This window comes from Parasteatoda tepidariorum, chromosome 1, assembly GCF_982258835.1.
Source record: "Parasteatoda tepidariorum strain Cologne lab strain chromosome 1, Ptep-v5.0, whole genome shotgun sequence".
In the NCBI taxonomy this organism is placed as follows: domain Eukaryota; kingdom Metazoa; phylum Arthropoda; class Arachnida; order Araneae; family Theridiidae; genus Parasteatoda; species Parasteatoda tepidariorum.
This window is the reverse complement of record NC_141755.1, coordinates 11412022-11474662: the sequence shown is the minus strand read 5'-3', so window position 1 is coordinate 11474662 and position 62641 is coordinate 11412022. Positions and strand designations below refer to the sequence as shown.

The 62641-nt window shown below is 30.4% G+C and overlaps 3 protein-coding genes across 7 annotated transcripts; 2 read left to right on the top strand and 1 right to left on the bottom strand.

Moving 5' to 3' along the window:
- Positions 1–11005: 11005 nt before the first annotated feature.
- Positions 11006–21443, top strand: LOC110282024 (uncharacterized). Its single transcript, XM_043056114.3, has 3 exons — positions 11006–11362; positions 13415–13526; positions 21224–21443. Exons 1-3 carry the CDS (start codon positions 11313–11315, stop codon positions 21392–21394), a joined length of 333 nt encoding a protein of 110 aa, XP_042912048.1. The 5' UTR covers positions 11006–11312; the 3' UTR covers positions 21395–21443.
- Positions 21444–34874: 13431 nt separating this feature from the next.
- LOC107441149 (ribonuclease H2 subunit C) lies at positions 34875–43321 on the top strand. Of its 2 annotated transcripts, XR_015432519.1 has the most exons (3): positions 34875–35114; positions 38076–42965; positions 43004–43321. XR_015432519.1 is itself a non-coding variant. In XM_071180197.2 (2 exons), the coding sequence occupies exons 1-2, from the start codon at positions 34951–34953 to the stop codon at positions 38371–38373; spliced, it is 462 nt and encodes a 153-aa protein (XP_071036298.2). In that variant the 5' UTR covers positions 34875–34950; the 3' UTR covers positions 38374–43321. The 2 variants fall into 2 exon arrangements, 1 of the variants encoding a protein (XP_071036298.2); XM_071180197.2 differs by having other exon boundaries at positions 38076–43321.
- Positions 43309–60981, bottom strand: LOC107441148 (lipopolysaccharide-induced tumor necrosis factor-alpha factor homolog). Of its 4 annotated transcripts, none has more exons than XM_071180198.2 (5): positions 60579–60981; positions 51420–51453; positions 48473–48635; positions 46758–46867; positions 43309–43831 (listed from the first exon to the last, which is right to left on the bottom strand). In XM_071180198.2, exons 2-4 carry the CDS (start codon positions 51427–51429, stop codon positions 46765–46767), a joined length of 276 nt encoding a protein of 91 aa, XP_071036299.2. In that variant the 5' UTR covers positions 51430–51453; positions 60579–60981; the 3' UTR covers positions 43309–43831; positions 46758–46764. The 4 variants fall into 4 exon arrangements, with proteins under 4 accessions (XP_071036299.2, XP_015909786.3, XP_087015373.1 ...); XM_016054300.5 differs by lacking the exon at positions 60579–60981 and adding an exon at positions 52662–52869; XM_087159236.1 differs by lacking the exons at positions 43309–43831; positions 60579–60981 and adding an exon at positions 52662–52810 and having other exon boundaries at positions 46754–46867.
- Positions 60982–62641: the final 1660 nt, after the last annotated feature.

The window sequence follows — 62641 nt, the reverse complement described above, 5'->3', positions numbered from 1 at the left end:
GTCGAACTTATCTTTACAAAGAGAAAAATGCAAAGTCATCATATCTTTGCTCGCGATCTCCAAGATCTGTGGACACAGTGACGTCATGAGGAGGGAAATCGTAGCTTCAGCTCTAAGAGCGGAGTGAACTAGCCCTTCTATTCTCTTTAGCCCTGTTTGTTTTGTACAACTTGATGAAAATCTGACAGTAATATTTAATGTTCCTTCAAACATTAAAGAGTCCTATATAAAATTTTGATAAAGTTGCGGCCCGCCATTTGACTGGTGCTTTTAACTACGACCCCCGGCCTCATGTAAGTTGGAAACCCCTGATCTAAAGGCTATTCTAGAAAACGGAAACTTTGTTCCGGAGATTACGCCGTTCTTAAAAAGCTTGGCCTCGTTCTCGAAGACTGTTATGGAATGTGTAGAAATAAAACAAAGTCAAAGAAAAGCTTATGATGACAGCAAGCCCAAGTCATGCCTATCAGCAAGTTCATAAAGAGAAAACACCGCAATTTTTGCCAAATAGAGGATAGGCCCTATGTAATGGGCTTTATGTGATATTTTATTGACGAGTCATATGTGATCGTAACATAAAACCTACAGGTTATCGATTAGGTAATTCAGACGCGTCAATTGGAAGTCTGAATCACGCTTCTGAATTAAAACCATTCATAGAATTATATAGCCTCTATAATCTTTTCTTTAAAGAAGAGAGATAGACCTGAAAAAGATTAAGCAGTTTTACAATACTTTTATTTTGTATAGTGAAAAACGTTTTATGTTCCTTGGTTTATTAAAAGTATATTCTAAGCATTGTCATGGGGTCACTTGTTTCGCAGGTGTCAGGTATTCCTTCTTTTATTATGCCTCTAGTGATAAGTCACTAAGATATGCTTTTCATAAGCCCTTCAGGATCCTTTTGCCTATTAGACATGACTGGCCTAAATCTCCTCGATGGCTTAAAGGCAACTGTCTGGTATAGTACACCGATGGATCAAGGCTTGGTCTTAAATCAGGGGTAGGAATCTATTGCTCTAATGATGGTACCCAACTCCACTTTCCTCTAGGTAGTTATGCCACTGTTTTTCAGGCTGATGTCTATGCTATCATCTTGTGGTGGAGGATATGCTTAAACAGAGGTTATCTAAATATTCCTATCCACATCTGTTCTGACAGCCAGGCTGCTCTTCTATCGCTATCAAGGTGTAAATTCACATCTTCATTAGTGTGGGAGTGCTTTTTCAGTCCTCTGAAACCTTTCTACTCTTAACAAGGTATAACTTCATTGGATGCCTGAACATATGGGTATTCTTGGAAATGAGTTGGCTGACGAAGCGGCACAGGCTGGCTCCAGAGCGATTTTCTGGGGCCCTGCTCCAGCTTTGGGAATATGTATCACATCAGTCAGGGAATCTATATTCAAGCTCTATGACAAAATTGCAAATGAGCCTCTTTGAATAATGAAAGTGTTTGACCCTGGCCTGGAGTATGGCTTCACTTTTCAGGCTTTATGTCTACTCTCTGCACTTACTGGACTCTCCATATTCCAATAACAAATCATACCTCTGGGGGGTACTGATCCAGGAGTTCCCTTGTCTTCTGGATTGGTTCAAAATTACAAGGCTACGGAGTTGAACATTAGTAGTCGTAAACACAAAATTGGGTCGGCTGTTCAATAACGGATATAAAATAAAATAAAAAATGAGCAATGATGCAACTCGGCTGGTTAGAGACAAGCTAAAGAGTTAAATCGTGACTGTCCTAGTGTGCGTCAGAAAGAGCTTCTTAAGCTAAACAGGAACAGTTTGAGGATGATCCTTGGACTGCACCCTCAAGAGACACCTATACATAATGAATAGTGAATTTGATTATCTTTGTAGAGGTTGTCACCTTGAGGAGGAGATTTTGACTTATACTTAGTGATTGTGATGTCTATTCTGCTCAATGATATGATTTGAGCATTTAGTATACAAGGGCTTGAGAATTACAAGATATTCCTGTCAAGTGTTTGCTAAACTTTGTTTCTGCTTTAAAGCTTTTTTTGTTCATCATGATTTAAGGTTTGGGTGCAATAGACCTCTGGTCGATGTGCCCTGCTCTTTAGAGCTGCCCAACTTCTTAGCCTAAGCCAACTAAGTCTAAGTCACAGCCAACATTGCACTATCCTCATCATTGCACTCCTATATATATATATATATATATATATATATATATATATATATATATATATATATATATATATATATATATATATATATATATATATATATATATATATATATATATATATATATATATATATATATATATATATATATATATATATATATATATATATATATGTGTGTGTGTATATAGCGAGTTTAAGTTTAATCGATAGTTCCATTTTATTTTTATTAGTCCTGCTTGTTAAAACTGCAGCCTCTTTGTGAATTGAAGCTCCTTTTTTTCTTCTTAGGTTTCAAAACCATATAAATTGATTCAGTTGAAACCTTCAGTGCAGATGAAGGCATTGAAGCAGCTTTATAGAAAAAAATCCTCAGCAGGCGTATAATTTCTTAGACTTAGATTTTTATTCCGCATAATATTTAAATTATGAAAAAATTGTTTGAATCATTGAATAGCAACTTGGAAAAAATTATAAAGTAGATAATAATTACGTCACTGTCAGGTACAAAACACGTAAGAAAGTGGTTTTCTCTTATAAAAGAAGCAAATCCGTGTTGTATAAAGGCAGATTGTTGTAGTTTGCAGGCGCAATACAATGGCAAAAGAAGCTCACTTAACGGAAGGGGAAGGATTTAGAATTTTAGCTTTTAAAAAAATGGGCTTGAGTGGCTCTCAAATTGCAAGAGTAGCAGGAAGGTCCAATACTGCAGTGAATAATTACCTCAGGAATCCTGAAAAAAAAATCATCAAGGTAAGAAAGGTTAATTTGGAAGCTTGTTTGCTACGGTAAGATGCCATCTGCATAATTTAAAAATGAATATAAATATCGTGCAGCAGCCGCATGGTTAGAAATTATTTAAGTAATAGTTCAAGCATTCAATTTAAAAATATTAAAGGTAAACTTCCTCTTACACTAAGATGCTTGTTTAGCATTTGCGTTTAGCATTCGCAAGGAACCAATTGGAGTTGTTGTTGTTGTCTTGTCCAGTAGTGTAAGGAAAATTAAATTTGTCCTAAAGTATTTATAACAGCTCTGGCCACAGCAGGGCTGTAGAAGGTTTAAATTTATTTTTACCTTAGGTGAGGGACACGAATTGGAGTAATGTAGTCTTATCTGATGAAAAGTTTTAATTTGGATGGACCAGATGGCTGTCGATATTTTTGGTACTACTTACGAACTGAACCACACTTTCTTTCCAAAGAATAATTTAGTTGTGGGCCGTTACGGTTTTGCTACGCTTGGTAGGTCGTAGCGGAGTCGATGATCAAACCCCTGTCTATCCAGATCAGAGTTCGATTCTCTAACCACTAAACTGCCACGTTTCCCAGGTTTTTGCTTCGTCAAGTAACTTTTCTGCAGTTTTTTTTCTTTTAAAAACTGTTTTGTTGTTAGGAATTTTCGAAAACAGAGTGTTTAATTTAAAACTACTTGTATTTACAAAAATACATATTTTCCACCAGAATTTAAAAGAAAATTATTTTTCTTTAGTAAGTAATGAGAGTTAAAGATCCCTTGAAAAGAATGCTAAGAGGATCATTTTATAAATACAGAACTGTTTAGGATATGCTATTTCTCATACTTTATCAATGAAGTTTAAAGCTTTTAAAGGTTTGAGCAACCGACAATAAATTACAAATGGAAAATAGTGTTTTGAACACCCTATGCGACAAAAAAGGCTTCTAGAACAATTGATACAAGTTTTAACTTGTATCAATTGTTTTAGTTATTGCATGTAATATTTGTACAAAATTTCGCAAATCTAGCTTAAATATTTACGGAGGTATGAAAATTTTTATAGAAAAACTAATGTTCTTGTTTAACGTTTTTTTTCTTTCTATAATTGTAAAAATATTCAATAAAATTAAAAAAAATTAGAGCCATTTAAAATTAACTACAAAATTTTTGCTTTAAAATTTGAAAAAGCATCGTCGAAAACTGTGCAATACGTAAGTAGTTCAAGAAGTTCTTTTCATTGCGCATGCGCAAGAAAAATTCACATATTTCTTTTCCTAATTTTGTAGTAAATCGTATTTGGCAAATAAAAAAAAATAAAGCCTGATTTGAATACCTTAAAAATTTAAAATGTTTCAATTTTACGGAATATTTTTAAAGTTATAGCAAAAAAACGTTAAGACAAAGAAAATTAGTTTTTTTATAAAAATGTTCATAACTTCATAAATATTTAAGCAAGGCTTACGAAATTTGTGAAATGTTTGCATTTAATAACAAAAATAATTCTTCAAGTTACGAATTTATTGCTACATTTTTCGGCAGAGGGTATTCAAAAATTCTACTTTCCGTTTGTAATTTATTGTCATTCCCTAAAACCTCTAAAGGCTTTGAACTTCATTGATAAGTATTGGAAATTGTATAACCTAAACATTCTAAATTTATAAAATGATTCTCTAAATATTTTTCCAGAAATGTCAAAAAATGTGTTAGTATTGAAGTGTTTCCATTATTTTGTAAATCTCCTGTATAAATATATGTATATATCTATATTGGGTCCTGGTCACCTGGTTAATTATCCCCCTACCTTTTTACTGACTTACCGCTCTATGATAACAAATCAAAGGGGTTGGTGAGCGTAGCAAGCAGGGGTAGCACCCTCCGGGCAATGTCATAAAATATTTTCACAACTACCTATAATATGAAACAGAAATATGTTCTGAAGGTTTATATTTAATCGCACAAAAGGAAATAATATGCAATTTTAGAAGCAATTTGTAAAAGATAATATTATTGTTGATTTAAAAGGAAATTACATAGCTTTCCCCGAGATCAATAAACGCATATCCAGGTGCTTAAATGAAGCTTTTGAGAGAAGGATATTGACCTTTCTGCAAAACAAGCGGAACTCAATATATATTCATAAGAATCTTTTAAACAATATTTTTAGATGAAAGTAGATAAAAGAAATATCACGATCAGATTATAGACTCTTACGTCATACATATTTAAGTAAAGTATCAATAAAAGAGTATAATGACTTTTCAAAAAAGAAAAAACTTAGTATATTTTCAGTTTTCGAAAGCACTATGAATAATATGCAATGCAGGATTAATTGAAAGTTATTTTATTTTGTACAATGCACAGAAGAAAAAAAAATGGACGACCTTGAATAACTTTTGAGCTTTAACATGCTAGGACTCAATCTTGATAGTTCAAGAGGGGGACAAAGAATTATGGTAATTAATTAGTGCAGACGATATTTTAATCTACGAAATAAGACCAGAAACGTACTTTCTCTGAATAAACATGCACTTTTTCGAAAGATTCTATAAAAAATTTGAGCGAAATCGGCCGAACAGTTCCTGAGAAATCAAATTTTAAAAAAGCAGTACAGTTGAAATGCGATTTCTCAGGAGCTATTCGACCAATTTTGCTCAAATGTTGCATTTTGCCATGTAAAATTATATTATTTAAAATTTTATAAAGATGCCTTACAACTGAATTTTTTTTTGATTATTATTAAATAAAATAATAAAAAAAATATCTACAGAAAGTTATTTTTTGAATGGAATTATCGTTAGATAAATAAATTTTATAATTGAGCACAGAATTCTCTTTGTTATTCGTTTATAAAGCTCTTCTGATCTAGCGAAATATGCAGAAAGTAACGGAGTTCAAACTTAGAACCGGTCTCCTAACCAAACTATGGATGGTGTTTTCAATAGAAATGTGAACAATAACAATCTCGAGCTCGGGACCTACTCTAGTTCCGGTTAAAAAGTTTGCAGCTGCTTACTACATGTTATTCTGATAGGCGATGTTTTCAAACGGATAATTTTGTTTTCAATAAAAGAAATAAACTAGATAATTTCTGAGCTCAAATCTGCCGTGTTTCATAAGATATTAATGTTATTATGTAATTCTGGGGAGTTTGGAGTGAAAATTTGTTTTATTTATTTTGTTATTTATTATTAAAAAAAGGTGACATGGTTGCTAGATTTTGAATAACTCGCTTTTTCGGCAGTCTTGATTTGGCCTCTTTCGATTTGTTTATTACTGTTTGTTCGTGTTGCAAGCTGTGCACCATCTTACGTTAGTGTTAACACTTTTAGTATTGTAAACAGTATTGTTAGCATTGTAAACATAAGTAATAAGTAATCAAATGCATTGTTTGTAAGAATCTCAAAACACAATGATGCCAAATGGCCTTAAAATACAACTGAAACAGTAACCCGGAAATTTAGGCAGTCCCGAGCTTGCAGCGCTCCCAAGTGTAGAAAACACCATCCATTGGAACCACATTTCCCAGATCGCGGCTGTCCCCTACATTTTTTGAGTCAGAAATCGGAATCCGTCGAAAAAAGTATTTATTCAAGGAAAGTACGTGTTTGTGTCTGATTTCGTAACTTAAAATATCGTATGCACTAAATAATTAGCATATTTGAGGTCGTCCCTCGGACCATTAAGATTGAATCCAAGAACGTGAGGATCCGATAATTATATCAAAAGTTATTCAGGGTGGTTCATTTACTTTTTTCCACACTGTGCAAACTAAATAACATTTTAATACGTTTTTATCAACTCGCCCTCGCGGTTCGCTTATTTACTAACTTCGATTGCATGCGTGGATCTTACAATCGAAATTAGACTAGCTAGAGCACTACTGCAGTTCCCAGCTTGATGACGACAAATCCTGCCCGCTTGAAGCAGAAGTAACTGTTAATCAAAAGGTTGACCTCTTCCCTACTAGTTAAAGAGCTTAAATTTCCAACTGAGCTTTGACACTGATTATAATGAAAATTTCCATCATTATTCTTAACTCTACCAATAGAATTTAGCTAGCTTTAAGCTAGTCTTCCTATTAGCTAGTCAAGTTTTAACACGAGCTTTGTGTTGGATAATTAAGTACAGATCTGTGTTGGATGAATTTTCAACCTTTTCAATACCAATGTTCCACTTTGGTTATATGTCCCTTTTACAAGATGTTAAAGACTGGTAACTCAAATATTTTATTCTTAGCTCTTGTAATAGGAAAAACTGTATGTTCTCATCAATCAAAATCTATTAATTTTATATCTTGTCATGAATAACTTGTCTGAAATCAAACATTTGATGCATTTTATAACAAAATTAGTAGCTAGCTGAAGAAAATTTCAATTTAATTTATATGCAAAGCTGCTACCACGTTTTTCATAAAGACACTTTTTTCCATTAGAACAAAATCAGTCTCCAGCAGGTAAACAGTTAATCAAACATTTTGGAGGAAATCTTTTTCCATGGAATTTTGTCCACAAAAAGTAGTTTTTTTTTTCTTATTAGTTTTAAAAGGGTTTAGTTAGCTTAGTTTTTTTCACATATTGACAGCTCACTAAGAAGAAAGAAGACATGCGCGGCATTAGTAAATTAAAATAATTAGAATATTTAAAGGTGTTTTTGATAATTTTTTATTTAAATGTGACTCATTTTAATAAGAAAAATAGAATTAAACAAAAACGCGCCAGGAATGTCCTTGATTTATTGATTTACTTATTTATATATATATTTTATTTTGGAAAGATCTCACGAAAATTATGCGCGCAACTATCTTTACACACGCAATCATATGATTAGATTAGAAATTTATGCCTGCAAGAGTAACATAAATAAGGTAGATTTTTTTTTAAGAGGGAGAAAGAAAAAAAAAGTACTGGTATCCAAGAAATAAAAAGAAAATCACTAAGCCTTTTGGCGAGTGACATTAAAACACACTGATCCAGAAAAAATTCCTTTATGGAAGTTTTTAATGAACACATTTATTTACCTTTAATCAGAGTATTGAAATGATAGCTGCATTTTTCGGGACCGGCGAGTAAAGTATCTGCACTCTGTACGAATGCATGTACGATACCCTATCCCAATGTTATCACCCGTCCTGAAAAGGTTAATATATGGAATCGATCATATTAGAGCCGCGGTAGCTCAGAAGATATTTTATATCCGTCGTTGAACAGACGACCCAATTTTGGGTTTACGACTACTAATGTTCAACTCCGTAGCCTTGTAATTTTGAACCAATCTAGAAGACACAGAAACTCCTGGATCAGTACCCCCAGAGGTTTTGATTTGTAATGGGAACATGGAGGACTGTGCGACTCGCCAGATTTAATGCGCATCAATCACCATTTACTACACGGGGAGTCTTTGGCCGAGGTGGATTGAACCCACGAACTCTTGGACATGGGCCCAGCGCCCAACTGACCGGGCTATCCCGGCCTTGGCTCAGAGGATAGAGCATTCGCCTTTAAATGAATGGACTCAGATACGAATTACAGCTACGGCTGGTTGATACGAATTTTCTCACAGTTCGCAACGCCCACAGTGCTGACATGAAATATCCTCAGTGGTAGACAGATCATGGGCTAAAATTCCCTTGCCGTCGGGCTAATAATGGGAAATTTTTGTGGTTTTTTACTCCATCTGACATTAAAACAATGTTGATTTGGCACTTAATGTTATCGATATAAAAACAATAGGATAGTTCTTTTCAATAATCAGTCTATTTACTCTGAAATGACCACACACTGTCATTAAATAATGACATCAAGAATGTCATTAAGAATGACCATCATTCAGCTGGAATTGGGGGCGGGTTTATTTGTTCGTGCCTCGTTAGGATTTTTTGAATATAGACCAAATATTTATTTACTTCAAGAAAGAAAAAAAAATACGGTTATTTCGACGCATAAACGAGCAATTTTAACACTACAAAGATAAGCAATGAACTGGTACTGCAATGAAACTACACGGAGCTGTGATGGTTCAGGGGATGAGCATTCGCCTTTCAACGAGGTGAACCGGGTTCGAAACCCAACGATGTCTGGTTGATACGATATTTCTCATTTGGCTTGCACCGACCAGGGATCTTGTCCTCTCCTACAAATGCAAACTTCACATTGTGGTTTTATTGTGAAAATAAAGCAATTTAAGTGTTCGTATGGCTGTTAGTTCCACTAATACAGCGACGCTGTTTTCAATCCTTGAATGATTGTCGAACAAGAATTTCGAGTGGGTAAACTCTCTTCACAAATTTACCAAAGAATTTTCCTTACAATCCAGATCGTGCTCGCAAGCGTGAGTCGCAGTAATTCAGGGGATAGAATACTCGCCTCTCAATGTATCGACCCAGGCTAGAATCCCAGTGGTGGCTGGTCGATACGAAAAATATCCTCAGTTGTAGACGGATCATGGGTTTGAATCTCTTTGCCATCGAGATAATTGTGTGATCTTTTCCTTTCCGTATCACGAAAGGGCAAGTTAAGTTACATTGAATATCAAAATTACAAGACTACGGATTTTAACATTGATGTAGTCATGAACCCAAATGGCTCTTCAATGCAGTTTATAAAATGCAGTAAAATGTTCAGACCTGGAGATCAGACAGTGAGGAATTCACTTTCTTGAAAATCTTCGACCAAATTATCCTTTTAGTGAACGCGAGTTTTTATATATTTAAATGGAATCATGACTATATGAAATAGTGTGTGGCTACATAATGCTCATCCATACCCTCAAACCTCAGTTGCCATAATAGTCGATTTCTAGAGCATTGCAAGACAGGAAGTGGCTTTCTGGTTCATACTAACTGGTTCATATGATAAGAAGGGGTTACCAGCTCTCCACTATCTAAAAAAATGACTATTATGACAGCGGAGTTTTGTTATTTTGAGTAGGCATCATGTTGTTTGTCCACAAACTCTTTCATATTTTTTAAAGATATGCTATGATTGGTGAGAAGTATAGGGTTCATAATTTCACTTCTACGATTCTATTTAAATAGAAGACATAATGTGGTTTCTTAGACATCATCTGGTCGATTATTTTCTGGTGTAAAGTTATGGTACTCGGTGAAAGTGAAGGTAATTAACGAGTCACATCACCAGATCTGAACTTTAATGAACATTCTTCGGAGAATCTAGTTAGGATGACTGTGACTTGCAATCACCCTTTAACAGCGACCCAAAACTTATAAGCAGCTTTGCTGAACGAGGCCACAAAAAATCTTAAACTGCCTTATTTCCAACATGAAACTCTGTTTTATACTTTATTTTCTTTTTGATCGCTAAAATAATTCAAGAGAACAAAAAACCAAGTAAATAAATAAATGAAGAGCAAGTGAAGTTAAATAAAAAAAAAAACGAAGTATTTTCTGTCGGTAGGTGATAGCTCGTAGTTGAATGAATGATTATTCATTTTCAGAAAAAAATTGTTGAGCCTATAATAGGCAGAGCTTCTGAAAACGTAATAAAAGATTATTTTTAAAAAAAAAAAGGGGGGGGGGTTGAAATCTTAAAAGCTATGTAACAGACTTAAACAATTGTTTGTTTGCCGGCAAATTAAAACTTCGGTATTCAATCTTAATCTGTTTTTATTTTTGTAAATCTTATTTCAATTATTAGGTCCAGATTTTTTTCGTGTCTTTACATACATATTGCTCCAATTCTTACCTTACAATGTATTGCGAAGCAATTTTTTCTATATAATATGTTGCATAAAACCTAATATTTTGTATAAACCAAATTATTTCTAATTTTTTTTTCATACAGCTTGTTAATAATTATTCCCAATCTTTTAGAGTGGGAATAATTTAAATTATTCATTCCCAATCAGTTAAAAATGTTTATACCTATGCACCATGAATCATTTTCAAGTACTCAAACGAAAAACTTAATCTAAAATGTGGAACAAAAAAAAACAGGAATAAAAACATGGCAAAAATCGCATCGTTTAACACTGAAGATTTATGACTTTCAGAACTATCCAAACATCAGCAGTTAATACATAAAAATAAAGTCAAACATAATAAAAAAAAGAGAACATAAGGAAGCAAATGATTCCATGCTGACTAATAGCATCATTTCATTCTTCGTAAAGGAACATCAGGAAGATCGTGCAAGGCCATTATCTGTGGACACTATCTTCAAACACGCACCTAGTCAGGTGATCGACCGCCATCGATCAACGCTACCCGTTTCCAGGAATAATTTACGGGAGAAAAATATCTTTTTTTTTTTCCGTATTTATTCTGAAGTTTCGGTTACAACGCCCATTCCCCAACTGATAATGCATTCAGCGTGAGTTTGCTTTCGGGAAGTGGACGTCATTGTCCTCAGCAGTTGCTGTCCATTGCGGACGGGATGTTGAAGATCGGAAAGATCAAAGAGGATCCATGGGGAATGAACCAATTCATGGTAACACGGTCAGCGTGCCCATCGCCTGGTAAAGTTAAATGAATATTAATAAATTTTAACCTATCTCAACATATTATTTTTTATTTAAAAAAAATTTACATTGTTTTCAATATTGTTTACTATCGATATTTTTGGTCAAATCGTTCCATTACTTTTTAAGCTCTTAAGAATTATTTCAGTTTTATATTGTTATCTCATTAAGTGATGTTACTGAAATTTTCACAGTTGACACGGTGTTTTTTTACTTAAAGAATTTAAATAAGATTATGCTCGAAAACTGAAGAAAATTGGTATCAATGTAATTTTAGATTTCGTTCAAATTTGAAAACATTTTTCTGAAGTTTAACTTATAAAAAACCAATTGTTTTGAATTTTGGAGACAAAAGTTATTATGAAAATTTGGAAACATTTTTCTAAATTAGTAAGTTGACTTATAAAAATATAATTATTTTGAATTTTGGGAACAATAGTTATTAAGAAAATTTGGGAACATTTTAATGAATTAGTAAGATAACTAATAAAAAAATACATTTATTTTGAAAGTTATTGAATTCATACATTTACATTTAATTTCTTTTTAATCCTATGTGAATTAAGAACCGTATAATAGTGTTACTTCATTAACTGACGATATTGACTTTGCTGTTCATCAAGTTCACACAAACATTTAACATAGGAATTGTAATTAATTGAAAAACTGAAGAAAACAGGAATAAAATTATACTTATCTTTCTTTAAAAAAATAAAGTACAACTTTTCAAGTAATTTAGCTGAGAGAAATTCTTTTATTTTGAAATTTTTATTTATATGCATCCGCATTTTATTTCTTTTAACCTTGGATGACTTCACCCTTTGAAACAGATAGGACACCTGTGTCCCTTTTATGTACATATACGTACATATAGGTAAAAAAAAAAATTTATCCTTTTTTCCCCCCAGTTGTTTGTTATTTTTTTATTATTATTTTTCTTTCCCCCCCCCCCCTTTTTTTTCATATGTCTGTAATTTTCCTTTGTTTTATCTTCATTTTGAACTTTATATATATACATATACTATATATATTTTTATAATTATTTTATTTCATTTGAGTTTTTGTACTATGAGAGTGCACGAAACGGTACGAAGATAATTATCTTTTTATATTATATACGGGGCTTTTAATTACATTAAACGTGAGTTCAGAGTTATGCACTATGCATGCATTTTATCTATAAATACATGAAAAATAAACTCTATATTGGCAGTTCTTAAATGGAGGGAGCTTTAGGCAGATCTGACAATTAAGTTCAAACTTAATTCACAGTAATAATTTTAGAATAAAATTATATTTCTGTCCAGTCTGTCTAGCGATTTGACATTTTTTTTTCCCGAAAGTTCTCCATAAATACCTTAAATAGGTATTTTATTTAATCTCAAAAGGTCAATTCTAGACATTCGTGTTAACTGGGCCAATGTAACATGAAAGAGAAAAATAATAGTTTAGTAGTGCTTAGATGTTAACAAATGAAAATGAGAGTCTAAATTTTAAATAGGAGGATTACTTGATAATTCTTGACAAATGGCAGCTATAAATATAACAGTGTAAGAGATATGTTGTTTTCTTTTCCTTAAAAAAAAGCAATTTTGTATTTTTACGCATGTCCCAAAAAAGACTATGTACTAAATCGTGTTATTATTTACACAGATAATAGATTAAAGATTAGTAATTTGAACGTGTTTATCCATCCTTAAAATAACAATTATTTTAAAGTATTTTCCTATGTTTTTGCGTCATATTTCTCCATTTTTTACGCGTGAAATATAGGATGATCGGATTCATGTAAAATGAGTAAAAACGTTAGTTTTTACCTTAAATTTATTGTTCAAAGTAATAGGATGAATTCTAATTCGATGTAAAGAATAATATGTTATAAATTTATTTCAATGTAAAAATGTATTGCATAATTAATGAATATTTAATACATATAAAATAAATATCAATAGAATTCAAAATTAGCCTTCAGTTTCCAACTTTTGAGAAGTGCCCATATAGAATAAGGCATTCGCAAAAATGGCTTAACAGTCGAATATGCTTTTATAGGGCAACATTTGGAGGAAGCACGTGCTTATTGTTCTTATTGTGTTACATCTGTCAAAAGAAACTTCAAGACAAAGAAGCTCAGCCAAATACTAGTCATACTTCATCACAACAGGTATTTAATCCTTCTATCAAGTTCACTTCATATGAAAGGTTTGTGGCAATATATTGGTAAGCTGCACTTAAAATGTGATATTTCCGCTTTATAATACTCCTTAGTATTATTTATATGTAGGCAATTTACACATATCTAGGATTTCCAACAAATATCAGCACAAAATACAAAATATTCTTTACAACCTATATGTGAATTTAATTATAACTTCTACAAAAATGCTTGAAAATATAACTTATCATTATATTGTTCACGGCCCTTCTAACAGTTATTTCCCATTCTTCTTAATCTGTTGTTAGAGATCACAGAGATCAAAAATGCACCACGCAAGGATCTTTTTTACCTACGAGCGTATCAAGTGTTTTATTGTTAGTATGAAACGTATCAAATGTCTTTATTCCTTGAATTCGAGCGTATTACAAAAGTAGTTTTTTCTATCTGTTGAAACGAACTTGTTGTAAATTTGTTTCATAATATATGAATTTAGTAAATATTCTAGTAGTTATAGGTAAGGTAGAATTATTTGTTACTGAATTTTGTCTTGCGGTACAAAATAGAATTTGCGAAAAATCGTTTTGAGCTTTATTTTGAAAAGTACAAAAACTACTTAGAAAATTGCTTGAAACTTTTTAAATTTTTAAGATATTTAAACCAAATTTTCTTTGTATTAGTTGCCAAAATCCAGTTTCTAACGAATTTTTTAAAAATTTTAAATCGACAATTTTTGTTATTAATCTTAAAATGCTCCAAAAATAGTGCGTAATTCCATTGAATATATATTAAGTTACAATGAAAAAACGCAACGTGAAAAAATTATTTTTTATGAAAATGTCTAGACTTACGAAACTTTACGCAGTTATTAAAAATAACAACTAAAGTGATCGATACAACTTACAAGCTCATTGCTCGATTTTCTGGCATAGGGTGTTCAAAAATAATTGTTTTCTTTAGTAATTTATTGTAGGTCTCTCCAACCTAATGTATGTGCGTATGTATGCATGTATTATTGCCTTATGCATGGTTTGGATAATATAATGGAAACACTTCTATGCTGCCATATTTTTTAATCTTTCTCAAAAAATACTGGGGAAAGAAAATAGTGTTTTTTGAACACCTTATGGCGAAAAATGTAGCAATAAATTTGTAACTTGTAGCAATTATTTTAGTTATTACATGCAATAATTGCACAAAATTTCGTAAACCTTGCTTAAATATTTATTGAAATCTGGACATTTTCACAGAAAAACAAATAATTTTTTTTGCTATAACTTTAAAAATATTAAATTAAAAAAAAAATGGAGCAATTTAAAATTAATTACAAAATTATTGTTTTAAAATTTTAGAAAAATATGTGTAAAACTACATAAGATATGAGTAATTAAAGTAGTTCTGAGCGAGAAAAATTTAAAAAACGAATTCCAAATTTTGTATTTTTTTTTCTTTTTCTAAATATCGTATTTTAAATATCTTTAAAATTTAAAAAGGATCAGCCAATTTAATAAGTAGATTTCGTACTTTTTAACGCAAAGCTCGAATTGATAAGGGGCTTCCACAAATTTCCTGTTGTACTTTACTATTAAATGAGATATCTCAAAAATGACACCGGCATTGTTGGGGATCAAACCCATAAAAATATCTTTCTTGCATGTTTTCTCTTCTTATACAATCACATTTTGGTTTATCAACGTTTATTGTAGTTGAATAGTTTTATTTCGTAGCCAGCGTTGAACAACCAGCCCATTTGCGGCTATCAATATTCAACTTTGTATCCTTGTAGTTTCAAACCCAACTCTTAAGACAAAAGAACCCCTGGATTAAGCACTGAAACAAACTAACCTTTTTGGAGGACTTTTTTATGCAACTAATCGACATTTACGTTTCAAGGTGAGGGAAACCACTGAAACCTCTCACGATTAGCACAGCTGCAACGGGATTCTTACCCGTGATCCGTGTACCACTGGGGATATTTTACATTAGAACTATGATCTTAGCGAGCCAAATCAACCAGCCATCGAATTCAAATCAACCAACTATCGCTGGGATTCAGACCTCTGTCGCCTAATTGGGAGGCGAGCCCTTCATTCGCTCTTGAGCTATTTCGGCTTTGTGGAATCATTTGAACTTTTTCACTCGGGAATAATTAAACATTCATACAAAATGTATTATTGAGAGTACAAGAGTAACGGTGACTCAGGAGATAAGGCATTCACCTCTCAATGAGGTAACCACGTTCAAATCCCAGGTGTGGCTGGTTTATACAAATTCTGCCTTCAGCTCGCACCGACTACAAACAATGCTGGCTTAAAATACCCTCAATGGTAGACGGAACATGGGTTAGAATTCCTTTGACACCGGTTCCCGGTTTTACCTCTTTTTGCAACACGCATGCGAGTTAGTTCCATCAAAAAAATCTCCACGAAGCCCAGTTTATCCCAATGCTTGATCCAGGAGTTCTCTAGTCTTCTTGGTTGAGTTCAAAATTAAAAGGCTGCGGAGTTGAACATTCATAGTAGTAAACTCATAATTCTGTCTGATGTTCAACGCCGGTTGTGAGTTATAGTGAGTACAAAAATTATAACGTGCTGAAAACAAATCCGAGTTCCTCAATCATTGGTAAAGTTAGCTATTCAAATGATTAGAAAATAGATCGAAAATAATTTGATCAAGTTGTTATAATGAAAGTTGTTATGTGCATCAAAACACCATTTTTCTAAACCCAAAAATAAAGTTCGGGAATTTTTTTTAAACAAATCTGGTCGAATTTTACCTTCACATTACACTATAGTTTAAATAATAAGAGAAAAAAAAAATTAGTACAGCTCTTAAACAAAATCTAGTTACAATTGCTTCTTTGCGTGTCTTTTCAAGTTGCTTTAACATGCAATTCTTCTTAATATGTAAGTTTTTCTTTTGATATATGGATCTCTTTTAATTATTTACTATATTGTTCTTTTACTGTATATATATATATATATATATATATATATATATGTATATATATATATTTTTTTTAAAATTGTATTATTTCTTTAAGTTTGTTTTTAAGCTAGGTCCACGAAAAATATAGATTGTGCTCACAAAGGCTTAATTTATTAATCTGGTAAACAAAACTTTTTCTAGGAAAAAAATATATTCTTGCTGGTTTTAACTACAACAGTGCTTTTTTACGTAAAGTTTGAAACAATAGTTTATTAGTAAGCAACTATGAAAACAATATAGACAATATCCAAAAATGTAAAATGCACATTTTACCACAGCATTAGATCTTTTTACCAATATACAAGCATAAAATTATTAAAATAATGTTGTCCTATATTCTATTAAAACAAACTAACCTAAAGAAATTAAACTTGAAAACCTTTTTGTTCAGGATTTCCAAAAGCTTATTTAGCTTATTATAAAAGCTTTGCGAGTAATATAAACTTTATTAGATTAAGCTTAGACTACCCAATAAGCTTTTTACATGGGTAGTCAAAAACACATATGTTTCAAAGTTTCTGTCCCTTCCATATGACATAAGTTTTTCAGAATTAATTTTTTTTATTTCTGTAACTGATTGAGTTAAAATTTTTTTTTTTTTTTCGTTTCATTACAAGATTTTCTTGCGCTTGACCTTGACAAATGTCAATTGGTATGAGACAAAATGTCACATTTTCGCACGTAGTTGTTTTATTTCCTAATACACGCAAAGTAATAGCTTATAAAAGCAAAATTTTGTCTATGTTTAATTTCACTAATGAATATTAAATCGCTCTACTCTCAATTACTTGAAAGGAAAGGCGGTTTTAAGGTGACTTCCATAATTGAAGAATGGAAAACAGTTCCAGCACGAAATGGTTTCAAAATATTAGTTCACTATTTTGATTCATATTACTCGAGTAAGGCGATAAAATATTAGTAATCTGTCTATGTCTGGAAGCAAATTATAACTACAAAATTATATATTTTTGAACAATCATGTAATGAAGTCATGTAATGTTTTTAAACAATATTAACAGCGAAATTACTGTAACGAGAAAGTATATATCTTGTGGAACTATTGTCCATTTTTCATTAAAAATTATATATTTTTTACCTCTTGGAGTTATCTTATTAAGAAGTGTGAAACATCATACAGTTCATAAAGGAATGTGTCACAAACGCAGTCATTGTCAACCAGTGTTGAAGAAAGACGAAGTTCTGACCCTAAGTAGAAAATAAAGTTTAGGGGCAGTCTTTTTCTCTTCTCATTTTTTTAATCAAATTCATGAGTCGATTTTCTAGCATTTTATTTTATTTGTTTCTTTCGCTACGGTACTTATTTTAAATTCCAATCTTTGATATTTTAAAGCTCATCTTAGCTTGAATTTTCAAGAAAAGAAAAAAACTTTTTTTTTTTTTTTTAAACTTTTATTTAAAAAGTTAAATAAGAAAGAAAAGGTTCAAAAAATAAAGTCAGGTTATACGATATCCTAAGATACAAAATCAGACACAAAACGTGCTTTATCTGATGAAAAATCATACCTTTTTATTTCAAGGGTATTTTGACTCTTGACCCTCAAAATATGAAGGATAGCCGTAATTTGGAAAATATGGTCCCAATTATCTGGACTGGAAAGAGATCGGAAGATTGGACAACTTAACAATTAAACAGTTTTAAATGAAAAAAATATATAAAATTTAAGCAAAATCAGCCAAAAAGTTTTTTAATTATTAAATTTCGGAAGAAAAAAAAGTTATTCGCAATTTAAATTTTTTTTTATTTCTAAAAAACTATTTATTCAATTCCTATAGAGTTACGCAGTTCAAAGTTAAATATTAATTTGTATTCCGTGAAGCAAAAGTTTACAATGTCTTTCGCCTTTATGCCTTACAATGTAAAAGTTTTTCAACTATTATTAAATTGAAAATTAAAGAATAATTAACACTAAAAACTATTTAACATTGAAAAATCTTGTTTCAAGCGAGTTTTAGCACTTTAACATAAATATTTTAACTTAGACATTTCATTTTTAAACATTTAAGTATCTAACATAAGTTATTCAAGCGATTTGGCACCTAAGGCATCCAACCTTCTTCTTGTCCTCCGATATTGGTATCTGACTACCGCTTCTAATTCTTTTAATTTTGTCCTCTTGAAATCCCTTTTAATTTGTCTTTGCCAAATCCTTCTAAATCTTTTTCGTCTGCAATCATGAGTCCAAGAAATAGAAAGTTTTTCAACCATTTGAAATCAATTAATTAAGGAATAATCAATACTAAAAAATTGTTTTACATTGAAATATTTTGTAATAAGCGAGTTTCAACTGTTTGACTTAAACATTTAACATGGGTTATTCTTGCCATTTGGCGCAGAAGGCCTCCAGCCTACTTCTCCTTGCTCCCCTATCTTAGTATCCGACTTCTTCTAATTCACTAAATTTTGTCCTTTTGAAATCTGCTTGTATTTGTCTTTGCCAAATCATCAGCGCTTATTACATAACAAGGCCTGAAAGGCCCAGATCTAGGGCCCTCACATTTCTGGAACCCCCTTAAATGCTACAAATATATTTTTGTGTGTGTCTGTTTTTCCTTAAGAATTGTCGATTAGAGTTATAAGCTAACAAAAATTGAGATAAATATAATCTCAAATTTATTAATATATCGTAAATTACTTGTGTTATAAATAATTTAAAAACACTCATAATTAAACAACAAGTAAATTTAGTTTAAAGTAACGACCTGGTGGCCCCGGGAAGTTCTGTGTCTAGGGTCACTGCATTTCTAGATCAATTCCACGAAATCATTCCAAATCTTCCTCTTTTTCTTCTGCAATCAGGGGTTCAAGAGAGAAACGTGTGTCACTTTCATGATATTCTTACTACACGTCCCTCCATTTTCATTTTCTCTTGATGCTTACGACTATTGTACTGAGGTTTGCTCTCTTCAATTCATTTCATTCGTTTCATTTTTTATTTTAAGATTTCAGAAGATATTGAAGATTTTTCTGGGACAGTTATTTCGAAAAAACTTTCCGAGTTTCATAAAGGGTTGTCTAACTTTGTAAGACACCATCTTTCTGAAAGTTGTGTAATAAAATTAATCTGACAGTTGTGTTATTGATATGTATTTTTTGTGTTGCATATTTCTGGATTCCTAGAATTTTGTGGCTTTTAAAAGATGCTCTTGGGTGGATGACTCTGTTCATAATATTTGTCTCCACTCCTTCAATGTTGACAAACATTTTAAAATTCATTTCAATTGTTTCAAAGGTATGAGAAAATAAGCACCAATTGTAAAATCAATATTAAGGTGCCAGTTTGTGCGTTTGATTTCGTAACTAAAAATACTGATGGCTAAAATTAATAAGCACGTGTAAGGTTGAAGCACCTACGTATTCAATAATTCGATCAAGAGCGCATTTTACCCTTCGAAATATACATGTGATGCTTTATATAATGAAAATCCGTGGTGTACAGTTTTAGATCCATTATGTAAAAATTAAGTTAAAACCTGTTCTCTAGCAGGTGTTTCAAAATAAGTGAGAAGTGCCAAAAAGCTGTCAAATAACTTATTAAAATAACTGAAGATAATAAAAATGAATAAGGGATTACAATAATCTAAATCTGGCCGGGATAGCATGGATGGTAGAAAGTAGGACATGTATTCGTGAGAACGAGAGTTTGAATCCAGCCTACCGAAGAATCCCCATGTATCAAATGATGACTGGTGCACGTTATATTTGTCGGGGTTACAAAGTTCTCCAAATCCCTATAACAAATCAATATCTCTGGGGGTACTGATCCAGGAGTTTCCTTATCTTTTGGCTAGGGTTCAAAATTACAAGGCTACGGAGTTGAACGTGGGTAGTCAGAAACACAAATTTGGGCCGTTTGTTCAACGACGGTTATAAAATAAAATAAAATAATTTAATTAATAAAATAAAATAAAATAAACACAGGAACAAGTTTGAACAAGGAAATAACAAGGGAGATATAAGAAACAGGTGTGAGGGTTTGAATTATGTTTCTTATCTCTCCCTTGTTGTTTCCTTGTTCAAACTTGTTCCTCTGTCCCCATTGGTTAAGCCAATTTTAAACGTGTCGGTCTCCTTACTTCGCTATAACCTTCATTTGGTGTTTAAATATTGAGGAAAATATATGTTTTTAGAACAGAAACTATAGAATGCTGGTTTATGAACTTGTACTTATTCAGGTGTTTTTTTCTTCTTTTTTGCTTTAGTTTACGTAGCACAAAACATACACTATCCGTCGCTGGAAGCTTAAAGCTGATGGTTTGTAGCGTAACACGAATGTATTACAACTCCAGTGGGTGCACAAATAAGCAAAGTGACAAATAATTATTTTAATTTTTCTTTGATCTTGATGGCCTAAATAATGCTTAGTCAGAGTTTAAAAATTTTTTTGTTCTTCCACAATTAATTTTCAATTCCTATTCTGCATATTTTTTACAAGGCTTCTAAAAATATACATCAAAAGCAATCATTATTAACCAATTTTTATTAAAAAAATATTGCATAACTCGTGAATGACGAATCGCTATAAGATTCGTTTAATTTAATTGGGAAATCGATACACAAATAAGCTTAAAATACAATACAAAACATATACATAATCTCTAAATTTGGTCATAAAATCAAAAAGTTATAATTGCTGAATCGGTTCATGTACTATTGAAATATTCTAAATAGTATTTTTGTTTCCTCTCCTTCAAACCAGGTCTACTTTATCTCATCACTGCCAAGATGTTCGGAACCAGAACCTATCAGACAACCTCCTCCAGATTATGAAAGTTCGGTGTATCATAAACAAATTCAAATTGATGAACCACCTTCCTATGAGACTGTGATCGCCATAAAAAACAATCAAACCCATTCACTAACATTGTAAATAACTTTTTTTAATGGATTAGTAAAAAAATAAAAGATTTTTTATTGTATTTATCTATTTTTTTAAGAAAACATTTTGAAACACGACAAAAGAAAAAAAATACATCGTTCGTACCATTTTTAACATGCATGATCTCGCCATGTTCACATAACATTTTGTTGTGATACAAAAGTCACATATGTTAAAAATAACATATGACATACATGTACATTAAAAATAAGAACAAAGAGTTCTAGTAATCTCGCGTATACTCAGTAGAAAACCGAGATTGTTCTATCGTAAGTGTGCTGCGCAGAACCTGTAAATACGGGATGCTACATAGGATGACCAGACGTCCCCGATTTCCGGGGATTGTCCCCGGCGAGGACCTCGTGTCCCCGGTCGGTTTGCGTCCCCGGTTTTGTCCCCGGTTATAAAATTGAAAAATTTTGTGTAAAATATTTGATAAAAATATGTTATATGTAATTTTTATTTTCTCAAAAATTTTCATACAAATTAATGTAAGCATTGAAAATTAAATGTAAACTAGTTTTTAAGAATACACTATAACTTATACTACAGAAATTTTGGAACACATAACTTTAATATCTAGTTATGTTTACATTTTTACTAGGCTGTACGCCAGACATGTTTATATAAGAAAAGAAGTTTAAAACAAGACGTAACATGAATATTAGTTGCTGCTTTTAAAACAATTAATATCTTGGGTTACATAAACTGCCAATATTAGCTAATTTCCACTAAAAACAACAATTACTACATTTCCGCTTTATTTTACAAAAATAACTAAAACATTTTATAATCAGGTAAACATTTTATAAATATCTAACCAATAAAGTATAAAACCATTTTTATGAAATTGTTATTATTATCACTTACGACTAAATAATTTTTATAAATTCTAATTATTCTACATTTTGTTGTTGTTGTTGTTCATTTACGTCACACTACCCTACAAAAAATGATCAATAGAAATCAATAAAAACATTTATTGATATCAATAGAATTCTATTGGTCTGTACTTGTTTCTATTGATATTTCAACTGATATCAGTAGTGTATTGGCATCAATAGATGTTGAACAATAGGGTATTCTATTGGTCTGTACTTGTTCCTATTGACATTTCAACTGATATCAGTAGTGTACTGGTATCAATAGATATTGATCAATAGAATTCTATTGGTCTGTACTTGTTCCCATTGACATTTCAACTGATATCAGCAGTGTATTGGTATCAATGGAGAGCTGCACAATGGGCTATTGGCGACGGTCTGGGAAACATCCCTGAGGATGATCCGAAGATATGCCATCACAATTTTGATCCTCTGCAGAGGGGATGGCACCCCTCGCTTCGGTAGCCCGACGACCTGCACGCGAAGTCGAATCTACATTTTGAAAACCTCATAATTTGTTATCGTAATAGATATTTAGAAATAAAAAAAAGAAAATGCCATTATTTGGATGATTGGAAAAACGAGTTTCCATTTATTGAACCGAATCCTGATAATTCTTCCAAAGTAAAATGTACAATGTGTGGAGCAACGTTTTCAGTTGGAAGTGGAGGACGAACAGCTATAGCAGATCACATTCTTACAATTAAACACAAAGAAGCTTTGGCAGCAAAAACAAAAACGAAATCCGTCAAACAGTTATTTCGTAAGCTGGAACCATCCAAAGAAGAGTTTGACTTAGCAACATATGAAGGAACGCTTGCATTTCACACCATTCGTCACAACCAATCGTTTCGCAGCATGGACTGTACTTCAAATTTACAGAAGAAATTTGCAGACAAGAAATTTTCTTGTGCCCGAACAAAATGCGAAGCTATCGCTGTCAATGTTTTTTCTCCTTGGGCATTTCTTGAATTGAGGAAGGATTTACAGTCTGTTCAATTTGTAACAATATCTTACGATACTTCCAAATTCCAATCACAATCATGTAAAATTACTTCCTATTTTAGTGCGGTATTTTCAGTGGGACTGTGCTAAACATCCAATTAATAATAAACGTGTATCACTAAACGAAATTAAAGAAGAAACTGCAAAGATTTTATCTTCAGAATTATTAAGCGCACTATTCGAGTTCCAATTGAAGGATAAAATGGCTGGTTTGTCTGCGGATAATACTAACACTAATTTTGGAGGATTGTTAAGAAGAGGAACAGAAAATGTTCATACTAAACTTCAAACTGAGTTAAGGTCTGGTTTCTTAGGACAAGCGCCTTATCTGGGCGTCAGCGGGACGTCAACGTCCCGTTGACGCCAACAAAATGCTGGTTTGTTAGCTCAAGGCCTGGTTTCTTAGAACTAGCGCCTTATCTGGGCGTCAGCGGAAAGTTGACGTAGAGCTGACGACATAAAAATACTTTTTTGTTAGCTCAGCGTGAGCAGTCGGTCCTACGCAGACATTATCTCTCATTGCGCATGCGTTAATATACGTAAACAAATATTTATTTTGAATTTGTATTGATTTTGTTATTGTCGACCAGTGCTTTAGAGAACAAATAATGACTTTGTTCAAGAAAAAACACATTATAGCTGAGCTAAATGAAGAGTGCTATATTTAATGAAGAAGCTATGTTTAATGTCAAAATCAAAATCTTGGCTGATTTCAATGTGCTGTTGGATGCCGCCATTGCTTCTGTGGTTAACGTCACGTTGTAATCCAACTGCAGTTGAGTTGGACGGCAATTGTAGTTCAAGATGAGCGTTCGATGACGTATACTATCAAACTCACAAATGGACCAATCAGAGGTTAGCGCTGATTTCCAGCTGACGGCGTCCTGTCCTAAGAAACCAGGCCTTGGAAGAGATATTTTTGGTTTTGGGTGTAATGCGCATATTATACATAATGGCGCTAAAACTGTTTTTGATTGTTTGCCTGTAGATATTGAAGTTATGGTATCTAAACTTTTTAGTTATTTCAAAATTTACACAGTCCGAATTGAAAAACTGAAAGAATTTTGTGAGTATGTTGACCAAGAATATCATCAAATTTTAGGACACATTCATGTTAGGTGGTTGACATTGCTTCCTGCTGTAGAAAGAATTCTTAAAATTTATTCATCTCTTAAAGAATTTATGTTGTCTGAAAAAAAGTGCCCAAAAATCTTGAAGAATTATTTTGAGAGTGAAACAACCGAGTTATGGTTGTTTTTTGCGCATTCGCATGCAGCAATTTTTAATCAAAGCATCTTGAAAATTGAAAGCTATGACAAATGTGTTATTGAATCTGGAGCGGTTGTCAAGGATTTGATATTTGAATTGAAAGCACGAAAGAATGCCAAATTTGTTCCACTTGTTGTAAAACCTGAATTGACTAAATTGATTGCTGAGAATATCATTACTGAAGATTCTTATTTAGAAGCTGCGAAAGAATTCTATGAAGCTGCGATTTCATATTTAGAAGCTTGGAACGATAACAACGATGATATGTCTGATTTGAAGTGCCTTCTTTTAGATTGTAAGCCTTCACGGTCTGAATTCGACGAGGCAGTTCTGTCTCTCTCTTCAAAATGTGCAATTTTGAATGTTAATTCCGACGATTTATTTGACGAGTTTACTTATCCTAAAGGTTATTTGGATTCAAAAGACGATAAATGGTACCAATCTGTACACATAACAGACAAATGGCGCGAAATAAACAATTATTTTCAAAAAAAAACAATATACCATTTACAAATATCAGAAGAATTGTTGAGCTTGCAATGTGCTGGCCAAGCAGCAATGCGCCTGTAGAACGGGTATTTTCGCGCATAAATAAGTATTGGACTAAAAAAAAATCTCGAATGGATGTGAATACAGTGAAAGCGGTTATATCTGTACTGATTAATTTTGATTTTTCATGGGACATATTTTCTCAATTACTCAAAAAAAATCCTGAAATTTTAAAGAAGATTCATTTTTCAAAAAAATACGGTGTTTAGAAATAGTATAATTTTGAAAGCAATACAATTGTTTTGTTAACAGATTTTAAAATTGTGTAAAAATGTTATGATCACGATTTTAACGATATAATTTATATACTAAATTATAAAAAAATGTAAACGAAAAAAAAAAATATTTTTTAAGATAAATGATCAAATTTTTTTTCAAATTTTTTCTGTCGATAAAAGGGGGGGGGGTAGAGATGAGTGTCCCCGGAATTGACAGAAAAAATCTGGTCACCCTTATGCTACATGAAAGTACTAAAAGAACATTGTAACTGCCTATGATCGTACATGATTGCTATTCGATCTTACATGACGGCGAATCATGAATGCGATCGCATTTACAGTTATTAAACATCTTTTAGGAGCTGTTAGTTAAATCAGATGCAGTGAAAATAATTTTCTAATAATCTATGAAACTTTCCGTGGTTTTTAAATCAATTTTAACAAAAAATCCAGTGTTAAATATTTTTAAAAAACTCTTAATTAAGTCAATTATTAATTAAGTCTCATTAATTAAGTCATTAAGTCAATTAACAAGATTCTTTGATTTTTACTGTTGGTAGCTAAGCATAAGGTTGTCTGAAGAAGAACTTCCATTTAATACTTCAAAGTAAATATATAGGTGTTATGTATGGAAAAGTAAATAAAGCATTTTATACCAATAGATGGCGGGCGGTTATGTTTAATCAAGATTTGATATGATCAATCGACTAATCGATAGCTCTTATCATTTGTATTATGCTTTTATTTCTAGTAAAATTGTGCCATTTGAAAAGATAATTAATGGCATGCATACAACAGTAAGATAAGGATAATAATTTAAATCCATAAAGTCCATAAATTTAGGATTATGCCAGCTCCAGCAAAAAAAGTTCAGAAAAAGAACAAGCGATATTTAATTGTAAAGTCCAATTATTAAATATAAGAAAGATAAGAAACAAAAAAGATGGTGTATGTATGACTCCATTCATAAAAGTTATGATTTTTGCTCCCTGTAAAAATTATAAAAAATGTTTCCTTTGTAAAAACTTGATATTACATGGTTGGTATGATGGTTAATCCCTCCCATTGTATCCCTCTCATGCAATGAAATACAGTCCATATAACGCCTATACATGCTGAGTATCAAATTATTGAGCTGATTTTGGGGAAGATTATTCCACTCAGCAAGCAATGCTCTCGATGTTCTGGTACACATGTATACAGAGGGTGGTTGACTGACTGCAACTCTTCAGACAAGCGCCCACACATGCTCTATTGTATTCAACTCAGGCGAGAAGTATAACTATTCCGTACATGCCATATCCCCAGATTGAAGACATTAGTTTACAGTGTTTATTCGGTCAGGACTCGCATTATCGTCCATGAACACAAATTCTGAGCCCATGGCACCCCTAAAAAACGTGCATGTTGCTTCAAAATGATGTCCTGATAAATTTAGTCTGTTATGGTTCCAATTTGAAAGTGTAGATGTGTTCTGGAGCCAAGTATATTCTACCCCTTATTCTTCCAATTCTACCCCAAGCGAGCAATCCTGCATCACCGTAGCCCAACACGAATCAGACTGCCAGTTAAACCTGGACTCGTTGAAAAACATGACACAAACACACTGTGACGATCTCCCCACTGCGTATTCTCTACTCCAGACTAATCACGGGCTGCGATCGAAGCACATTTGACAGGCTTTTGAGTAATAGACCCAACATTTCCCAAGGGTCTGTAAACGGTTTGCCTTTAAACTGTGGTACCCATAACTGCAATTAGCTAACGAGACAGGTCGGATGCTGCTCTGCGTCGGTTTCTTTTGGGCAGTTAGTGACAAATACCTATTTCGTTCGGGGTTGCAACTCGATGGTGGGCGACCTATACTGTAACATCTACATACATTTTTATAATCTTGGAATCGTTGTCTTGACACTTTAGGCAACATCATTTCTACAGTAGCTAAGCATTTCAGTGTAAGCGCCACAAAAACTACATATCGATTCCGGTATATTTATTTATTTTATTCTATCCGTATTTTGAAGTCTTTTAGCTCACAACGGGATCATTGTGTTTCGAGACTCTATTGAGTAGGAAATCTTGTGTACGTGTATATGTTATCTGATTTATTATTTGTTTCTAAAAAAAGAATTGTTACACGAATCTTCATTGGAAGACCTATCATTTCAAATCTTAAGGAACGCCATTTGAAAAAAGAATCGCTATAAAACACTTCTTACCTTGTCAAGAAAATACCAACTTCGACATTTAAACCTAAATGATAATTTGTAAAATAAACTTTATCTCGCTGCTCGAACTACATGCTAACACTAACGTATGATGGTGCACGGCTTGCAACAAGAACAAACAGTAATAAACAAGTATAAAGAGGCCGAATCAGGACAGCCAAAAAAGCGTGTTTTTTCGCAATTTAGCAACCATGTCACCTTTTTTAATAATACAACTATAAATAACTAAAACAAATTTTCACTTTAAATCAGAGTTGGACAAAAATGTAATCGATTAAATTTTTTGATTACAGTAATCAATTACTTGTAATCATGATTACAAGATAACTTAATTTTGACTACAACTGTAATCGCGATTACAACAAAAAATTACAGTAATCAATTACTTGTAATGGTGATTACAATTTTTGAAAATTTTGATTACAGCTGTAATCCTGATTACAATAGTGATTACAGTAATCAATTACTTGTAATCTTGATTACAGCTGTAATAAAAATTTTGATTACAGCTGTAATCATGATTCCAAGTAATTGAGATTACAAGTAATCACAACAAAAACGATTACAGGTAATCATGATTACAAATAATCAAAATAGATGATTACATGTAATCTTGATTACAAGTAATTGTGATTACTTGTAATCATATATGGCAGTACTTTTACTTTCGTTACTTGTTCCGCCGGTACAAGTAAAAAGTACGTACTTTTACTTATACTTCGTTACTTTTTAAATTTAGTACTTTTATTTGTACTTTCGCTACTTTTTTAGGGAAAAAGTACAAGTATTTGTAACGGAAATGTCGAATGAAATCGTTACCTTTTTCTAAAACTCGGTAAGCTTTCAAAAAAAAAAAAAAAAAAATGCATATTTTGCAAAATGAATAAAACTATTAATTAGGAAGTTATTTTCATTCATTTTCGAGTTTTATGCATTTATTTTATCCTTTTTAAATAAAAAAATGTTGGATTTTGTTATTGCGTTTCTCAATTCACTTTTTGAACTCACTAATAATACATTTTTGTCTTAATACATTTTTTACTAAATGCATTTTCACCTAGTACATTTTTTACTAAAATTATGTTTATGCCCGACCTTGTCAAACAACGCCCAGTCAAATCTCTAAAAACTTCAGAACTATTTGTGCTATTGAAAACTATTATAATTACTATTTTAACTCTTGAAAACTCGAAGGTATTAATTTAGCCGCTGATACTAAAATTCGTTTACAAATTTTAATTATTCCGTTAGGCAGAAATGTTCGGAAAAATGATTTTCTCGCATGACTTCAGCATTAGCCATTTTTACAAATAATGACTTCAATACATGACTTCAGCATTAGCCATTTTTACAAATAAAACTGTGGACAGTTCTGTTTCAACTTATACTGCACATTCAATTATTTTTTACTAGCTTAAAGATCACAAAGCTATCTGAAATCCCGTGTTTATGTTTGTGCTTCTAAAACGCGTTTCTAAAGAGTAAAACAATTTTAAATCAATGGTAATTTAAATAAATAAAAATAATAAACTAAAAATTAAAATCAATAGATAAAATTTCTTTTTCGTGCAAATCCATTAAAAGTTTGATGTTAAAATTATAATTGATTTTAAAATTATATTTGATTTTAAAATTATATTTGATTTTAAAATTATATTATGAGATTATATTATAAAATTATACAATAATATTCTTCCGAATTTAAAAATAAATTAATGTCCATAACTTTCAAAATTAAAAATAATTAAATAAATAACAACAATTTTGCAAACACATTAAAAAACATAAGAATATTATTCAATAAAATTTTAGGTTACTTTGATTTTTCGATTTTCTGGAAATGTATTTTTAAATCGTTACTTTTTTTGTTTAGTACTTGTACTTTTACTTGTACTTTTTACTCGTTGCTTTTTAAAATAAGAACTTTTTACTCGTTACTTTTTTTAAAAATACTTGTAATTTTACTCGTTACTTTTTAAAAGTAACGTTGCCATATACGCTTGTAATTAGGACTGGGCTATAAATCGATATATCGCGACATATCGATTTAACGCCTATATCGGCAAACCGATACAGCAACTTTCATTCCAAGCGATGCATCTGAAATCTGATTTAAGCCGTCGAGTGAAGAAGACGATATAACGATATAGCGATACACGCAAGGACTTTCTCTTACGTTCCGATGCCAACTCGCGCTGTGGAAGACGATATTGTTTCGTTATGTTGAGACGGCCTTGACTGATGAGCGGTAGAATCAGAATCACTTTTGAGACTTTATATCGTTATATCACATGTTCGTTTCTGCACCTTCGCGATTTGAAATCGTTTCTTGTAGATTATTTTCAATGGGATTAACTTCGTGATCGCCGTCGTAACCTTGTTCTGAACGCAATCTATTATTGAAAAGAATTTATAAAGAAAAGTTTCTTCATTAATTAGATAAGTTTTTTATTTATTTTCTGACAAAACTTTTTTTATATTTTTAAATGTGAAAATTATCGGAAATCTAATTTAAGGCACCCATAAGGAATTAAATTACAAAGTAAATAAATTTGTTAGGTTATTTTTTTACTTTCTTTTAATTTATTAAAAACCTTTCGGATAAAACTTCTAATAATTTAATGGGCTTCTATTACTGATTTTAAATTTATAAATCTTGAGTTGTTTTTATTTTTAGAAATAAAGTTAAAACAAAACTTATTTTTGGACATAAGTCAATAAACTTTATTTGTTCAAAAGAATTTGAAAAGTTTGCGAATTTTATTCATTTCTTTTTTTTTTATCAATTACTACTTCGTTTTATTAGAGAGTAAAATCATTATTTTTTTTTAATTTTCGTTTTATATTATTAGTTAATTAGCTAAATATATTACCGAATATCACAATTCTTTTGTTTCTATTTTTAAGAATTTAATTAAGAAACTTTGCCTTACTTTGTTTTTCGTTCGTTCATTATTTAATTTAATTTAATTATTTATATGAAATAATAATAAAAATAGTGTTTAAGAAGCATTTTTTTTCTAAAATTTATTTAGCTCTTTGTTTTAAGCATACAAATAATTTTTTAACGAACTTATTTTTTAAATTTTGTTCCTATGCTGTTAGGTAAATATACTGATAAATTTCACTTTTATTTATTTTTTTATTTTTAAACTAAGAAATCTTTTGTTATTTGCGTGATCATTTTTAGAAAATATAACAAAACTTGTGTTTACTTCTTTATTAAGAATTTGAACATTACGATCGAACTTAATAATTCTGTAATTATTTAAGCATAATAGTACAAGCAAATATTGATTTGTTAAAAAAAGTTTCTTTTTTTTTTAAAAAAAAATAAATATTTTTAACACTTTGTTTTAAGTGTATAATGAATTTCTTAACAAACTTTTTTTTTAATTTTTTAAATTTTCTTTCAATAATTTCAGCTAGATATCTTTATAAAATTCCCTTTTTATTTTTAAACTGAGAAATCTTTCAGAGAACCAAAATTTTAAGAAATTATTACAATTCTTATGTTTACTTTTTAGTTTAAAATTCGAACATTTTTAATTTTAAACTTCGGCTTTTAGTCAATCTAACTTTTATTTTAATTAAAATATATTTTGAAATTTTAAAATCAGCTTTTGTTTAATAACAATATTTTTTTTCATTAAGGGTGTTTTAAGGGTTAACTTAAATTAAGACTGCTTATACCTTATAAACGATAAAGAAGTGCAAATATTTCATTCTGTATCTACACACATTTTTTCAATAAATATTTTAAGTAAGATTTGTACATCTTAGTCAATTTATTTAATATCTTTCTTTAGCAAAACATATATATTTTCAAATTTATAAATTGATTTAAATCAATATGCGTATGAAGTCTTGATAGAAATCTGACTTTCTGTGCCTTAAAGTAAATGAAATTCAAAAATACTATATCGCGATACATCGCTATATCGCGATGCAAAACTGACGATATATCACGATATATAATTTCTAATATCGCCCAGTCCTACTTGTAATCATATAACAAGATTACAAGTCATTTCAATTGCACACTGTAGGCAAATACATTATGTAAGTATGTATGGGGATACATATTTTCATGTACATAGAATGCACGCACGCATGCACGTACAATTTTTGATTCGTATACATAAATATACAATGAATGCGCAAGCGTTGTTTGTAAATGCAATATACATAATTATATTGAAATATACATAATACAATACCTATATGCTTAGTACACATAATTATGCATTTATGATACATGTACGCATGTATGTTTGCTTGTATGCGAATGCAATGTTTTGTATGTTTGTATACATAGACAACATATGTATGAACGTAAGTAAAAAAATTTCCATACGTATGCATGCTTTTATGTACGTAAGTATATACATAGTATAAATTTGCGATAATAGCACGTATATGTACACGCAACGTCAGTACTTATTTACTTGTTTAACTACATACTTTGTTAATGCTTATGCGCATGTAGTGCATGGATGTACAAAAAATAGTTATATGCACAATGTACGCATTTGCATACAACGTATACATGTACTTAATTACAAGTAATATATAAATACATGCGTACATTTAAACATATGTAATTATAATATATACATACATTGTGCATACATTAAAAATTTTATATAAGTAAAGTTAAAGTTTGTTTTAAAATTTATTCTAAGACATATAAAACTCCACCTCATACTTTTTAGAAAGCAAACGATAATCTTATTTTAAATTTCTAAATAATATTTCCATACATAAAATTTGCCGTTTTTTTGCCATTTTAAAAATTTCTATGAATCATGCATTATGTTATAAAAAAAAAAAATCTGTATTGTTTATTGTTGTATTGTATTGTTAAAATTGTATTGTATATTATTTCATGAAAATACCTGAAAATAATTTTTTATTCAAAGAATTTTAAAATGACATAGAACAATTAAAGCTGAAAACTAAACTTAAATATAGTTTGATTTTGTCATTTAACTTGCTTGAGTCATTATAAGTTAACTTACATGCATTTTATTTATTTCATTGTACACATATTTAGACATAAATGTAATATACATATGTATGCGTGTAATGTATGTAAGTATGAACAATGTTCCTACATTCTTGCATAGAACATGCATATATAGTACATATGTATATGCATACAAGGAACATATCTGCATTGTACATGTGTGGACATAGTCATTGGACATATATACATTGCACATACGCGTAGATTGGGATAGCATGTATGTACACATGTAAAATTTTTACGAAAGAATTATGTCCAATATATTTATGCACATATGTGCACGCATATGTACATTATATGAACATTATATACTCCTTACATCATACGTACATTATATGATTGTACATCAGTACAATATGTGCATCTCAAATGTGTGTATGTACATACGTTATGCATGTCGAATGTATGTATGAATATATGTCAAATATAAGTACGCCCAAAGTACGTACACAAATGTATTATGCATATTTGGATACAAACATTGAACATGAACATATTGTGTATATGCACTACATCCATACATTGGATATGCATATCATGTACATGTATACATACATATATCGTACATACTACGTATATACCTATATTGTACATACTACATATATACCTATATTGTACATGCATCCATATATTATACTGTTCATAAATTAATTGTACACATGCATGGGACATACATTGTACAGACAATGCATGTATGTTTGTACAAACAATAAGTACTTGTATATACACGCTTACATGAACATGGATATGCATTTTACATACACAAATATTTGCATAAAATGCACATATTCATCGTGTATGAATGTACATGTCTACATTGTTTGCGCATACATACGTAATTATTAGCTGTATACATAAGTACATATATTTTATACTTATAAGTGTATGTACATGTGCGTGTAACTAAAATGTCTTTAGATAAAATCATGTATACGTACATTTTAGTTACATTCATTTGCACGCATACAATTATGTACAAAATGTAATAGGTGCAAAATGTATCATTATACAATACATTATACAATCTACTGTAAAATATAATCATTTATAAGAATACAATAGTCTTGTAATCGTGTATTTAAATTACATGTAATCAGAATTACATGTAATCAAATTACATGTAATTATGATTGCATGTAATCATATATTATGATTACTTGTAATCACGATTACAAGTAATTGATTATAGTAATTGGTTATGTAATCACGATTACAGTTGCACTCAAAATTATTAACGTTTGTAATCATAATTACAAGTAATTGATAACTCTAACTGAGTATTGTAATCATGATTACAGTTGTAATCAAAATTTGTAATCATGATTTTAAGTATTTGATTATGCCCTGCAGTGGACTAATCGATAAGACACGGTTCCCAGCAGATCACCGAAGTCAAGCATCACTGGCTACGGTCAGTGTGCGGGCAGACTGTCCACTTGGATCAGTCTGCGTAGGGACCGAGGGTGTGCGGTATTGGTCCTCGTTAAACTGTGCTACCGTAAAGTGCTCGACTTCGCGCGCAGCTCGTCGGGCTACTGAAGCGGGGGTGCCATCCCCTCCGCAGAAGATCAAAATTGTGATGGCATGTCTTCGGATCATCCTCCGGGATGTTTCCCAGACCGTCGCCAATAGCCCATTGTGCAGCTCTAGTGCGACGTAAATTAACAACAACAACAACAAGTAATTGATTATTGTAATTGGTAAATGTAATTGATTACATTCTTGCTCTACTCAGACATAATCAAAAATTTTGATTACTTGTAATCGTGATTACAAGTAATTATCTGTAATCAATTACAGTTGTAATCGATTACTGTAATCGACGGCCAACTATGCTTCAGACTCACCAGAATTTCTTAATATCATTAATATCTTGTGAGATACCATAGAGTTGAGTAAAGTAATTATTTAATTTATTTCCTTTATTAAAAACAAACTTATTTGTTTGAAAATATCCCCCTGCAGAATAAGCTGTAGAAAGCAGCTGTATATTTTTTAACAGGAAGAGAGTAGGGCTAGAGCTCGAGATTGTTGTTGTTGTTTACGCGCACCATCCATCAGGGAGACCCTACCGCAATGTCCATTCTCACTGCATGCAATTCACGCTCCTCCGATCATTGTCGACAAAGAATGAGAACCCGATTGGAAGAAAACTGACCAATCAAACTGTCCTTTCTTCTCGATGTTGATTGGCTGCGTGTAAATTCCTTTTAGTGTGAACTGTCCCTTGAATTTGAAAAATTTATGAAAAAAAGTGAATTGAGTTTTACAGAAATAGGTAGATGCAATTGCTCTAATCCTTATCAAAACAAAACTTTTCGCGGTAAAAATAAGAAGTAGTATTTTAATTTGATTTGAATTAAAAATGTCTTTGACTATTTCCTTAGATTCTGGTGCAGTACAATCTCCAGAAAATTTAACATGTCATTTGATGCCTTGTAAAATCAACCATAATGGAAAATGTAATGTTGCGAATTACTTTACTCCGTACATTCGTGTCAAAGATGAGGTACTCAGTTGCTCCATGAGGTAGTTCTTTTTATTTTAAATAAGTTTTTATTTAGTCGAGTTCTACATATTTTTTATATCCAGCCAAGATGCCTGCAGTATAATAAAGTGAAAAATTGTATGCAATCTCATAACAGTAATGTAAGCTTTGTTGCCTCTATGAGAATTCATATAGTGTCACATATAATGGTTAACCTGCCAGATAACTATCACTGAAACAAAACACCTATTTACAATTAGTGTAAAAAAGGAGAAGAATTTTGGTGTTAATCAACCAATGTTAATCAACCAATACATTTTAATGTATATATTTTTCAGGTGTATTAAAATACATGAAAAAGATCCAAGATTGTCAGAAAATCCTAAAAAAATGTTGCAAGCTTTGTGAAAGTTTATGATAATATTTTATAAAATTGTTTTTGTTTCAAATACTACATTTGATGTGTTCATTTCACAATATTTAAAAACTTTGCAAATTGCAGGATAACCATTAAGTAATTTTTTAAACCATTTTCTACCTACTTAGACCATTTTATATCATTTATGATCATATGCTGGGAACTGATTTGTATATCCTGAAACTTTAACGTTAAAAAATTGTAATCAAGATAAGTTTTGAAAAGTAATGTAAATTTTATTAATTGTTAATATATATGTGTATAAATTGTAAAAGTATGTGTCATGTTAAAAAAATAATCGTCATAAAAAATTTTAAACAACTATCTTAATACTTTTTTATTATGAAGGAAAATAGTTCCTTCACATTAAATATTTTCTTTCTTTTCTTTTCTTCCCTCTTTCAGCCACTGCCTCTTATAATTAATTTAAAATAAATGTTACAAAATTAAAGTATCTTCCCTACTATATGCTAAATCTTAGTTCCGGCTAAAGGGGGTTTGATTTTAATTTTAATCATTTTTAACCCTATAAACTTTCTTTAAATCAAAGTAATTATTTTAATAACTAAAATATTTTTTAAAAATTTATTTCTATGAAAAAATTTTTTAATGTTAAAATTTTTCTTTATATGGACTTTTGTATTACGTAATATGATTAAAAAAAAACATACATTTTCCCATAATTTTTAATTATTTCAAGTATATAAATTTTTTTTTCCTGATAAATTGATTCTGATTTTCTAAGTCTATTTTTTTTTTCCTTAAGTAATCAGTTTTGCAGTTTCTAATTTTGAACATTTAAAATTGCTAATTTTATGCAAAGATATTACAAGGTTAACTGACAAAAAGAATTTAGTACCTAGAACAATAATGTTTGCAAGAAACTTAGAAGAAATTTGGGTCCGTTAACGGACCCTTCACAAAATATCTTTTCATAAAAACGGACCCTTCACAAAATATTTTAACTAAAAACGGACCCTTTACAAAAAGATTTTTTTTTTTAATCGGACCCTTCACAAATTTGTTTATTTTCATTATATTTTTGTTAATCGAATAAACCCTTTCCAGGGCAGAAAACAAGAAAGATGGATGGAAACGAATTAAGTTTTGTCTTCGACAGACGCTTCTTCCATTATTCGTCTGAAATGAATATTCAGCAGTATAGGCTAAATACCAAATATTTGTATGTTGCATCGCTAATTTAGAAGCACCAATTGCTGTTTATTTATGAAATATAAATTTTTTTTTATTATAATTTTACAGCACTGAACATAACCTTGTATCTATTTACTATTTAAAAACTCATTGAAAAAGTTTTTTGCAATAACCAGACCCTATTTGCACAAATTCATAAAAGCAGGACCCTGTTTGAAAGAATGTGAGAAATTTTTTTGCAATTTTGCAGAAACAGGACCCTTCACAAAATATCTGGACAGACTCCTGGTTTATATAACAATTACTATCTACAATTGCTGCCAATATGTCTGTCTATATACTTTGGCATCAGTCAATCTATCCCCCTTCATCGGTCAATCTGCCGCGTATATGGCCCTTCACTCAAAAAGGTTGTGCACCCTTACTCTACCATATCTTATATCTTGTGAGTAATTGTATTATTTGACAATAGTACTTTAAAAAACACCATGAAGATGAAATTTGCATTTTTCCGGCTAGATTTTAAAATAAATCAACAATGATGTGAATTATCATAAAATAGTGTAAAAATGAATAAAGATTGTTGGTGAACTTTTAATTCTGATCATAACTCAAAATGCATGTTTAGGAAAATGGGCATAGCATTTTGTACAATTTTTCAAACTTCTCTGAAAGTTTTCCTTTTTTTAAAGGATAAACTTATGGATTCAATTAGATTCATAATGTGCTGTACGTCCATTTGCCTAAAGCTCTTCGAAAATATTTTAAAAATAAGTATCTGCTCAAAAGATTTAAAAGTCATCAGTTCTTTTTACACAGCTATCACAGATCCTGTAAATTTATAATAGTGGTATTAAATTGACATTGTACGAATTAAAATTTTTGAAACCTTTTTAAAGTTTATTTAGTGTATGCAAAATGATATCTGAAAAGTTACATCTGTATTGTTCCGAGCACCCTGATCCTGAAGTCTGAGACTTTGCACCAAAATGATTATGCTTAGTTTTTAAAAAGTAAGTTTGTTAAAATTGATTTAAAAAGTGGACGGAAGCATTATCCACTGCCTCCATTTTCTTAAGCATTTCAATTTTCTTAACTCTTATTTCAAGTTATGTCTATTTCCTTATACACACATTTTGAGCTTTGTCCAGAATCAAATGCTCGCTGATGAAATAATAACTCAAATGTCATCCTATTTTTTCACTATTTGTTTCATCTAAGTGATGGTCTTCTGGTCCAAGATCATCAAGATTTTCAATTTAATATTTTGGTTGGTTTATTTTACAAGGTAAAATATTTCATCAAATTTGTGACATTGCACATTCTCTATATTGTAATTTTTCATTTAAGTTTGTTAATGGATCATTTTTCATTTATTAATTATTATAAGTAATTTTTTGTGAATCTAACAGCGATATGTTTTTTTAAGAGGCCATTCTTTATTAGGACAAAATATAGAAGTCCCTGTTGGCTATAAAGGTGTTGTCGTGAGTGAGAATAAAAAAACTGCCATGTCCGAGGAAGAGCGAGATTTTAAGCTTGTGGGATCCTTTAAAGAGTTTACTTTTTGGAACTGGGATAAATGTCCATCAGATGAGGATAAAATTGTAAAAGCCTTACAATGGATGGATGTTGCTTCTGCAATTCATAAGCCAGTCAGCGAGTATGAGGACTTAGAAAAAGAAAGTTTCAAGACAGGCGTTAAGAGAAAACAGAGTGATTCTTAGTAAAAGTGTGATGTATTAATATTTTCTTAAAAAGTACTACAATTCTCAATTTTTTTATTGATTTCTTTATTTAAGTATGTATGTTTTACATTTTGTATGGTAAAAGAATCAGGCAGTGAAATTTGTCAAAATGTTAATTAGGTTTATGTTAAGCAAGATTTTCTTTCACAGTGGGAAAAACTTTATAAATATTAAAATAGTTTATAATTACAATTGAGTTTAAATAATAGCATTTATTTTTAAGCTTTTTATGTATAATTATAAAATAAGCAAAAACTGAAAAGCCACAGTTGTAATACAAATAAATCAATACATTTCTAAAAGAATTTTAATAACTTTGATTTTACAATATTTTATGCAAATGAATTTTATAATTATATAAAAAATTGTTAAAATAATTTAATCAAATTTTATTAATACCCCTTAATTAATAGATCAGATAAACATGCTGATACACTACTAAAAATGACATATTGAATAAGTTTTTAATCAAATACTGTTAAGTATGAATACCTAAATCGACTCTTAAACATAAATTTTTGAAATTCTGTTTATAAATAGTTTTATTTATTTTTTGTAGTAGAAGTTATTAACTTTTTAACTTCGTTGCACTATATTAAATTTAAGCTATTCTTATGGTATTTCTAAACATTTGTATTATTCTTTTTTTTTTTTTCCATTTCATGCAGTTTTTTCCAGTTTTTGCCAGTGTTTTGATGAATTGCCTTCCGGATGAATTGCCAACTTTGATGTAAAGCTTGGTATTTTTTAGTATTTGCTACATATACGTAGGTGATAATAGATAATAATGAATATTTTTATTAATGTTTAGGATTAAGAACAATATAATTTATATGTAATTTAAGGATTACCTACTACAATGGGAAATATTTACGTGTTCCCTATTTAATTTAAATTAATATTTATTTCGAAAGATAACTGTGGATGATTAACCATATAAAGCTAAATGGGGGTGTGGTCATGGCAAAAAATAAATAAAATAAAGAGGTTTTAGAGTTATTTTCTGTAATCAATTGTTACTCTAAAACCTTGAGTTTATGCAATTGTTAAAATTAGTTATTCTTGTATTAATCCATTGCAGAGTTATTCTTTTGTACACGATTGTTTTTGTGAGTTTTGCAATTCTTAAATTGATATCAAATAAGAAACTAAATTCTTTAAGAGAAATTGGTGTTGAAACAAATAAAAGGTGAAAGTGAGCAATAAAACTCATAAGATAGCAACACATTTCTCTTTAATTTATTGTTTTGAACATTTTTAATTAAATTTAAGTCTTGTTATATGATTCAATAAGTCTTGGAAAATTCTTATTATATGTTAACTTATATAAACTTAAGTCCTCATAAAACAATATTAAATACCTCATAAAAACAATATTAGCAAAGACAAACTCCATAAGTTCTCTATGGAGTCTGTCTTTGTTCTCATTCTAGTTTAAGAAAGCTTGTTGCTTTCACAGTGTTAACCATTCTTTCAATGACATTAGTATAAATAGATTTTTTTTAAAAATTAGAATTTAATACTTTTTTGAAATAAAATTGAATGTTTTTTATTTTTTTTATTGGGTATTGAAACACACAATTGAAAACTTTAAATTATTTTTTAAGTATGTTTTTCCACCAAAGGGCCATAAGAAATTATAATTATTAAAGTAGTCTTCTCTATTGTGTACAGTTCGGTAGTGTATAATAAATATAGTATTAGTTACATAGTATTTTTTAATAACATTGATTGAAGAGTTGTAGTAAAGTTGAAGATAGGAACAATGTTAAGTTTTCATTAATATTACTTTTTGAGAAGACTATTAAATTAGTGCTTTATGTTTCAATGACTAATATTTATTGTCAATAATGATTTAGTTCATACAAATAAGGTTGATGTTACTGATGAGTTATTACTACTTAAGTTTTTTTCAGAATGTGCTTGAAGTTTATAGATCCATTAATTTTTATTGTGTTTGCAATTGAGAATCAGTTAGGTAAAATACAAAAATCCATCATGAAAACTCATCCCTCCTTTTTAATTATTGATGAAATTGTAAGTTTTGCTACAATGAGATGATCATCAAATTGAGTTATTGCAAAACATTAGTTAAGTTATTGAGCAATATTAAGTTTAGTTTATGAATAATCGTAATGTCTAGGATCATTTAAAATTTTATAACATTGCATAACATATTTAACGTTTTGTGTTAATTTGATGGAATGTTATAATCTTGTTTGTTTTGCACTATAAAAATGTATAAATAAAACCTTTCCTGTGCTCAGTATATACTTGTTATTCATCATAACTTTTTCCTAATTTGACATTGATTTTACTTATTCGTATTTATATTTATAATGTTTTGTTTTTGAAATAAGTATACATATATAATACTTAATTTCAAATTATCTCCAAATGATTCAGTATTTTATGGTTTTAAATGAAAGATGAATGCATATCTATTTATTTTGTGTAGAAAATATATTAGCTTAATTATGAATGTAAATTTACTAATTGGGATGAATAACTTGTCTCCAATAAATTTTTGTGTAACAACATTTGTCATTATATTTAAGTTTTTATGTATTTTTCTGTTAATGTCTTTTGTTTTCTACTTTTATTTATTTATTATTCCATATTACTTGGATAAAAAATGTTTGAACGTAAATTTTTATAGCAACAATTATTTATTTTTTTGAATTGCTCTGTTTTTTAGTTAAAATCTAAAACACTTAATCCTTTTTGAAAGGCTTCTCTTGAAATAATATAATAACTGAGTTAAGAAAATGAAATGTATAATTCTTGCAAACACGGTTTAAATTCGAAGCTTAATAAAATTTGATAATTTTTTAAAAAAAGCATTATTGTTCAAGTGTATAGAAGAAACTTCATATTCAGTGTGGTGTTCTTTTGCTTTTTAGAAGATGTGGGTACATAAAAGCTTTCACCTTTTGATGTTTATTTTTAACACTCAATAAGTTAGAAAATTTGTTTTATGTTTTTATATTTAATCAGGGACGAGTTAATCAAGTTAAGACCAACCGGTAACGATTCGATAGGTTCAGTCTAGGCAGAGCTGCTCAATTTTTTTTCCCTTTCTTTTTATTTACAATTATAACAATTGGATTCGTTTTTTAAACATTAATTTTACAATTGAAAATGTTCTAATTTTTTTTCTATTTTATCAAATTTTTAAAATTCAAAATAAAAGGCAGTAGTTCCTACATTTTTCGAAGACTTGCTCCAAATAATACAAAACTTCATGTAAATTAAAATTATAAAACTGTATTGTTTTAATATTTAATTTAATACTAAAGCAATAATATAAGATTTGTTTTAATATTCTTTGGTGATAATTGAAGCAGAGCCCTTAAATTTAAATAAAATAAATGAGGAGTGATTGCAATTATTCTTATATTTTCATTAATTCTTATTTCCAAATCAGGATCACAACTCAAACATCTAATAGAAATTTATATATACTATTTTTTTTTTCCTTACTTTATTTTTCAGAATTTTTTAATTCTTATATAATAGTTAACTTTTACAATTCTTTTAATATTGATTGACCTATAATTTTTTTATTTGCCTTTTTTTAGAAAATTTACTTAAATTTATTTTTCAATTACGACTTCCTGAAGCTCATGTAGAAGGTTTTATAATCCTTGTATGACTAAAATTAGTAGTACAAAAAAAAACATAAGAGACAACATCATATACTTAAAAATGTGTGAATAGGTATTATTGAAGTGGCACACTAGTAAGGACTGTTACTAGGTTTTTAAGAAATTGTTTTCTTAGCTAACTTTGAATTCAACTTACAACTTCCTAAAGTTCGCATAGAAGGTTTGATAATCCTTGTTGCTATGTGACTTAAATTGTTAGTACAGTAAAAGCAAATTAGGCAACACCTTAGAAATTTGTGAATAGGTATTAATGAAGTGGTTTGCTGGTAAGGACTGTTACTAGGTCTTTAGCAAATTGTTATGTTAGTTAACTTAGAACAGGAATTTAAGTATATCAAGAACATGTGCAATCATAGAATGTAAATATATCAAGAATATGGGAAATTGTTAATCTACTCCAGTGTTTCCCAAACTTATGACTTTTGTGTACCCTTTCTAAATTTTTCGTAACGCTATGTACCACTAATAAAAAAAATGAATGTATTTTTTACTATAAAAAATTGCACAAAAGTTAAAAATCACAACTGGCTGTTGTCACCACTAATTATTAACTGTTAACTCTGCAAAAAATAGCCAATAGAAAAATAGGTAACCGTAAATTATCATGGCTAGCTTTGTTTTTAAATAAAAGTTTTTGAAATTTTCGTTTGTTGCAAGCTATTTCGCATAAGCACGAGTACCCCCGCTAAACTGTTCCCGTACCCTTGGGGGTACGCGTACCACACTTTGGGAAACACTGATCTACTCTAATGGTTAATCTGCCTTTTTGTGAATTTCTTTTGTTTTTACCTCCCCCCCCCCAATGAGATAAACATTTAATGCGGCTTCCAGCAGAACTCCTTCAAACATCAGTCTTGCGTCGTGGCAGGTACCATGGTTACGTAGAAAAGTCCATTTAATAGGGTTATGGGGTGAATAGTTTTGTCTTGATCTTTGCATAGGTCAGAGTGAGTAAACGAATGGACACCTTCATTTCGCCATTGCACCCCCATTAGAAATGTGCTCTCGCTTGTTACCATATAATGTGTCGTGTCACAACAGATAGCCCCAGATTTTCAGTCTGTGGGAGTTCTCCTCAAAGCAGCACAATATATTTCCGTTTTTAAGTATATCAAGATTATGTGTAATCATAAAGTGTAAATACATCAAGAATATGAGAAGAAATTGTTAATCTACTCTAATGGTTAATTTGTCTTTTTGTGAATTTCTTAGCTTTACCTTTTTTTCTCAATGAAATAAACACATATTTTCTTTCTCAAGCTTTTATTGTGACAGAAATTGCTTGCTAAGTAATACTTAGTTTACATAGTTTGCATGAATTAATCATACCTTCATTCAACGAAAAACAAAATAACAAAAATAGGATTTTTATTAATATCTGCATATTTAAACTTGTTTTTTTCAACATGTATGCAGGAAAACAAAACATTTAGCAGCTGATCACTTAATTGATTCATAAAATATAATGTAAACATATAATAAACAGCCTTCACTGTTTTTTGATCACGTTCTTTGCTTTTTTGTGTAAGAAAAATAATGCTGCATTGGGGCTGTGATGAAGAAATCAAAATTCTATCTATTTACAATCATTTATGGGTTAAATTTTGATTTCTTAATCACAATTTTATACAATAAAAATATTTTGGCTGTAATACTGGTTTGTCATGTCATGAGCTATTTAATTTAGAAATGTAATAAAAATAGTGCCTACATTAAAAATGTTAACAAATAAGTCATGCTTCATCTTTGGCCAATTGCTTTTCTTGTGCCTGCAATAAGAAGAAAGAAATATATAAGTTTATAATTACAACGATTTCAAATTTGAATGAAACAAAAATGGCTTCTATCTTAGTCTTATTTTATTCCATTTTATTAGAAAATAATATGGGTGAAATTTGAGCCAATAACTTTATTTTAGGTAGATTAACACCGTTTGTCTCTTATTTATATTATGCTCTTAATGTATAAAGGGGGAAAAAATGAGCTGTGCAAAACATAAATTTTTTTGTGGAATTAAATTAAATTTATTGATATTCTTTGCAATAAGAATTGTGTAAATGATTGGAGAGAGTGGTACCAGCTCTGATCCTGTACACGTCGTTTGGCCAGTGTCAAAATTATGTGGTATACCTACCGTAGCAATTAAACTATAGAACCCTGGAAAGCTGCTTGGCCAAGATTGGGTGATGTGAGAAGATTTTATTTAATTAAAATGCTGCCAATGGGTGTTCTCCAGGATGTGGCCATCATGATGCTGTGTTTAAATCCTGGATTCGTCTGAAAAGACGTCATGCCATTCCTGTGTCCAGGTTCGTCGTTGATCACACTCTCCTACCTGTGATGCGACGTCAAGGGTAGCCGAAGCCATGGTCGTCGTGGCGACAGTCCATGCTGCTGCAAACGTCGTCGAATTGTTCGTGGAAACCCTTGGTGGTCTTGCAAAATGACCCCGTGTTCACTCAGGATTCGTGACGTAGCTGTACGATCCCTTAAGGCCATGTGGATAACAAGTCTGTCTTCTCGGCTGTTAGTGATGGTGGCCCGCTGAGATTCTACACGGTGTTCCACATCACCGTCATGAACCCATCGATTCCATATTCTGCTAACAGTCATGGGATGTAGACCAACACGAGCAGCAATACGTCGATATGATAGACCGGACTCGATCAAACTCGGACACGTGTTGGTAGGCATTTCTCCTTGCACGAGGTATGACAAAAACTTTTTTACCCCAGAACAACGCTTAAATTGAATTTCTGTGTGACAAACTTACTGTCTCTTCTTTTACAGATATTGTAGGTGTCGCTACTGCCGCCTGGTTTGCATGAAAGCGCTTATAAGCTAATCATTTGCATACCACAACATGCTTTATCCGTCCTGCAAACTTCACGTTCGTGGTATGTCACCTTCCTGGTGTAGCAATTTTAATGGCCAGTAGTGTACATATCTATTGCAATCACTTTTCGTCTGTTGGAATGTTAATCTGGCAACAACATATTCATAATTTAAGGCAATACAATTTTTTTGAAATCCATTGAGCAAATTGTATAGCATCAGTTCACATAAATCTGACTTCACATGAAAGTTTTTTATCAAGAATAATAAAATCATTTCTAGAAATTCTCGATAAACGTGCGTTCAGTGGGAATCATATATTAATTTTGATCATTCCTTACAACATTGCAACACTTGAGAAAATATTCAGCCATACAGCAGAAATTCAGTTCAATTATCTTCTTCTTTTCCAAAACAAACTGAGGAATGTTTGTTGACTTTGAATGCAAACTAAGGGTAGATGTTAAATCTAATCTAAAACGAATCTTACGCCTTTGGTACTGAAGGAAACATGCATTTATTAAACAATTCACAAATAGTGTTCGTTTCTCTGTAATGATATCTTAGTTATATTCGTTTTAGAAGAAGAAAAAGAAACTTTGGGGTAAGACCGGGGTGAAGATTTGAACAAGAAACTGTTAGATTTAATCAAAATATTCATTGTTTAGTTGTGTACATTATATGATTCCTGTTAAGTCCTAGATGCACTACTTTTTTTATAAATATGTTTTTTTTTTCTGGAATAAGTCAACTATATGAGAAATTATGTAATTATAATATTTTAACTCTGAGAAATTTTGTAATACTAAAATTATAATGAAAAAGTTTCAGACATTTTTATTTTATATGGCATATTAAGAATATTATGCATGCGATGTAGTTACTTCCTCTGCTGCATTGCAACTTTTTCAAGTACAGGTTATACACACATCAAGGGGGAACGGTACAGAGGTAGAAGCGGAACAGTGTTACTGTTGGACTAAATCCTTATTGTTCGTTATGGTATTAGGAAGCTGAATTAAAAATAATTTTTGTAACTGTTATGATCAATAAATAAGGGTGGTTTAAAAAACAAAAGAAGATTACAGAGTTGACATAGTAAAACGATTTTATCTACTATTGCTGCGAATTCATCAACAGCATGTGAATAGGGTAAGTATCCTTGACAACAGCATGTAATAGGGTAAGTATAATTTAGAGTCTGTCCGTTAGAAAATAGAACAAATTTTGACACTGCCGATGTACCCGTTCTCACCCTACTACTCGGTCCTATCCCACATGTTTCGGTTGAACATCAAAATTGCAAGTACAATGGCGGAAGCTTTTTTAAGAAAGTGGTACTCGGGTACTCTAAGTACAAATTGAGAAACTATTCAGTAGGTATATTTAGCAATCGACGATTTAAAAAATCAATTAGGAACAAACGATTAGAGGTAGAAATGCAACATTGGCTGTGTTCTGTTTTGGAAGCGAAATTATTTAATCTAACCAAGTTTCAAAATTAATTTCATTAACAGATGGTACCGCTAGCTTAGAAGAAGTAGAAAATAATGTTTTCAAAATAAGTGCTATTTACGGCAACAATGTGGCGTAGTCTGATGTCGAAATTAACTAACTCCTTTTCAAATATTTCAATATAAGATACTGCTGTAAACATTGTTTTTATAGTTTTTCCATACAGTAGCCTTTTGTTGACGAACTTGGTTACTAATTTCGAAATTTGATAAGAAAATGAAGTCGATTTTCCTATGTTGAAAGCAGCAGACCGTTCAATACAGTGGTATTAAAGGTTAAATTGAAGTTACATGAAATTTAAGCCTGCATAAAATGAATATTTGATTAAAAAAATATTTGCCTTACCTTCTGCTTATAATTTCTTGTAAACTCCAAGTTGACAACCGCAGGATGGGCATTTGTGCTGAATATCTTTGCAAGAATCGATGCAAAGAGGAATGAAAAAACAAGGACAGCTAAAACATTAAAAAAAAAGTCATTGCAAATTCATTTATTATAGATGCTTTTTAGTTAAATTTGTGAAAACAGAACTGTTATATAATAATTTTGCCTATATATTGCTCGTGCAGACAATTCGAGAAAACGAAATGAAATTTTATATCAAGGTACAAGTGTTGATACTACGAGATTACGTATTATTATAATTTATAAATTTCAAACTTTTAATATCGAAACGTAATCCTCAACTTAAATGCATTAAATAGAGTTAAAAAAGCTGCGGTAGGCGTTAGTTACACCACAAAGGCAAATTTCTCCCGATACTTGATCCAGGAGTTCCTTTGTCTTCTGGATTCGGTTTAAAATTACAAGCCTACGGAGTTGAACATTCGTAGTAGTAAACTCAGAATTCTGTTGGCTGTTCAACGCCGGTTTTAAAATAAAATCCATACTATGTGAATCCTTTCCTGTATATCCTTTAAGTTTTTTTTTATTTATTGGTACAACATACATTTGCAGACTTGTGTGCTCAATTAAGGCTTATAAACCTTTGCCAAGTAGAAGAACGTCACAAAGAATACATCCAGGGATTCGAACCCGCCACCTGCACGCTTAACAGAGCGTTTGGCAGGCGATACCGCTCGGCCAGAGAGGCCCCTCCTTCAAGTTTATAACCGTGGTAGTAAATCACCCTGCATATTGTATTCAATAAAAAGTAAATTGATACACAAGTTAAAGTATATTTGTCAAGTATAATACGTAATCACAAATTAAATTTGAGGAAAAATAATTAAATCAGTTATTAACAACAAAACGTGTTAAATAATTTCCTCAACTTAAAGATGACTGCATGCATAATTTACGCTGCGGCACTCAAATCATTTCAAGCATTCCTGCAATGTTACTGAAACTTTTTTTCGAAGCGTAAAAGAGCGAAATAAATGAAAACGCTTAAGGGACATTTTGTAATTACTTTTGTTCAATAAAAGTGACACCCTAGTATATTTTTAAAGCACATTTTTCTTAATGGAATTTGCGATTTTTAGCAACTTACAGCATAATCTCATAACAATTGGGTACTAGCATTTCAAGAAGAAGACCACGGATACCCACACATGTGACCTATGACGTCAGTACCAGCTGATCGTTTATAAGCAAAATGGCGTGTTAAAGATGAGCTAAGTTTCTTCACATAAGTTAAAATGTTAATTAACGTGAAGTTAATTAAATACAATGCCGTATCACACATCGAATTTATTGAAATATGATTCTGACTTAGTTTGGATTTATTATTTGTTTATGTATTTTATTGTAATCGTGATATATATATATATATATATATTTTTTTTTGTGTACCTGGCAACTTCGATGTATAATTAGTTTGTTAATGTTCTACATGGCTTTGTGTTAAGTAAAGCTTTGCGTAAGAATATAGAATGTATCATTTAGGAAAATTGATGCTTGATAGGCTAGGTTTACTCGAAATAGAATGAAAAGAACAGTTGCTGACGTAAACAAATGACAGGTTTCAACAACCAATCGGAATACCCACAGTACGTCCCTTGCAGGTATCCCATTTACATTGTTCAGCAATTTAATTTAAATTGTAATGCTTTACTTACAAAACGAAAACCATCACTAAAGCTGCAATCCATGCGCATGCGCCATTCTCGGCTACGGTGGTGGTAATAACTGTTTTGTGACAATTACTACATGTCACTTGCATAGGAGTGTCTCCGAATTGTACGGGGACCACTGTGATGGTGCCAGGAACTGGAGGATATCCTGAAAACATAAATTTTGTTCAGATTTTATAGATATTTAAGATATTATTATCTTCTATTTCATACGTTAGTGAAGTTTAATAATGATACTGAAACCTTCTACATCAATAAATGAAACATTATGAATATTAATTCTTTTTTATTTATTGAACTTCATTTGTCACTGTGTGTCAAAGAAATTATGCCACTTGATTTTTCATCCACTTTCTGATGTAGCAATAAAATATTTTTTAAACTTAAAGGGAAAAAAAATTAATTTTAATTCCACCAGATCAAGTAAATGGTTGAAGAGTTTTGGAAAAAGCAAGTCATTTTCTTCAATGGATTAATTTGTTTTTAAACAATCTATTTAGTTTAAAATTATTGCTGTTTATGCAGTTTTTTGAAAAGGCCTTTCAAAATATTTTTTTTACTTTTTCTCCATTTTATGGATTGTGCCAAGGCTGGACAAGATCAGTAAGTTAACTTATACGGATCAGGCTGTCTCATTACACTTAAATGGACTGTCAGAAAAACAATGTTGCTTCTAATAGACGGGTGATATCTTATGAATAAACAATGATTAAATCTTAGCTACTGCTCTTAGTCAATCCATATCTGGACAAATTTATGAAATGAGATACTGGCTTAAAAATATGAAATATGATCAGAATGCTTAAAAATATTTAGTGCTTTCCAATTTAACTTTAATAAATCACAAGCGAATTTAAAACCTAAACTATTAATATTTTCAAGAGTTAAAAATGTTCTTAATTTATACTTTTCTTCCTAAAAATCTTAAACGTTCAATTAATGTTGTATATACAAAATACTAACCACTAGATGTGAGTCATTTTTCGTTATAGGGTCCCGCTTATATAAACATCTGAAAATGCTTAAACTTGATTTATATCGATTTTTTTTCCCTGTGTGACGAAGCCGATAAAAATGTAGATAATGCACGAAGAAAAAAAATTCTGGTAAAATTACCGTAATGTAAGGTATACATTTCTTGTAAAAAAATACCATATTTCTGGTTTAAAAAAATCCAACTACACGGTATTTAAACCAGTCATTTAGTAATTTTTCCGTTCATATGGTAACGGTTTGCCGGAAATTCTTTTTTTCAAAATTGTAGATCTTATTACCACACATTTAGTAAAAAATACAAAACTGAAAAGTAAATTTACCCCAATAAATAGTTTTTAATTCAAGAATAGTTTTTAGTTCAATAATAGTTTCTAGTTGAAAGGAATCATTATAAACTTGCCAAATTTTACCACATTTATCAAATTGTATCTCATATTTTATTGAGATCTCATATTGTATCATAACTGTATCTTATTTTTTTTATGAAACCATATTTTATTGTTAATTTGACCAATTCATTATCAAAACACTGTGATAAAAATTACCGAGTTTTTTTATGCTCCTATAAAGTCAGAAATACCGTAAATTTTACCATAATTTGTTAAATTTTTTCTTAGTGTAGTGCCATTTTTCTATTTCATCTGTATGATAAAATCGAAAACAAGGTTTTGAAACTTCCACTAATTAAATTTAAAAAAAAAAAAAAAAATAGCCATTTTTATCATTATTTTTTGTTTTTTGAACATCACCGACTTAGGACCCCTTAAAGTTCAAGGAAATGGAAAATGTGGGGAAATGCTCTACTTTACCAACCTTTACAACGTCTCTACCTTATCAAATGATATGATTGAAATGTTCCAACCGTTATAATAAAGATTAAAAAAAAAAAAGCATGGCATTACTCACAGTGTGATCGTCATTTTATTTCCGTTCTTAATTTTTTTCTAAAGACTTAAATGACCTTGATCTTTGTTTAATTTTTACTGAATTGCCTCCATCGAAAACAATCTTTAGTTTACCAGTAATAGTTGCATAATATTGCATGTTACAAGCTGTTATGTTTATTAAATGACTTAATATCTTTTGACCAAAATTATTGCTGATTTTGGTAGTAATAATTGTGGATAAAGAAAACCTTTCATTCTTTTGACTTCAACTGAACTTTGGGCAGATAGCAATTCATATTTCTTTAATGTAACTTACTGAAAAACCACAAGTTTTATTACGAAAAATGAAACCAATTTAAAATGATATTGATCGCATTAGTTATGTTAAAAAATTATTTATTTGGTAATTTCTCTAGAAAATGTGCGCCAAAGATCAATAAAGCAGGTGTCGCAAGTTTGGTACTAATTCTTTAATAGTAATTTGTTGCTATTCAAAGAATAGTAAATATTCAATTAGATAGAGTTGATAAAATTTGAATATAAATAGAACCATATTATAAAAAGTAAGATAATTGTACTACTTTAAGTACAATATGTATATTTATAATAAATATTATGCCGCAGACAAATATTATCTAACTTAGGTGCAGTGAGAAAATTTTAAAACTCTTATTGGGTCCCGCAACTTTGGGTAAAATTTGGAAACCCTGATCTATGTGGTTGTTAAATTCCTAATAATAAATTTATGAAGGAGCATAAAACAAATGTGGGATATGTGCAAAAATTAGATTTTCCATAATTTTAATATTCATGTGTGTTCTTATATGGCTCGATGAAAATAATATTTATAAATAATAGAATTAATATCAATAAGGATTTAATTTTCAATTGCAAGATATTTTGAGATGAATGGATTTTTTAATGTTCACATAACAACACGATTCCTAAAAATATAAAATAATTTTTCTGAGAATAGTGAAAAAATAAAAATTTAAAATAAATATCTTAAACATTAAAACTGAGGAAAAAATAAAGCCGGAAAGTTTTACCTGTATTCATATTGGAAGTTTTTTCACTTGTACTCTGAAACAAATGAAAATAATTTAAAAAAAAGGTAAAAAATGATTTAAGTAGTATTTAAAACATTTTCGCTTTCATCATATGTTTAAAGTTAATGTCAATGGTTTAAAGTACACATAATAAATTGAAATCATGTATTAAAGTTATTATTGAGTAATAGCTTATTATTTACAATCACAATATGTTATGCATGATTAAAAACAAAAATCATATTTATTTTGAATAATTAATAACAAATGTATTTAAATATTTTTGGAATATTGACTTTAATTACATCTATTGTATCAATAATATATGCAGACTCTCATTTACAAATCCTAGTAGCTTTTGGTGTCTATTTACGTATAAGAAAAAGTAAGATACAAAGTAACAATATCGAATACTAACGGAAAAAAATATGAATTTTTTTTATTACGCTACTTTAACTCCTAATTGAACAAAAATAATTGCCTGTATGGTAAACGCTAAGAATTTATTTTCATTTTTTAAAAACTTAAGTAGTTGCTTTAGTGCCCTGAGGGCATGCTCCGAATGATCAACCTTCCCTAATACTTATCTATTTTACTTATTCTTGATTGTGTTGAAATATATTTAAAGTATATGAAATTATAATCGTTTTTTTTAAATCAATAATGTAACTTAAATATTTCAAAATAAATGATTTTTCCGATTTTGTACATTATAACCAACCTTCAATATTAGTTAATTATTTGTATTTAACCAATTTATTGCGTGCAAAAAACATTCAAAATTATTTCATGTAATAACTAATAAACTTTTAATGTAGTAAAATATTAATTTATCATTATGAATTCAAGCAAATACATTTTATTAATCTAATATGCTATAGGTTATAATTGAGAAATTGTTTGCTGTATGCACCAAAACTATTAAAGAGTTATGCCAAAATAAAAATTAAAAGTAATCTAAAAATTTCTGATTAATTAAATTTTTATAAATTAAATTTATAAAAATTGATCTAAATTTCATATTAATGAATTCAAGCAGACATATTTTGTGTTGTATATACGCTATATGCTGTAGATATCAATGGGTAATAGCTTGCTATTTTTTTTATCAAACATATAATGTTTGGACAAAATACAAAAATGGATAATTTTCTTAAAATTATTTTTATGTTAATATTCTAAAGTACATAAATTTTACTGCCATTAGCAGCTATTATTGGACAAATAGAGTTAATTACTCACTTCCAAAATGCTTAATGCATAAATCATGATAGTTTTTCCAGTTTATTGTTCCTTATTTTCTAACTAACTAATGTTATTCTTAAATATTATTCATTTTAATGATTTCTAACTGAACTTATTATTTCACTTACATTATTTTAGTTGCAACGCTAATTAACATTATTCCATTGTCTGCTGTTATTGACAATAGAGCAGCAATGTGATTAGATTATGAACAAAGGCTTTAATTTTATCTTCAATTACAACTGCCTGATAAATGTTTGCTTTATTATTAGATATTGCATTAATGGGAATGAAATAGAAGAGTGTTTTTCTTTTTCGAATTTATAACTTTCAATTACAAGCAGTGACAAGATTCAGTCTGTAAGTTTGAGTACACACGTATGGGAAAATTTCTTAACTTTCCGGGTCTTAAAACTCCCCCAATTTTAAATCTGTGCTAAAAGGACACGCATAACTTGAAACGTTGAAATTTCAAAAGTTGACAAAATTTTTAAAATGAAAAAAATAGTCTATACTCGTGAAGAGATGAGAAACTCGTGATCAATATTTAAATAAGCATGCGGATTAACTTAGCTATTCATTCTACTATCACAAGAACTTATCAGACAAACTTCCGCGCTGTCTGCTACTATGGTTACGGGCAGTGATGGAATTTGGTCGCTAAGTGCTTACCGATAGTTCAAATTGAGATATTTAAAAATGCGTACAAAATATATAATCTAAGAAATGTAACCTTCACATTTATCTAATCTAGGAAACTCTTAAAAAAATATCGATTTTCAATTCTGAACTATTTGGTTTCTTTTATTTTTATATAAGTTTAGTTTCTTTTTTCTTAAAAAAAATTATAAGTAAAAAATATATATATTTAAAAAATGACAAAATTTGTTTAAGTGTAGAGGTTTTTGATTGATTAAAACTGTTTTACTTATGAATTTGTTATGTGTTGGTGTATAGAGATAAACTCATTTAAAAATAAATTTTATAATGTTTTTAATAAGGACAAATAATTTTAATTTCAATAAATTGTAAATAACATTATATATAAGGGAGGTATTCTATAAGTGTTATTATAATATTCTATATAAGGAAGAGGGGGGCTAGTATGGACAATTTTTTACTAATTTGTCAAAAAAATCTTAAGAAATGTAATTTTTAACACTTGAAGTATTTTTTAAGCAATTATGGCGTTTTATTGAATTCTAGTTTATAAGGGGCTTATTATAAGTGTTCTTAAGGAACCGGGATAGCCTGGTCAGGATGCTGGACTCACGTTTGTGAGAATGGGAGTTCGGATCCAGACAGCCGAAGTAATAGTGACTGCTGCTCATTAAATCAGTCGGGTCACAAAGTCCTCCTTGTTCCCATAACCAATCAATACCTCTAGGGGCACTGAATTGGAGATTGATCTTCCTCTGGTTAAGATCAAAATTACGATCTGTGGATGAATGAATGGGTCCGCCATATGAACTGGTGCGACGTATGAGTGTGGCAGAAGTCGAATTCTTGGTCATAGATGGCGCCACTGGAAAACATAAATAATCGCACCAAAGTGCCTTAAAGGCCTACAACAACAACTGGACTAAAAAAGTTATTTTGCTTTTCTATAATAAATTTCTTAAAAATGGTTGTTTTTGTCCACACTCGGCCCACTACATGGACAAGCCATAATGCAGACAAGCTATGGGGCTGCTGTCGACGATCTTTATAACTTGTTAAGTAGTCATTTATTACAACTCAGAAAGGTATATGTGGGGAGAGGAGTATTAGACCATGTCAACCTTCATCTATGAAAAGGTACCCCGACATAGAGTCGAGTTAACATGTCTTATATACTAGTGAATTGTAGTTGTAATTTTGTAGTGGTAGATACGCTACAGTACTCCCCCACCAGAATTATAGCTATGATAGAATTCGATGAATGGATGCCACTAGTTGATTCATTGCTGTTTTTGTGCGAAGCCGGCAGAGCTGTATTAAGATCACCGTATTTTTTTTTAGTGCTGAATGTGAGAGGTGTATTAACTTCATGGTTGTAGTCGCTGCTGTGTTGCCGTTAGCAGTCGAGTGTATGCAAGTCAACGTTGTGTGTGATCGAGATGAGACTGAGTAGCAATTTCGTGAGGAGGTGGATAATGATGCAGTCACAAGTAGGAAGTCAACTGTTCAATGTGGACCATCCAACGAAGTAGGCGTTACTGCCGATGTAGGCGTATCCAGATCAGAGTGGGTGTTTTTGCCAAGGTAGGCGTGTTCACATCACGTCCGGGTCACCAATGTGGGGAGAGGACTAATCGACCATGTCAACCTTCATCTATGAAAAGGTACCCCATCATAGAATCGAGTTAACATGTCTTATATACTAGTGAATTGTAGTTGTAATTTTGTTGTGGTAGATACGCTACATATACATTAAACCAAAATTAATTTAATTTCAATCTAACACCGATTAGAAAATATACACTGACATATATTAATTAAAATACTAATTTGTGTAATGGAGCATTTCACGATACCAAGAAAAACATTTTGTGCGCAAATCAATGCATTTCAAAACCGTTATTCAATTTGGTTCATTTGATACATATTTTGAAATTTTTTTAAAATTTCTTTTTTGAAAAATTGAAATGTCAACTTTGTGTTATGAGATGCTGTCCTGGTTCTACCATTCACTGGCGATCGAAGTTAGGTAACTATTTCTTCTCTTGAGATTTGAGAATTTTTTTTCTCTGGAAAAACGGTTCATGATTAGAAAAACTATATTTTCATCCTTTTTTTCTCCTTAAGAATTGAACATAGCATATGATTTCTAAATATCTCCAACAACTATAAATTTGAAAACCAGAATTAAAAATCTCCAAGAACTATAATTTTCAAATCAGAATTGTCTGTAAATCGTTACCATAAGAACGAAAAAATTAACCAAATGAATGGTTTAAGTATCGTATATTTTGGTTTTATTCAGCAAAATTACAAAAAGCAGAAACGCTATTACCGAACACTGCGGTAATTTTACCAGATATTTTTTCGCCTCGTGTAATTGATTTTATTTGTTTTCTTCTCATCAGAGCCCTTCATTTCTCCTATCTTCACGATTTTTGTCAAAATTTGAGAAATGGCTCTTTTATGATATTTTATAATATTTTTAATTGAATATTTACATGCCAAGCAGTGTATGTAAGGGTTAAAAATGTAGGTAGAATCGGAATTTTTACATATCCGTGTCAGTATGATTTTTGAGCCCTACTAAATACGTTCCGTGTTCGAAAATTTATAGTGTGTAAGTAATAGTTTAGGTTGTTTTCATCTTCTGATTGTCTCCTGCCGGTTGTTTTATATTTTATAACCAACGTTGAACAACCGACGCAATTTCGGGTTTACGTATACAAATGTTCAACTCCGTAGCATTGTAATGTCGAACCCAATCCAGAAGACAAGGGAACTCCTGGATCAAGTATTGTGAGAAATTTGTCTTCGTGGAGGACTTTTTGATGGGTCTAACCCGCATTTGCGTTATATGGAGAGAATAACCTCCCAAGGTTAGCCTAACGGCTAGGGGATTCTAATCCATAATCCGTCTACCACTGATGATATTTTACGTGAGCACTACGGTCGGTGCGAATAGGCTGCGGAATTCGCATCGACCAAAATCGCTGGGATTCGAACCCAGTTCACCTCATTGGAAGGCGAACGCTCTATCCCCTGAGCCACCACCCCTCCCTGCCGGTTGTTTGGCATTTCTACACTTAGTTCACCGTTTCAACGGTTGAATATACAAGTAGTTAGTTTCAATATGAAGAGAATCGCGTGACAAATTAGAGGGCCGATTTTCACCGTGTGGAAACCGCTGATCTGGAAGTTAGACTATTTAACAAGAACTATTAACGAAGGCTATTAAACAAGAATAGAAGTTCAAAAGCAAGCTTTCCTCTGCCGTAAATATTTGCAGTAAATATTGAATTTAAAGAAAATTATCCTGTCGCCCTAATTACCTGCACGCTTCACCGTAAATGCGGAGAATTTTGACTCTGTATTTTTTTCCTTCTTTCCTGTTTTAAAATATGATAATGAAGTTTGTTAGCGACAGTTAGAAGAAATTAAACTTAAACCGTGACCCATGAGTTTGTTTTAGATTATAGATGTGTTTGCGATAAAAACTTTAACTTTATGTCCAGCATTTCATTCAATAAGGACCATAAGCAAAGATTTAGCAACATGATTGTTTTAAATATTTAATCATGCATTTTTGAATCTGCACTCATTTGAAATATGCTAAAATTAATACTACATAATTTCATGCATTGCTCTTATAAGTTCTCTGAATAATGTTAAATGACAGTCCCTTTTTCACGAAGATTCATTCAAAATAAAAATATTAAAAAAATGTTTTGAATTTTTAATTTGGAATAAAATATATTCACATCCGTTCACTTGAAAATGAATTGGCAGTACATAAGATAAGTACATTAGGCGTTCTTTCCATTTATCTGAAGAAATGAGATTGTTGCACCTGGTTACAATCAATGCTAGATAAGATAGCCCACATTTTCAGGCCTTATGTGATATTTGTTATCGATTCATGGAAGTAAACATCACGTGTTTATTTAAGAAAGACAAAGACTTCTTAGAATAACTCAGTTTTTTTATTATTTTTTATGCAATCAACTGCTAAAAATGCATTAAAATACATAAATATTAAATAACTTAAAAGAATTTTCATGTAAGTGTCCAAATTAGAAGATGTGTAAGAGCATTAGTTACGTTTTATCAAAAAAAAATCGCTTGTAAATTGTATAAATATTTAAATTTGAGAAGAAAAAAAAAACTCTTGCAAGCTTAGGGTTTATTATTTTAATTATTTAAACGTTATGTGGCTTACGGTGATTTATTATAGAATATGGATTGCTGCAATCAATCTAATTTATAAAAAGAATATTATAACAATTATCAGTTGTGAACAATTATTTTCTTGTAATTTTTTTAGTAGTTGGTTTTTAAAACAAAGTTTCAGGGGAAAATTAATTATTCATCTGACTAATTTAGTTATAACTTTTGTAAAGTAGCCGGACCGATCTGTGTAAGGGTTAGGGAACTGGCGTTGCATTCGAAAGGTTATAGGTTCGAGTCCCGGATGGATGTGCTTTCATTCTCTGTACTATCTGTCCTTATTGTGAGAACAACTGTTGCCCAGCTAATAGGGTGCCCTTGAAAGAGTGGCCAACAAATATGCCTTTCAGATGCCTGTATTGATGAATGCCCAGGTGGCCATTTCATGACCATTTTCGCAATGTCCAGGTGGGCATTGGGAAAAAAAACTCTATAAAGTCAATTCCTGTTTTTTTATGTCTTGAGAATACTTATTTAAAAACACAGAAATAGAATTAAAAAATTATTTCAATAAATACAAAGTTCCAAATATATTTATTTAGTTTTTGTTAACTTTAAATTTATTTGTAAGAATAAACTCAATATGAATTAGTTTTGTTATTAAAAGTATTTAGTCAAGTTTAAAAATAGTAGAAAAAATTGAAATGAATTATGCTTAATGAAGCATATTCAATTAAAATGACTAGGGTTTATTTAAATTGCAATAGGTTTGTTTTCAGCAGTTTTATTCTATAATTTTACAAAATTTAATTCGTTATATTGGTATACGTTTAATTACTACACTTGTAAACATAATATAAAAGCAAACATTACATTTCCATTTATTCTAATATATAGTTATTTTCATAATAACGTGCTGTAAACAGCAAATAGTCATATGACTATCTACAAAATATCGCGACTCTAATTAATACATAACTATATTCATAATATTGTGACTGTAATCAGTAGCTTTATAATTATCAACATAATATCAGGACTGTAATGACACTAAACAAAAATCTGGATCTAATTACGGTTAAAAAAACTGATAACATAATATCCTCAGGGTGCTGGTACATTTTACTGTAAAATCCATTTTTACCAGAACATGTTGCCGAACAAAAAATCTAACTATCTATAAAATCTATAAAACTACCGAATAATTCAAATTAAATAAATATTACTGTGAAAATAACGGTAAAATATTTTACGGTAAAAATGGATTTTACGGATGATGCACCCAAATAATTTTAATCGTAACTTTATATCGTAACTTGTTCCGCACTTTTTTATTTTTATTTCAACACATGGCTATGTGAATATACATAATATCATGACTATTATCACCACGTAACTATCTACATAATATCATGAAGGTAATCAACACATAACTATGTATATAAATCGCGACTGTAATCAATACATAACTATGCATATAAATCGTGACTATAATCAACGCATATCTAGACAACGATCTACAAAATATCATGACGGTAATTTACACATAACTATATAACAATCTACATAACTGTGTGACTATTGTCAACACATAACTATCTACATAATATCCTGACAGTAATCATCATATACGTAATATACGCGACCGAAAACTTACTAAATGTATCTAACTGGTAATCGTGTAGGACAGTGTTTCCCAAACTTGTGACTTTTGCGTACCCTTTCTAAATTTTTCGTAACGCTGTGTACCACTAATAAGAAAATGAATGTATATTTTACTATAAAAAATTGCACAAAAGTTAAAAATCACAACTGGCTGTTGACACCACTAATTATTAACTGTTAACTCTGCGAAAAATAGCCAATAGAAAAATACTTAAGCGTAGATTTTCATGGCTAGCTTTGTTTTAAAATATTTTTTTTTTTTAAATTTTCGTTTGTTGCAAGATATTTCGCATAAGAACGTGTACCCCGCTAAACTGTTCCCGTAGCCCTAGGGATACGTGTATCACACTTTGGGAAACACTGGTGTAGGATTAAGGAATATATACAACTTCGCAAATACGCAGCTATTTGTTTTGTTTTGATGCTTTGTTAATCAATTTTGCATCCAACCAATACACATTTATTAAACAAAACAATAATTTTATAGTTAAACTAATTCTTAATAGATAAATTTATGACAGAAATATAGATCAGTTTATAGTTTAATAGATATTTATTTCCAGTAGTTTTATTATTAACAGTTGACAGGTTTAGTAAAAAAATATCTGACCTTATATACATAAAGTTGACATACTTAATCTATTGTAGACATTGCTCTATTGTTGACTTAATCTATTGTTGACATAATTTCAAAGTTTACATAATTTAGGACTGATAAATATTAGACTATTACATACGTAATGTTTACAGATGTACAAAGTAGTCATTAAACTTTCATTATTGAGTTAATCACTACACTAAAAAAACATTAAAATAATTAATTTTAGATTTGAGTTTATATTTTAATATGTATTTATTGAAATCGTTTTAATAAGGCAGGTTTAATAATCTTTATACAATGTTCATATAATTTCCGATAAAACATGCGAGTCATATATGTACTCAATTCTCACAAACGTCTAATTATTTCATTTTAAGTCATTATATAGTTATTCATTTCGATAAACATTTATTAAAATAAATAACATCAGATTCATAAAACAATAATTTTCAAAAAGAATAATCTCTCATTAATTTACAATAAAATATTCTGATTTAATGCTAAATGAATACTAACTGATTTCAAAATCAGTCAAAACAATACGAGCAGAACAATAAGCTTTATATATCGTTTGCTAGGAAGAACTAAGATTTATTGATACAGCAAGCGACTGTTTACTTTTTAGTCCAATTCTTAGTGACGTATTGAACTGATATTTTTAGAATACAAGAAATGTGTTGAAATACATATACCTAATAATTAAATGTTTAAGGAAATATCACAGAAAGTACTGAATATTTCAATATTCTAATATGTTACAAAAATTTAAAAAACTTCCTATATTTAAAATATTATATGAAGTAAAAAAGAATGATACTTACTTTAGAATGTTAAGATATCAACAAAACGCCCTGACAGTTGACGCTAGAATAATGATGTGATAAAAAAAAAATACTTCCTGAAGGAAAGTAACGGGAATGCAAAGAACTGATTGAAAAGTAACAGGTAATATACTCTATCGCATTGGAAGGATGTGTACTCAAGTAACGGCCTTGACACCTCCTACTCTGTATGTTCAATAGTTGATGTAATCATTCTTTTGTTGCTCTCCATAAGCGTCAGCTGGAATTACTCATTATGCTTTGTACTGAATTGCAGTCTAGGATACAAATATTAAATGTTTTTTAGTGAGGATTTTATTTTAGGCGAAGAAAAATGAGCAGCACATTTTTAGGTGTCAGAAATAATTTCATTAACTTAGCTTTATTTTATTTCGTAAGATTCGAAACTTACATGTTTTACTTATTTCAATTACGTCTGAATTGTCAAACGCGTGACCTAAATACTAGCCAGTTCCTAAGTCGTTAAATACGTAAATAGTTAGGCCAAGCGCGAGTTACGTTTCTCAAGCAGTGAATTTAGTTGTAGGATATCAGTAAAAATCGTTTGATTGCGGAAGTATCGGACTTCGAACCATTTTTCAACATGGTATACGCTAGAACAGTGGTTACCAACTGCCAGCCCGCCGGCCGCATCTGGCCAGCGGAGCCTTTTCTTGTGCCTCGCGGACCAAAATATATTAGTTGTCATTTTTTTTAGGACAATTTTCGTAAAAAATCTATATGGGTTTTAAATACTTTTAAGTTTAACATTTTGATATCTGTTGCACATTAATTGTTTAATACATAGGTGCACATTAAAGTTATTGTAGCCAGGATTTTTTAATATGCAATTAAATATTTTTTAAAAATCTACTTCTTATTTTAATTCGTAATTCAATACTTTTGTTTTGTACAACTTGATAAAAATCTGACAGTAATATTTAATGTTCCTTCAAATATAAAAGAGTCCTATATAAAATTTTGATATAGTTTCAGCCCGCCATTTGACTGGTGTTTTTAATAGCGGTCCCCGGCCTCATGTAAGTTGAAAATCCCTGTGCTAGAAAATGAAGTAAAAAGATAAGCTTCGGTTGATTAATGATAGTTTCTTATGTACAAAGCTTAATTTTCTATTTTCACAAGTGGTATTTTAATTGAATCTAGCACTGCTCGGTTTTGACAGTAGAGTTTTTCTTTCGTCGGTTCTCAGCTTTAAGGAAAAGCAGGAAATCGTTTAAAAATTGTGGTTTAAGCCCTAAATGGATCTCTGAAGTTTCCTTCCCTTTTTTAGTTCGTCATTCCTTTCGTTACTCGCTCGTCCATTTTAGGAAGGACGAAATTTAAACTTTAGATCTGGGACTTAACTTTGACCCTTAACTGAGAAGAGTGAAAAAGGAGTAAAGGGGTATAACTCAATATTGCTATATTGACAACTAGGGTATTGTTATTATTTATTTATTTGATTTTTATGCTGAATTGATTAAAAAAATCCTCACTCGGACTTATTAGTTGGAAAATATTGGGTCTGATATGTAAACAGATCAATTTTTGACATACATATTTAACATCATAAGCTAGACAAAAAAGGTATTGCTTCTTGTGTATATTTTAATGCTAAATTAAAAGTAATCAAAATTAAGTCGATAGAATAAATTGTTTTGGAGCAATAAGGCATTTATAAAGTCACAAATGATAAAGCCTTCTTAATTTCTAGACTGTTAGTTCTATTGGTCTTTTGAGCGAAAAAATATATAGGAAACAATACCTCACTCGTCTAGATAGCAACATCAGACAAGTAAATAGGCTTAGGTAAAAAAAACTTTATTAAGAAAAGAACTATTTCTCTTATCGATATAAGATCAGTCCTTTTCGATTCAGCATAAAATAATACTTAAGAAAAAGTACTTTATTTGTCAAGACAGTCGAACAAAGTACTGTTTAAATATCGAAGAATAAATCTATAAATTACTACTAAGTACTATTAAAGTCAAATGATGTACTTGATTTCTCAAACACGTAAATTTTTACCAAAAAGTCATTTGTGTTGTTGTTGCGTGAAACCT

What these genes read in the sequence shown, in the direction of transcription:
- LOC107441149 (XM_071180197.2), top strand. Translation starts at nt 34,951, where the DNA reads ATGTCTTTGACTATTTCCTTAGATTCTGGTGCAGTACAATCTCCAGAA. An exon ending in GTACTCAGTTGCTCCATGAG is followed by an intron (nt 35,115 to 38,075) that starts GTAGTTCTTTTT and finishes TGTTTTTTTAAG; the next exon opens with AGGCCATTCTTTATTAGGAC.
- LOC107441148 (XM_016054300.5), bottom strand. Translation starts at nt 52,688, where the DNA reads ATGATTTATGCATTAAGCATTTTGGAA. An exon ending in ATGCATTAAGCATTTTGGAA is followed by an intron (nt 51,454 to 52,661) that starts GTGAGTAATTAA and finishes CATTTGTTTCAG; the next exon opens with AGTACAAGTGAAAAAACTTC. An exon ending in TTAGTGATGGTTTTCGTTTT is followed by an intron (nt 46,868 to 48,472) that starts GTAAGTAAAGCA and finishes TTAATGTTTTAG; the next exon opens with CTGTCCTTGTTTTTTCATTC.
- LOC110282024 (XM_043056114.3), top strand. Translation starts at nt 11,313, where the DNA reads ATGGGGAATGAACCAATTCATGGTAACACGGTCAGCGTGCCCATCGCC. An exon ending in GTCAGCGTGCCCATCGCCTG is followed by an intron (nt 11,363 to 13,414) that starts GTAAAGTTAAAT and finishes ATGCTTTTATAG; the next exon opens with GGCAACATTTGGAGGAAGCA. An exon ending in GTCATACTTCATCACAACAG is followed by an intron (nt 13,527 to 21,223) that starts GTATTTAATCCT and finishes CCTTCAAACCAG; the next exon opens with GTCTACTTTATCTCATCACT.